A 72,089-nucleotide genomic window follows, 5' to 3' on the forward strand; every position below is an offset into this window, starting at 1 on the left:
TCTCTAAGTATTGCTAAAAAAAGAGACATGTCAAAGTTTTTCACCTTGCACTCATCAGGACAGTTTGCAACAATACCAATATAAGGAGAATCAACAATTTATACTGCATGTAAAGAGAGTGCTGTTTGGTTGGCAAGTGAACTCTGATTGGTAGAGGCATTGCCATGGAGAATGCACCAGAGATGGTGACTGACAGTTAACTGCCAAGTATTGTTTGAAAATTATACCAGGTAGTTTGACCCTGATTGGCATTGCTCTGAGAAATGAATCAGTGAATGGTTGTCACTTACTTTGTTTAGCTGGAACAGGTGTAATATGTGTACATGTTCTTTCTGCCTGCAGAGAAGGGGGCCCTGTGTATTAATATATGTAGCTTCCAGTACACGCAAATGTGCCACACACTGCGAGCCCGAATGACAATCTTAAATTGGGTGTCCGTGTAATTCCACTTGCCAACTGTGAAGCTGCTCTATTCCACTTGGTAAAGGATAGAACTGGAGCCTAATCTTTACAAACTTTCATTTACAGAGACATCAATGCAATCCCAAATTCAAAAAACCAGTTTGAGTCTGCTCCTGTATATAAGAGCACTGGTTAATGTTGACCAATTGAATACAAAGAAACACCCATTTTTTAATTCTTTCATGGGATGTGGGTGCCACTGGCGAGGCCAACATTTGTTGCCCATCCCTAATTGCCCTTGAACTGAATGGCTTGCTAGGCTGTTTCAGAGGGCAGTTAAGAGTCAACCACATTGCTGTCGATCTGGAGTCAGATCCAGACCAGGTAAGGATGGCAATTTCCTTCCCTAAAGGACATTAGTGAACCAGATGGGCTTTTATTATAGTTTCATGGTCACCATTACTGAGACTAGCTTTCGATTCCAGATTTAAATTCCACTAGCTGCTGTAGTGGGATTTGAACTCATGTCCCCAGAGAATTAACCTGGACCTCAGGATTACTAGCCCAGTGACATCCCCATATCGACCACCATCTCCTCCAATTAGTATGCAATCAAATCAAGGGCAGTAAAGTTATGATTTTATTCCCTTAGGCCCATCTTATTGGTAACAGCCAAGCTCCATCATTCAAAGGACCGGAACCTGCAAACTCTTATGAAATTCATTGTATATCTTCTGGTGAGTTTAATCTTCATTATAAATAAGGAACATTTTAAATATTCCAGTTAAATAAGGTTCCATTTCTTCACTCCTCATATTGAAGGCTTGTTCAAACTATTGCCTTTGAATGTTGAATATTGAGAATCTAAATTGCATTTTAAATATCATTAAATGAGAATTCCTCATTTCCCTGGGTAACCCCATTGACTCATAGAAACATGGAATGATTTACAGCGCAGAAGGAGGCCATTCAACCCATTGTGTCTGTGTCAGCTGATAAAGAGCTCTCAAGACTAATCTTACCTTCCTGCATTTGGTCTGTAGGTTACAGCATCTCGAGTTCCCATCACCTGGTCAAGCTGATTTAAACCTTCTCCTGAGGTACTAGCAAACCTCTCAGAGCTTCCACCTGTCCAACATTTGGAGGTCCCATCTCCCCCAAAGCTGGAGTCAATGGCCCAGGAATCTAAAGCCCTCCCTTTGACAACATCTCTCCAGCCATGCATTCAGCTACACTGTTCTCCTCTCTCTGCACTCACTAGCATGTGGTGCTCGGAGATTCTACGTTTTAATTCCTTTCCCTCCTCTCTGAGATCTGCCTGCAGAACCTCATCGCTCTTTCTACCCAGGTCATTGCTATTGATATGGACAATGACCCTCCTCGGGGTGCTCTGCAGCCGCTCAGTGACATGGCACCACGGGGGCAACACACCATCACAGATTCACATCTGTGGCCACAGAAATGTCTGTAAGCTCCTCTAACTGTTGAGTCCCCTATCTTTGTTGATTTCATGACTATCTCCTCCCCCCCTGCACCTGACTCATGCAGTCATAGAATCGCACAGCACAGAAGGTGGCCATTCAGCTTGTCTTGCCTGTGCTGGCTTCTTGAAAGAGAAGTTCAATTTAATCCTACATATCAGCCTTTTCTGTATAACCCTCAAATTAACCCCCAGTTTTGTCAAATAAACTAATCTCAGCCTGCATGGCACTTGGGGAGTAATAGGAGTTTGTAGATGATAGAAGCTCAAGGTCCATCTAATTCACAATGATAATGGAGTTGTTGACTAATCATTGCAATCAACCCCTATCAATGTATGGACAACAGAGTCAGCTACGGAGGCAAGGAATACATCCAGTAGTGGAGAGCTTTGCATTGTGCGAGGACTTTTGAATGAGACTTGGGATCAAATTTACTTTTAATGAAGAAGGAAAAGATTTGCATTTCTGTAGCACCTTTCATGACCTCAGGACATTCCCAAGTGCTCTACAGCCAATTAAATGACAGCATAAACTGCTGGAAATACTCAGCAGATCTGACAGCATCTGTGAGGAGAGAAACAAAATTAACATTTCACATTGATGACCTTTCATCAGGAAAATACCTTTGAAATTTAGTCACTGTGGTAATAGAAACGTAGAAAATAGGTGCAGGACGTTCAGCCCTTTGAGCCTACACCACCATTCAATATGATCACGGCTGATCCTCTATCTCAATGCCATAGTCCCACTCTCTCCCTATAACCCTAGATGCCTTTAAAGTCTAGGAATCTATCTATTTCCTTCTTAAATATATTCAGTGACTTGGCCTCCATAGTCTTCTGTAGTAGAGAATCCCACAGATTCACCACCCTCTGAGTGAAGAAATTTCTCTTCTTCTCAGTCCTAAATGGCCTCCCCCATATCCTAAGACTGTGACTCCTTGTTCTAGACACTCCAACCAAAGGAAACATCATCCTTATATCCAGTCTGTCCAGCCCTGTCAGAATTTTATATGTTTCAATGAGATTCTCCCCTCATTCTTCTAAACTGCAGTGAATACAGGCCTAGTCGACCCAACCTCTCCTCATACTACAATCCTGCTATCCCAGGAATCAGCCTGGTGAATCTCCGCTGCACTCCGTAAGTTAAGGCAGCAAATTTGCGTACAGCAAGCTCACAAACTGCTGGTCCCCTAATTTTGGATGGGATGATGGAAATAGTGCCGGGGGAGGGCAGTAGAGGGGCGGTATGGAGAGGGAGGAGAGGTGGGGTGGATTGGCAGGTGGGGCATTGGGCATGTTTAAAATCAAAGTTTACGTGACAGTGACCAGATAATTGGTTTCTAGTGATGTTGTTTGAGGGTTCATTGGTCAAAATACACGGCTCCGTTCAAATACTGGCCATGGGATATTTTACATCCACTTGAGAAGGCAGCAGGGGCCTTGGTTTAACGTCTCATCCCTTAGTACCTGGTACTGGAAAAATGTGCTCGAGTGTTTCGTGTGGGATTTGAACCCACAATGTCCTGACTCAGAGATAGGACGCACACACACACACACACGCACACAAATATATATAGAGTGGTTACGTGGTCGAATTATTGGAGAGTAGCAGGTGAAATCAGTGTCTCTGCCTTCAAGAATGGAGTGGATGAGCTAGGAGCGAGGGGCAAGTAGCACAGGTATCACTAATACTGAGAGTTAATATGAGGTCAAACAAACTGCATCAATTGTTCCAGCCATTAAATGGCCCTGGCTTTTAATCTGTTCTGTACTCTTGCAGGAAACAGCAGGTAGTCAGTGTGACGATGACAAATGTGACAACTTCTGCATTGTATTTGACATGAAAGACTTCTCGATGAATAGCATGGATTACCAATTTGTTAAGAACTTAATCTGGTTGCTGTCCAATTATTACCCAGAGCGTCTAGGCATTTGGCTGATCGTTAACCCTCCAGTGCTTTTCAGTGGCTGCTGGGTAATTATACGCAGTTGGTATGTCCTTTTTTTTAAATAGAACCAACTTTGGGCTGATATTCCGTGGCTGGGAAGGATTGGAGGATGGGGTGAGGTGATCTCACTCCTGCTATAATTAGGGTGGAATCTAACCTAGTGAGAGATGGACTATCAACAATAAAACTCATTCAGTTAAGGAGAAGAAAAAGTTATAGTCTTCAAGAGAAATAGGAGCAGGTGGAGGCCATTCGGCTCCTTGAATCTGCATCACTGTGCAATAAAATCATGGCGGATCTGAGTGTGGCTTTAGCTCCACTTTCCTGTCTGTTCTCCCATAACCCTTGACTTACTTGTCAATCAAATATCTAACTCAGCCTTGAATAAATCCAGTGACTCAGCCTCCACTACTCTCCGTGGAAGAGAATTCCACAGACTAACGACTCTCTGAGAGAAAAATATTCTCCTCATCTCCTTCCTAAATGGGAGACCCCTTATTTTGAAAATGTGCCTCCTAGTTCTAGATTCCCCCATGAGGGGAAACATCCTCTCAGTATCCACCCTGTCAGGTCCCCTCAGAATCTTATATGTTTCAATACTTCCTTACATATGGTTTAATGGATAAATAACTAATCAGGAGCCATGGAGTCAATGTACCCCTTGCTATGAAAAGAGGAAAGAATTTGCATTTGTGTGGCGTCTTTCACAATCTCAAAATCCTGAAGCACTTTACAACCAAGGAAGTACTTTTGAAGTGTAGTTGCTGTTGTAATATAGGAAAAACTCCAGATAATTTAGGAACGTAGGACTCAGGAGCAGGAGTAGGTCATTCAGACCCTCGAGCTGTTGCGCTATTCAGTAATAATCATGGCTGAGCTGGTTGTGGTCTCAACTTCACTTTCCTGCCTGCCCCTCAATAACCCTTGACTCCCTTGTTTATCAAAAAATTATTTAACTCTGCCTTGCATAAATTCAATGACCCAGCCTCTACTGCTTTCTGGGGAAGAGAATTCCACAGTCTAACGACCTTCTGAGAGAAAAATATTCCCCTCATCTCCAATTTAAAAGGTCGACCTCATTCTTAAACTGTGCCCCCTAGTTCTAGTCTCCCCCACAAGACGAAGCATTCACCCTATCGAGTCCCCTCAGGATCTTATATGTTTTAATAGATCACCTCTCATTCTTCTGAACTCCAAAGAGTATAGACCGGACCTGTTCAACCTTTTTTCATAAGCCCTTCATCCCAGGAATAAGTCGAATGAACCTTCTCTGAACTGCTTCTAACACATTTATATCCTTTCTCAAATAAGGAGACCAAAATTGTACACCGTACTCCAGTTGTGGCCTCACCAAGGTGCTGTACAGCTGCCACGGTATTGTCACTGGACTAGTGTTCCAGAGACTCAGGGTAGGGCTCCCAGGACCTGGGTTTGAATCCCACCATGGCAGATGGTGAAATTTGAATTCAATGAAAATCTGGAATTAAAAGTCTTATGGTAACCACAAAACCACTGTTGTTAAAAACCCATCTGGTTCACTAATGCCCTTTAGGGAAGGAAATCTGTCCTTATCTGGTCTGGCCTACATGTGATTCCAGACCCACAGCATTGTGGTTGACTCTTAAATGCCCTCTGAACAAGGGCAATTAGGGATAGGCAATAAATGCTGGCTTAGCTAGTGACTCCCACATCCCATGAATAAACAAAAAATATCCATTCCCCTTACAATAAATGCCAATATTCCATTTGCCTTCCTAATCACTTGCTATACCTGCACACTAAGTTTTTGTGATTCATGTACCAGGATACACATCCCTGTTCTGTTGAAGGGTCATGAGGACTCGAAACGTCAACTCTTTTCTTCTCCGCCGATGCTGCCAGACCTGCTGAGTTTTTCCAGGTAATTCTGTTTTTGTTTTGGATTTCCAGCATCCGCAGTTTTTTTGTTTTTACACATCCCTCTGTACCACCAGGTTCAGCAATCTCTCTCCATTTAAATAGCATGCTGTTTTTCTGTTCTTTTATGTTAAAGTGGACTAGTTCACATTTTCCCACATTATACTCCAATTGCCAAATCTTTGACCATGCACTTAACCTGTCTAAATCCCTTTGCGGACTCCCTACCTCCTCTTGACAACTTACTTTCCTACCTGTCTTGGTGTCTTGGGCAAATTTAGCTAACATACATTCAGTCACTTCATCCAAGTCATTGATATAGATTATAAATAGTTGAGGCCCCAGCACTGATTCCTGGTCAGTGTTAGACCTATACATTTCCCCTTCGAACTGAACATGAAATTCTATCATGTTATGATCGCTGTTGCCTGGAGGCTCCTTTACCATGAGGTTATTGATTAATTGTGTCTCGTTGCACATTACCAGGTCTAGACTAGCCTGTTCCCTGGTTAGCTGTAAGAAATTGTGCTGGATTCATGCTATGAATTCATTTTCCAGGGTTTCTCTATCTGATTCATCCGATCCTCATGTAGATTAGTCACCCTTGATTATTGCGGTACTTTTCTTACACACCACATTTATTTCTTCCTGTATACTCTGTCCTACCATGTAACTGCTGTTAGGGGACCTATAAACTACTCCCATAAGACCCTTTACCTTACCTTTCCAATTTCTAATCTCTACCCAAACCGATTCTGCATCTTGCCCTTTTGAGCTAAGGCCATCTCTCACTACTGTACTAATGACACTTAATTAACAGAGCTACCCCACCACCTTTTCCTAGCTTCTTGCCTTTTCAAAATGTCAAATACCCTTCAGTATTCAGATCCCAGCCTTGGTCACCTTGCAACCATGTCTCTATAATGACTATCAGATCATACATATTCCATTTATTAGAAATGCTGCACACATTCAGGTACAGTGCCTTTAACTTTTTTTTTTACAATTTTTGCAATTGCTGGCCTTATCTGCCCTTGCTCTTTTTCCTGCCACACTCTAGTTATCATTATCCAATTTGCCACCCTGCTCTGTTACTTCTTGAACACATCTCCTCTCACATGATCCCTTCCCTCTACTGTTTAGTCTAAAGCTCTCTCTACCACCCTAGTTATATAATTTGCCAGAATTGCACACAGCAAGTTCCCACAAACAGCAATGAGTTAATGACCAGCTCATCAACTTTAGTGGCTTTTTTCCCCACACCTCATTGGCCCTTGCCCATGAGAATGGCAGTCAGGCCAATCAATGCTCACTCATTTTTGATGGACAAATAAATATAAATGAGGGAACTGTAACTCCATGACAGAGGAACTTCCACTAATGGATCAGATTTCAGGATGGTCCAAAACTTCAGACCCAACAAGTTTCTTCTTTTCCAATGTAGACACTGTTATATGTACACAGCAGCCATCTGTGCACAGTGCAATCCCACAGACAGAAAATGAAATAAAAGACGTGAATTTAATTTTTTTTGGAGGTGTCTGTGGTGATGGAGAACCCTACTGCTCTTCTTCAAATAGCACTATTACCTGCACCAGCAGAGGGCGCCTTGGTTACATTACAGCATTCCCTTGGCACCACACAAGGACCGTCAATTCTAGAGGGAGGCCTTTGCCCACAACCTTGAGTTAAGAGATGACAGTTACCAACTGAGCCAAACTGATAGTCCAAATTGGTTTAAAGGGAAAGTTGAATTTATATAGCACTTTTCATGACTTCAGGAAGTCCCAAAGCCTTTTGCAGCCAATGAATTTCTTTTGAGGCGGGGTCATTGTTATAATTTAGGAAACACAACAGCCAGTGTGCACACAGGAAACTCCCACAAACAGCAATGTAATAATGAGATTTATTTTTAGTGGTGTTGGTTGAAAGCGTAAACAAGAGGCAGGACGCTGGGGACAATTCCCTTTTCTTCAAAATTGTGCCTTGGGATCTTCGCTGTTCACCTGAAAGAGCTGAAGGGGTCTTGGTTTAACATCTCTTGCTAAAGTCGGCACTTCCAACAGTACAGCACTCCCTCAGTTCTGCACTGGAGTGTCCAAGTAGGTTTTGTGACCAAGTATCTTGGGAGCAAGAAGTTCGACTCACAACCTGTTGATTCAGAGATAAGAGTGCTATTCACTAAGTCATTACTAAAGTTTAGTTTGAAGCCAAATTGGAATGTGAACATTTCTGAACTCCTTTTTCAGGTTGGATGAAAACACTGCCAAGAAAGTAACCTTCATCAGTAAACCAGAGCAACTAGCTGAGTACATTCGACTGGAGGTTTTACCCAGGAATCTGTTTCTGTGACCATGTAAAGACAAAAGATTCTACCGTGCATAAGTTAGCAATGCTCAAAAGTGACGACGGAGATTTGCAACCATACTTACACAAGAAGTTTTTAAAAGATTACTGTACATTTTAAAAATAAAGTTTGACTTTTTTGCCTTTAGTTTATTTGGTTTCCAGCACTAGTAACAAACTTTCCATTGTATCAAAGAGAGGCCCCACTGAGTCAATGATTCTACGTGAGTAAACCATGTCAACACATTGAACAGAATCATAGAGTCCTATGGCAGAGGAGGCCATTCAGCCTGTGATGCCTATGCCAGCTCCTTGAAAGAGCTTTTTCTTTATTCTTTCATTGGACATGGATGTCGTTGGCCAGGCCAGCACTTGTTGCCTATCCCTAATTGTCCTTGAACCGAGTGGCTTGCTTGGCCATTTCAGAGGGAAGTTGAGAGTCAACCACATTGCTATGGGTCTGGAGTCACGTGTAGGCCAGACCAGGTAAGGATGGCAGACATTAGTGAACCAGATGGGTTTTTTTCACGACAACCGATGATAGTCTCATGGTCACCATTACTGACACTGTTCCAGATTTTATTAATTGAATAATTGAATTTAAATTCCACCAATGGCCACGGTGGGATTTGAACCCATGACCTCACAGCATTCGGCTAGGCCTCTGGATCACTCGCCCAGTGATAGAATCACTATCTCACCTTATCTATCCAATTAGTTCTACTCAAATGATTCTTTCCCCAACTTTTTTCCTTTTCATCAATCTTTCATCCTTACTGTAACTTCTGCTGCCAACCAGGAGGTGAGGAATGGTTGTACATGTGCACCCAGCATGCACTGCGGGTGGCAGGAGTATTGACACATTTTTAAAAGTTGCTTTAAAATCTCAAAACCACAAAGGCTTACTTTTAGGATGGAGTATGCAGTAGATGTAACACTAACTCCTATTACTGTGATGCATCTGCACACGTACGGGTAGTTCCCTGGTGTTGCAGCAAAACAAACATTTATCAAATCTGTTGCCACCACCGTTACAGGTACGCACTCCAGATCATAACTTGCCAAGTTAAAACAAAACTCTCCTCCTTTCCTGTGGTTCTCTTTTACCAATTATCTTTAAATTATGTCCCCTGTGGTTAACAGAGCAAAACCTTCATTTCCACACAAACTATCAAATGCAAATCCAACTGAAGCCTAGGTTTCGCAGTCAGCCTTGTTTCTAAAAAGACATTACAATAATGATGACTGATACCAGTACCTCGTTTCCAAATCTTAATTTTATTATGAAAGAGGCATATCAAATATGATTACACTCCGACATGAACACAAAACAAAAGGTTTATACAGAAGTGTTTTTTTCTTTTAAAAAGTGTATAAGGTACAATCAGTTCAGGAGAATGTACATTTTTCACAGTATCATTCGATGCCCAACATCAATAATGAAAGTTATTGACTTGGGATGTGGGTCTCATGATTCTTTTCCATTTCACAATCTACACGCACTCCAGTCCTGTAATAAAGGTTTTATTCATCTACTTATCAAATTGCCATTGATGCCAATAAAATCCAATCTTTTTGGGACTGATGAATCTTATAGTACATTCAACTACACAAGATCTACCAGTCATGATAAACCACCTTTATTAAAATGGAGAACAGGCTTCCAATTTTCATATTTCATAATAAACTACATACTCCAGTCTCTTGTATAAATTAGTATTTTGATCAAGTCCAAACTCATCAAGGTTTGCAAACAATAATTCACTAGACTAAAATTCTGCATTAAAATTCACTGACTGCTAATTCTCACTGGCTATTTCTCTCGGGCTTTTAAATCCGCTTATACTTTTAAGTAATTTATCTTAAGGATTACGTATGCCAGTCAAGACTCAGTGCTCATTTTGAGCAAAGTCCCATTTCTCTTGGTAGGTAGGGAATTAGCCATAGTCCACAAGGAATCATAGGCATCTCTCTCTATTACAGAGAGACAATTGGCTGTTTAGCTTGAAGGGCACAACTCCACATTAAGCACAGGGCAGATGAGAAAGTAGATCCCAAGTCTACCTCAGCCAGAGTTGGATTTGAACCCGTACTGTTGGCGTTATTCTGATCCACATGCTAGCCAATTGAGTGAACTGGTCCCTCCCCATTTATGTACGCACTATATAAAGTTATTGTAGGAATGAATGGGTTCTTTTTTTAAACACACATCTACCAATGTAAATTAAACAATTTCAGAACCAGGGGGCTGTGGAGGAAAAACAATGGGTCTAACTGTAATCTTAATCTGCATTGCTGTGCCTCCCATCTGCTGTTGGCCCCCCTCCCCCCAAGTGGTTTATTAAAAGTTCAACACACTTTACGTCAGTGGGGATCAGAGGGGCAATTTTAATCCAATCTGCCCATCGAGAAAGCAATGAGATCCGGTGTGATGCTGTGTTTACATCCCTCCCGATTTCAATTTCCACTGAAATCAATCATCGGGAGGATGTAGAACCAGCTCTCCTGTCCTGTGGAATTCCTGCCCGGTGAGTTGGATTAAAAGGTCTCCCCTTCACGTGGAGACCGTTCAAGAATTTCCTCATTTTTCTGTGAGGACGACAACAATGTGGGCCTCTCTGCTGCAACCAACAATGAAAGGTGCAAAACTTGTTTCTAAAAACATATTCCATAAAAGCAGTAACGTGCTATTGGTCCATGGACTTAGGGCTGCCACTATGTTCAGTTTGCCACTTGATAGTACAGGACCTGATTCTTGCTGAAAGGAGAGACATGTTTCTGCAACTTTTCATCTTGCGCTCATCAGGACAAACACAAGAATGCCAAATTTCAAACAATCACACCAATTTATACTACAGGAGAAAAGGGTGCTGATTGGAAAGTCGACTCTCATTGGCCAAGGTGCTGCCATGGAAAAAGCAACGGGGAACTACAGATCCTGGGTAATTTAAAAAAAGAGCAAAAATTGTTTGCAGAGAACGGGTCCCTGCTTGTGAATGTCCGTCACTTCTAGCAAGTGTAAATAAGCCGCATTACAAGCTCAACTGATTATCTTAAAGACAAAAAGCTTCAGTAACATGTCTCTCTATCCAGCAACATATTTAGTCTCTGAGTGGACTGCTTGTTACAATCTAGAATTTTCTAAAGTTATGTTTAATGTAGAACCTCCCCACCCCCAGTACTTTCCTGTAAAATGGAGGATCTATTTTAAAAAAAGTAATGAAACGTCAAGCAAAGTTAAAGTCAACTTTCCTCCCACCCTATCTGGCTTTGGGCTGGGCATAAGATGGCAACCCTCAATGAAGAAAAGTGGCAGAGGGCACCAACTAGGTCCAACAGAGTAGTAACCCATATACATATATATATTTAAACAAACCTTGTCATTTTTTTATTTAAAGATTAGAAGTTCACTGTCCTCTCTTGAAAATGGAGAAAGGAGGAAGACAATTAATTTAAGAAAGTTCTACCCATTTGGTCCTAGGTTTGCCAACCTGCCAGGATTGTCCTGGACTCTCCAAGAATAAAGCCTAGTTTCTGAGACAGCAGCGGGGCAAACCCCAGGAGAAAAATCATCAGGTCATTCAGCAAAATGGTGCTTTTACGAAAGATAACATTTCTTTGAACCCTATTGTTCACAGAGGAAGAAAGGTCATCTGACCAATAGTCACCTATCATCCAATTGGGTAATGAAGGAGTCTATTTGCTTTTCAATTGGCCTCAGGAAGGCAGTGCCCTGTGGGTGTGGACACGTTGGGCAACCAATACCAGGAGTGAGAGAGAAAAGGCAGTTGGAGGCAGGAGATCCTTTGCTGGCACCTCCAGGAATATGTCCAGAGTTGGCTTGGTCCATGAGGAAACAACTAGCATGATGTGCCAAAAGGGATTAATTTTTACTCTTTCCTTCCCTCCCTACAAACCTATGTAGGATTCATTATTCAGAATAACTTAGTAATGATCTTACAGTTTAGACATTGGGCCTCAGTTTAACTAATGCAAACTCCTCCAGCTTGACAGGACCTTGTGTATAGGCCTCATGTAAACCAAAAAGATTAAAAAACACAAATTGAGGAAGCCCCTGTGACATTTTTATAAAAACTACCTAAAAATTGTCCTTAGTGTCATTAAGCATAATGGGTATAGATTGAAAATTTTCATTTATATAAAAACTAATACTGAGTGTATAAAATGCATGACTGAAAGTCACAAGGAGCAGTTGAACGTTAAATCTTTAGCTTCTTGGCAGGAGGAGCTTGCAAGTCGATCCTTGAGATATCTTTATTGGCAGTGAATGGTATCCTCTCAGTTACCTTCTTTCCAATGGTTTCAACCTGTTAGCGGAATTTAAGAAACAAAAATTTGCATTAAAGGCCCCATCACATTGCAGATCAGTGGAGTCCAAAACATCCCCTCCAAGTGCTTAAGTCTCCTGCTATGATCTCCAGGTAGAGTTAACTGGGATCTGAGGAGGTATTTCCAACATGCAGGTTCAGCAACACAACAACTTGCATTTATATAATCCCTTTAATGTAGTACAACATCCTACATAGAATCTGACACCAAGACACATAAGGAGATATTAAGACAAATTGCCAAAAGCTAGATCAAAGAGTTTGCTTTTAAGGAGTGTCTTAAAGCGAGCACTAGAGAGGAGGGGAGGTTAAGAAAGGGCCTGGGCAAAGGCGAACAAAAGCAAAATACTACAGATGCTGGAAATTTGAAGTGAAAACAAAGTGCTAGAAAACACTCGGCAGATCAGGTAGCATCTATGGAGAGAGAAACAGTTATCATTTCAGGTCAATGATTTTCTCATCAAACTGGAATGATGCTGAGAGGAGTAGCTTTTAAACAAGGGCAGGGTTGTAATTATTTACATCTCCACTGGATCTATTCTTCATTTCTATATTTGCCTGATTATCTTTTATAGCCTTGCAGCATCATCACTTCTGTCATTTAACCTTTTCTGCCCTTGACCCCATCAGAAACATCTCCCACAGGTTCTTTCCCTGTTGCAGTACTTGCTCAAAAGTTGTTCATTGCTAACACCTTCCAGTTCAGGTGAAAGGTCATTGATCCAAAGTATTAACGTTAAGGGTCTCTTTTGCAAAGCAGGTCAGGTAACATACAAGACAGATCCCAAACTGAGACAAGCCCCATTCAGCAACTCAAGTGAAGATTGGTGAAAAGGTCACACTGGTGAAACTGGCTAAAGTTGGGGTAAGGGCAGAATAGAGAGAGTTCTACTCTGCTTCTAACTGGGTTTTACCTGACTTGGGAGTCCTGATATTGAGCTAACATGGCATGTCTGAAACTGGAAGGAGTTCCATTGTCCAACAGCAACAACATTGTCTCCACCTTCATCAATGCAACACTTTCAAATCAGAAACTGGTGACGAACAAAAAAAAAATTACCGCTGGTAAAGGATATGTGAGACAATGTAACCATAGGCCTTTTGTTTCTTTACGTGGAAGAAAATGGCCCAGAATTGGTCTGCAATCAATTAGGAAGGATGTCAAGGCTTTGGTCAGGATGCACAGGCAATTTACTAGAATGGTACCAGGAATGAGGGACTTCAGTTAATGTGGAGAGACTGGAGAAACTTGGGCTGTTCTCCTTAGAGCAGAGAGAGTAAATGGGAGATTTAAGACAGGCGTTTAAAGTCATGAAGGATTTTGATAGCAGAGAAATAAGGAGAACCAGTTTCCAGTGGCAGAAGGGTTGGTAACCAGTGGACACAGATTGAAGATTTGCAAAAGAATCAGAGGCAACATGAGGAAGTGAGTTGTGATGATCTGGAGTGCAATGCTTATGAGTGTGGTGGAAAGAAATTTAATTATAATTTTCAAAAGGGAATTGGTAATATACTCACACTCGTAAAAGAAAAATTTGCAGGGCTATGGAGAAAGAGTGGGGAAGTGTGACTAATTGGGTAGTTCTTTGAAAAAGTGAGCACAGGCATGAAGAGTTGAATGACCTCCTCCTGTACATATCATTCTAAGATTCTAATGTTTATGAGAAAGATGACGTGGACAGCTGACCAAGACCACCCTTCCAACAAACCGCAAGGAGCACCATCGCTACAACTGTAGCCATCCAGCAGACGCTCAGTTACTGGGCTTCTCTTATTAGTTGAGTTACCTACTCAATTTTGTCCATGATATACTAGTCTTCTCACCCCTCAATCTGGAGTAACGGTGCTAATGGGTTGGAATGCCGTTTGAATATTTCAAAAGACTTTGTACAATTTTGCCACAATATTGAGGTCCCCTCTTCAATTATCCTGCGTTCTTTGAAATTTAAGAAAGAGACAAATTTTAAGATCCATCTCTCTTTACAGAGTTAGCGGTGAACAATTATGCAAATGAGCTTATGCACGGAATTAAATTAGCATATCATTCTTGCAAGGTTAGACCAATTCTTGACCACTTAGCTGCCTCCATTGGTTGATAAAACTTGGCCACAATATGGCCGCTTAAAGTCTTTGTCTTGTTTTTAGTGGAAGACATTAGGTAGAGTTAAGGCTTTCAAGTGAATATTCATCGGCAGAACAGAATATCAGAACTCTAGCACCCATTGCCTGCCCTGCCCACCTCACCCAAATTAACATCCATCAAATCCCCTAACCATTTCACCCAAAAGCCACAATCTCAATGCCGGGTTGTGTGTTTTCCAGTCACTCATTCCCTTACCTGGAAACCTAGATGCTGGAGCTTTTCATGAAGACTGTCCAAAATGCGCCTGCCATCAAAGATAAATGCTGGCTTCAGCATCGCCTTGTAGATCTTCTCATAGTCCAGCTCCTGAAAGGTGACAAATTTAAACTGAGATACAGACAAGATCCATATTGATAATCCATTTATATGCATAACATGACCTAGCTGCAAGTGTTCAAAACTTATCCTACTTAAGACTGAAGGACAGACTGGAGTCTGGAACAAAAGTGTATGAATCAGATTTGAACATGCAGAGTTTCCTTAAGGCCATATTCAGGATTTTACCATACTGGCCACAGACCTTTCCCAACTCAACCATCTCCATTCAGGCTGGGAATTGTGGTGTTGCTATATGCGGTTCCCAATAAAAAATGTCTTGCATTAATCAAGTACCTTTCTTGACCTCAGGATGTCTCAGTGCCATGCAGCTAATGACACTTTTTGAAGTTTAGTTACTGTTGTAATATAGGAAACACAGCAGGCAATTTGTATACAGATGGGATCCTGGGCTTTACAAATAAGGGCAGAGAGTACAAAAGCCAGGAATTTATGCTAAATCTTCATAAAACATCAAATATTTATGGAATACTGTGTTTAATTCTGGGCAAAACACTTTAGGAAGGATGTGAAGATTTTGGAGAGAGTACAGAGGAGATGTATTAGAATGGTTCCAGGGATGAGAGGTTACAGTTACGTGAACAGCTTGGAGAAACTGAGGTTGTTCTATTTAGAGTAGAGAAGGTTAAAAAGGAGATTTGAAAGGAGGTGTTTAAAATCACGAAGGGTTGAAAAAGAAAAAATAAAAAGAAACTGCTTCCAGTCACTGAAGGGTCAGTAACCAAAGGGAACGAATTCAAGGTGATTGGCTAAGGAAGCAGAGGCAATGTGAGGAAAAACATTTTTTTTTTTGCAACAAGTGGGTAGGATTTGAAATGCACTGTCTGATAGGATGGTGGATTCAATAGTAACCTTCAAAAGGAATTGAATAAATGAGGGAAAAAAATGCAGGAATAAGTTGGGGAATGGGACTAATTAATTGCTCATAAGAGCCACCAATGCAGACTTGATGGGCTGAATGGCCTCCTACTGTGCTGTACTATTCTGTGATTCTATGAAATGTGAACCAAAGTAAAATGGTTCTGCCAGCAATAAGTAAAATGGTTCTGTCGCTCTCACAAATAGGCATGGTCCCCGGATTGAAGCTGTAATTATTTTAGTAAGGATTTTATAAAAATAGTCAGCATTTTAAATAGAATTGATTTGTACTGACCTTCAGACCAGATACTTTTGTGAATACTGTTCTTGCCAGCAAACAAAAGAAGATGAAACTGTGAGTAACCTAATTAATGCTGTGGCAATACCTTTTCATTCCTTGCATGATAACTCAAACATTTATTTCAATGTTTAAAAGTGCTGTTCACAACCAGATACTTTACAGTATTAACAATGTCCAACATGGGGCATTGTTTCTGTTCTGGGATGCTCTCCCCTGCTCCTAATTAAGCACGTGGTATTGCATCATGCCACAGAGCAAAAGTCCCAGGTCAAGACTGGGAACTCTGTGGTGAGTAACTCACTTCCTGACTCCCCAGAGCCTTTCCACCATCTATGAGAAGCATGATGGAATACTCTCCACTTGCCTGGATGAGTGCAGCTCCAAAAACATTCAAGACGCTCAACACTGTCCAAGCCAAAGCTGCCTGCTTGATTGGCATCCCATCCACCACCTTCAAGATTCACTCCCTCCACTACCAACACACAGTGGCAGTAATGTATACCATCTACAAGATGCACAGCAGGAACTCACCAAGACTCCTTCAACAGCACCTTCCAAACCCACCACCTCTACCGCCAAGGACAAGGGCAGCAGATGCACGGGAACACCATCGCATGCAAGTTTTCTCCAAGCCACTCACTATCCTGACTTGGAACTATATCGCTATTCCTTCATTATCCCTGGATCAAAATCCTAGAGCATCCCTAACAGCACTGTGGATGTACCTACACTACATGGACTGCAATGATCAAGGAGGCCACTCACCACCTCCTTTACTTAGGGATGGGCAATAAATGCTGGCCTAGCTAACGACACCCACATCCCATGAAAGAATATAAAAAAAACTTTGGCCTAGGATCAAGGCTTTATCCACCTTCAGAATGGCAGCAAGGCCACATAATTATCCAATTAGTGATCTAAAATAAAGGGAAAAGGCTTATTTGGCCCAGAAGGTTATTCTTACACCCACACATTAATCAATAAGCCCAGCTAAGTTCGGATGTCAATAGACAACCTACACCAGAGGTGTCCTAACAGACTGGACAGGGTGGATGCAGGAAGGATGTTCCTGATGGTGGGGGAGTCCAGAACCAGGGGTCATCATCTGAGGATATGGGGTGGACCATTTAGGACTGAGATGAGGAGAAATTTCTTCACCCAGAGAGTGGTGAGCCTGTGGAATTCGTTACCACAGAAAGTAGTTGAGACCGAACATTGTGTGTTTTCAAGAGTTAGATATAGCTCTTAGGGCAAAAGGGATCAAATTGTTTGGGGAGAAAGAGGGAGCAGGCTATTGAGTTGGATGATCAACCATGATCATAACGAATGGCGGAGCAGGCTCGAAGGGCCGAAAGGCCTGCTCCTGCTCCTAGTTTCTATGAAGCCAATTAAGCACATGGGAGAGAAAGGAATAGAAGAATATACTGCTAGCGTGAGATAATGAGGAGCGGGAGGAAATTCATGTGGGCTTGAAGGCCAACATCGACCTGTTTCTGTGATGTAAATTCTATGTAATAATATCAACGTGTTTTTTGTGGGGGTCGGTTAGCTCAGGTGGCTCGATGGCTAGAATGTGGTGCGGGTTCAAATCCTCTACCAGCTGTGGTAATTCATGGAGGCTTGGCTCCTAGCCTTAGTCCATTATTGCAGAGTGATGCCCCTCAAGCTATATAACCCATTGTCTCTCTCTCTAATGGAGAGAGATGTCTATAGCCCTTTTTGTATGGGCTTTTGTATAGCCCTTACCTTATACCAACATGTTTTTGAATGCCTCATGTTTTTGATAGCATATTAAAGTTAATTCTGGACTTCAGATAGAGCCTTTTTCAGCACCCCTACCCAATTAGTATCTGGATAGGCACATCTCCGATCAGGGTAGGTCAGACTTGGTTGCAACAGGCCTATAGTAAAATAAATGGACTTACACAGCAACAGCCACCCATTTGGACCAGAGAGAGCCAAGCTATCACCTACTAGAGCAGAATGAAAGGAGATAAAGTAAAATAAAAGAGGAAAACTAGCCAAAACAGCAGTTATTTTCAATACCTTGAACATATCCCATTCTGTGCAGATCACAATAGCATGGGCATTCTTACAAGCCTCGTAAGGATCCAACGATACGGTGACCAAACGTGACACTGCAAGAAAGAAATGAATTTGCATTAAGCTATGAAGAACCAGAGAGCGGTAGAGGCAGGGCCAATGAGTGTTTTTAAGGGAGATTAGGATAGATTCTTGACTAACAAGGGAGTCAAAGGTTATCGGGGGGTAGGCAGGAACGCGGAGCTGAGGCCACAATCAGATCAGCCATGATCTTATTGAATAGTGGAGCAAGCTCGAGGGGCCAAATGGCCTACTCCTGCTCCTAATCCGTATGTTCGTATGTAACCTGCATTTCATAGCGTCATATAGAACCTCGGAACATCCCAAAGCATTTTACAGCCAACAAAGTACTTTTGAGGTATGGTTAGTATGGTAACATCAGGTGACACAGTGGTCAATTTGTGTACAGTAACAGCCCACAAACAGCGAGTGTGATAATGACCAGATAACGTGTTTCAGTGAAGTTAATTGAGATATTGGCCAGGGCACTAGCATAAGCTCGTTTAAAATATCGATCATGAACTCTTTTACATCCACCCGAGAAAACACATGGTGCCTCGGTTTAACATCTCATCGAAAAGACAAAATCTCTGGCAGTGCAGCACTCCATCAGTACTGCACTCAAGAGCCTAGATTACTTGAAGTCTCTGGGTCAGAAGATTGTGGGTCCAAGTTCCACCCCAGTGGCGAGAATGTTACACACAGAGCCACTTAATATATTGCTTTTCACAACATCGGGACATCACAAAGTGTAATGCAACCAAGAACATTGTGTGAAGACAGTCAGATTAATCAAAAAGTTGAAACAAATATTGGTGCAATTGTCTTTTTCTGGCCCATTAGATGAACCAAAGGCCATCCTTGCAAAAACGGCCTAGGTGGGCAAGGGAGAACAGTCTGCCCTTTCCAAAGTATTTTTTTATATATTAGGTATCCTCATCCTAAACTTAGTCACAATTCCCAAGATGGAGGCACAAGTCAGGTGTCTCAGAATCATAAAGGACAGGTCATTCGGCCCATCATGCCTGTGCTGGCTCTTTGAAACATCTAAACAATTAGTCCCAATACTATGATCCTACCTTATAGTCCTTGCTAGTCTTTCCTTTTCAAATATTTATTCAATTCACTTGCATGATACACACTTGGAATGAACTTGTAAGGTGTAGTACAGGCAGAAACCTGAGAATGATTTAATAAACTGTCCACTACAGGGACTACAGGCTTTACTGTATGGATTAGCCAAGATGAATCTTCCTCATTCAAAGCTGATCTTATCGAAAAATTCTCAAGTTCTGTTGTCTTGTATACATACCCCTGTCAGGATCATCATCGCAAACACTGGTGTGAGTCAGGTCTTGAACAATTTGCTCCTTCTTCACTTTTGGATCAAATATGTGCAGCCTGGCTCCCTCATCCAGAAGGTATTTGGATATGTAAATACTGGAAGACTCCCTGCAATAGAAAGCAAACTTCAAGTACGAGTCCAGTTGGTTCAGAAACCCAACAGCAATGAGGTGAAAGGGTTAGGCACTTCATTGAATCACACAGCACAAGAGGCGACTTGGCCATTGTGGATGCGCTAGCTCTTTGAAAGAGCGATCCCATTGGTCCCAATTCCCTTTAGAAATTGGATAAATATAAGAGAAAAAAAACAAATCCAGGGCGACGGAGAAAAGATAGGAGTTGGACAAGCTGAATAGCTCTTACAAAGAGCTAGCATGGACATGATGGGCCAAATGGCCTCCTTCTGTGCTGTTACTATTCTGCGATTCTTTACCATTGAACTACTTCCACCAGCCTTTCAGGCAGCGAGTTCCAGTTCATCACAACTCGCTGCATAATAAAAAAATATTCTCATCACCCACCTGGTTCTTTTGTCAATTATTTTAAACCTGTCCCCTCTGGTTATTGACTCTTGCCACTGGAAACAGTTTCTCCAAAAACCTATCTGTTGTATATCATAAAAAGCCCGCTGGTTGTCTGATAACTTTTAGGGAAGAAAATTTGCCGTCCTTACCTGGTCTGGCCTTCATGTGACTCCAGACCCACAGCAATGTGGTTGACTCTTTACTGTCCTCTGAAATGGCCAAACAAGCCACTCAATTGAATTCAAGGTGGCATTCACCACCACTTTCTCACAGACAACTAGGGATGGGTAAAAATGCTGGTCTTGCAAGCGATGCCCAACGCCCATGAATTAATTAAAGTCTCAAACCAACGTTATTGACTCAAATAAAAACAAAGTGTTGGAAATACTCAGCAGGTCTGGCAGCAGCCAGAGAGGAGGAGGAGAGAGTAGACAGCAGTGACATAGTGGTATTGTCGCTGGGATAGTAATCCAGAACCCTGGCGTAATGCTCTGCGGACCAGGGTTTGAATACCACCATGGCAGATGGTGAAATTTGAATTCAGTAAAAATCTGGAATTAAAGCTAATGATGACCATGAAACCATTGTCGATGGTTGTAATAACCCATCTGGTTCACTAATGTGGTTGACTCTTAAATGCCCTCTGAAATGGCCTAGCAGCCCAGAGCTGTGAGACAACTCTCCATCATGTTGTGTGGCATATACCACCATGGGATAGATTTCGAACAGATCTAGCAACTCCATGAGGTGATGTGGGCCATCAGCATTATTGAACCCTGGCTCAATCATGAGGGCACACCAGGAGCAACACTCGGCATACCTAAAAATGAGGTGTCAACCTGGTGAAACTACAACACAGGCTAAACATGCTCAGCAAGTGATAGACAGAGCTAAGCAATTCCACAACCAACAGATCAGATCTAAATCTAAGCTCTACAGTCCTGGTACATCCAGTTGTGAATGCTGGTAGACAATTGGAACAACTCACTGGAGGAGGAGCCGGAGGCTTCACAAATATCCCCATCATCTATGATGGGGGAGCCCAACAAATCAGTGCAAAAGATAAGCACTTACTACAATCTTCAGCCAGAAATACCAAGTGGATGATCCAACTCAGCCTCCTCCAGAGGACCACAGGTGCCAGTATTCATTTGATTCACACCACGTGATATCAAGAAACGGCTGAAGGCTCTGGGCCCTGACAACATTCCAGCGATAGTACTGAAGACTTGTGCTCCAGAACTTGCTGCACCCCTAGCCAAGCTGTTCCAACACAGCTACAACACTTCAGCAATGTGGAAAATTGCCCAGGTATGTCCTGTGCACAAAAAGCAGGACAAATACAACCCAACCAATTACCAACCCATCAGTCTACTCTCCATCATCAGTAAAGTAATGGAAGGGGTCATCAACACTGCTCACTGCTATCAAGCTGCACTTGTTTAGCAATAACCTGCTCATTGACGTTCAGTTTGGGTTCCACCAGGGCCTCTCAGCTCCTGCCCTCAATACAGCCTTGGTTCAAACATGGACAAAGAGCTGAACTTCCAAGGTGAGGTGAGAGTGACTGCCCTTGACATCAAGGCCACATTTGACTGAGTGAGGCATCAAGGAGCCCTAGCAAAACTGGAGTCAATGCGAATCAGGGGGAAAACTCTCTGCTGGTTGGAGTCATACCTAGTACAAAGGAAGATGTTTGTAGTTGTTGGAGGTCAGTCATCTCAGCTCCAGGACATCACTGCAGGAGTTCTTCACGATAGTGTCCTCGGCCTAACCATCTTCAGCTGCTTCCTCATTGACCTTCCTTCCATCATATGGTCAGAAGTGGGGATGTTCGCTGACGATTGCATAATGTTCAGCAACATTTACAACTCCTCAGATACTGAAGCAGTCCATGTCCAACTGCATCAAGACCTGGACAATTTCCAGGCTTGGGCTGACAAGTGGCAAGTAACATTCGCGCCACACAAGTGTCAGGTAATGACCATCTCCGACGAGAGATTCTAATCTTCGCCCCTTAACATTCAATCCCCTGAAACATCTGCCATCGACATCTGGGGGGGGGGGGGTTCATTGACCAGAAGCTGAACCGGACTAGCTACATAAGTACCGTGGCTACAAGAGCAGGTCAGGGACTAGGAAGCCTGCGGCATGTAACTCACCTCCTGACTCCCCAAAGCCTGCCCACAATCAACAAGTCAGGAGTGTGATGCAATATTCTCCACTTGCCTGGATTAGTGCATCTCCCACAGCACTCAAGAAGCTTGACACCATCCAGGACAAAGCAGCCCACTTGATTGGCACCACATCCACAAACATTTGCTCCTCCCACCACCAACACACAGTAGCAGCATTGCGTGCCATTTACAAGATACATTGTAGGCACTCACCCAGACTCCTTAGACAGCACCTTCCAAACCCATGACTACTGCAATCTAGAAGGACAAGGGCAGCAGATGCATGGGGACACCACCTAGAAGTTCCCCTCTAAGTCAACCACCTTCCTGACTTGGGAATATATTGCCGTTCCTTCACTGCCGCTGGATCAAAATCCTGAAACTCCCTCTCTAACAGCACAGTTGATGTACCTACACCACATGGTCTGCAGTGGTTCAAGGCAGCAGCTCACCACCACCTTCTCAAGGGCAGTTAGGGATGGACAATAAATGCAGGCCTAGCCAGCAATGCCCACATCTCGTGAATGAATTTTTAAAAAAAGTCAAATATGACTGCCTCAGAACTGAAGGAAGGTAGAAATGTGATGTGTTTTATGCTGTTGAAAGGTGGGGGGGAGGGGTGGAGGGAGGGGAAACAAGATGGAGAACAAAGGGAAGGTCTGAGTTAGGGTAGAGGGCAGGAGAGATTAAATGACAAAGATATCATAGAACAAAGACAAAAGGGAGTGGTAATGGTTGTAGTAACGAAACAAAGCGATTGTCCAGAGTGTGTGTGTGAATAGCAGAATAATGAGCAGCTCTGTCTAAAAACATGAAAAACCATTCAGTCCAGCAAGTGACAAAAAAAACCTGAAAGAATTGAACTCAATGCGGAGTCCAGAAGGCTATAAAGTGCCTAATCAGAAGATGAGGTGCTGTTCCTCCAGTTTGTGTTGAACACCACTGGAACACTCTAGCAGGCACAAGAAAGAGAGAGGGTAAGGTGGTGAATTCAAATGGCAAGCAACCGGTAAATCAGGGTCATGCCTGTGGACTGAGCGGAGATATTCCACAAAGTGCTCACCCAATCTGCATTTGGTCTCTCTAATGTAGAGGAGTCGCACTGTGAGCAATGAATAACTGGCCTCTGACTGGAACCACTCAGTTGTATCAAATTGAAATGGGCTATAAATGCCAACCATGTTAGTAACACCCACATCCTGAGCATAAATAACAAGAAACAAAAATACTGATTGATCTTAAGTGATGTTAAATAGCACCATGCCACTATGGCTTATCTATTTCAGACTATAATTAGGCCTTTCCAAGGTTGTTGAGATTCTAATTATTGCTGCCAGAGCGACAAGTGTCCTTTTAAATAAGTTGGCAGCTTGTGGTAAACTCACTACCTGGCTCATAACAAGCAACCAGCAGGAATAGACTGGTTTTGGTTTTGCAAATTCCTTAATTTAGAAAGAATTCAACGTGAAGAAAGTAAGAAATATCCACCTTAGGATTCAAGGCAGTTAACTAGGAGTATTTTCCAAGAAGGAGTATGAACTGTGGGCAAGCAAATAGTTTTAGCTGTACACATGCACAAACCATGAAAAGTTGGTGCTCAGGTACAAAAAGGCTAATGGAATGTTGACCTGGATCTTAAAGGGGCTGGAAAAATAAGGAAGTGATGCTTCGGTTGTACAATTGTACTTGGTCAGACTTCCTTTGGGATATAACTGCGTTCAATTCTGGGCATTGCATCTCAGGAAGGATATATTGGCCTTGGAGGTGGCGCAGCGCAGATTTGCCAGAATGATATTGGGGCTAAAAATGGTTACATTATGAGGACAGGTTGCAAAACTTGCATTCCCCTGAGCGTAGAAGGTTGAGGGGTGACCTGATTTGAGATAAGTTTTTCCTGTGTCTACCTGCTGGTGGGAGAATTCCGAACAAGGGGGCACAATGTTAAAATTGGATCTAGGTCACCTGAGAGTGTAAAAGGAGGAAATAATTTTTCCACACAAAAGGGTAGTGGAGATCTGGAACTCCTTCCCCAAAAGTCTATTGATACTGGTAGTCAATTAAAGGTTTCACCAGGATGAGATTGATCAGGTTTTTGCTGGATAAGTGTATCAGGGGCTACAGAACTAATGTAAGTAAAAGGTGAAGAGGTATGGATCAACTATGATCTGCATTGAGGTTAGTAGTCGGCCAGAAAGGACTGAATGCCCTCTTCCTGTTCCAAGGTTCTTCCTCTGAACCAACACATTCGCTACCAGTGGGACAAGTGTAAATACGTTGAACTCAAAAGACAGCAAGTTACAGTAGGTACAGACGTTTCAAAACTCCTTCTGAGATATCGGGCCATGCCAAAAGAAATAAATGGCTCCTTTGGGTGAATGCCTCAGTTACCAGAGAGAAAAGACAAACACACAATTGTCAATCGCTTCCCAATTTTCCATGCATCTCGCTGCAAGAGTGAAGTAAAACGTTAACGCAGGGTTCGACTGTGCAAGACTGAGTCCTACTGTACAAAGCCAGAGCTGTTACAGCAATTCACCAAACCGTACCTCGTGTCTCCAGTGTCCTTCTTGAAGGCAAACCCCAACAATCCGATCTTTTTATCGGTGACAGTGTTGAAAAGACAACCGATTACACGTGCTGCAAATCTTCTCCGTTGGTAATCGTTAATTTCAATCACCTGGCAGCAAAATGAGAAAGGATTACATTGAATTTACAGTAATGGACATATGGCCCAACTGGTCAATGCTGGTGTTTATGCTGCAGACAAGCCTCCTCCTACCCTATCAACATATCCTCCTGCTGCTTTCACCCTCTTGCTTCTCTAGCTTACCCTGAAATACAAGTACGTTGTTCATTTCAGTCATTCCCTGTGGTATTGAGTTCCACATTCTGACCACTGCCTGGGCAAGGAAGTTTTTCATGAATTCCCTTTTGGATTTATAGGGGGGAGGGGCTCTCATATTTATGACTCCTAATCTTGGTCTCCATCCTGCCCCCACTGGCCCAACTCTCTGAAAAACAACTGAAGGAAAGCACAGACTGAATTTCAATCTTAAGATGGTTTTCCAAATCTTCCAAGTGTTAGGTTTAAATTCACAGACAGGCCCCATCAATTCCACTAGCTCAACTGATGCCAAATCTTGGTTTCCAGTTAAGAACATAAGATGATAAGAAATAGGAAAATTAGGTCATTTGGACCTTCAAATTTGCTCTACCATTCAATATGATCATAGCTGATCTTCTGCCTCAGCATCAGTTTTTCCAACCTGCTCCCCATAACTCAATTCCCCAAGCAACAAAAATTTATTGATTTCAGACTTGAATACACTCATACACATCTCTCTGGGTAGAAGATTCACAATCTCCTGCATGAAAGTTTTTTGCCTTATCTCAGTCCTGAATGATCAGCCCCTTAATCCTGAGACTGTGCTGAACTCTGGGAGTTTGGTAAATGAGGGAATTTGGTGCATTGAGTAGGAGGAGGTGTTGTTCTGGCCTTTTACAAAAAGGAGTGGTCCAAGTAAGGGAGCGGAGAGAGCGAGATTCTAGACCTGAAGCCCGGAGGCATAAATTAGGTGAGCAGGTAGGTGATTGGGGAGTTACATTTTTTTTTTTATAAACTGGGGCTGTAGTTTAAACTGGTATTGGGGAGAAATTTATAGCGTAACTAGTCCACAAAGTAACTATAAATAACAGTTGAGTGATATTTTCAAACTTGAAACCCAATGAGTTAAATAAAACACAATAAAGATGGCTGGCCAGGTGATGTGTTGCAGCTCTAGCATGTGGGAAATGGTGGGCACCAGTATGATCCACATCTACAGGCAAGGTCTACAGTTTGAAGAATTTCAGCTCCATGTTGTTGGGCTGGAGCCTGAGCCTTGGACACAGCGATGCATCAGGGAGGGGGGACAAATTACCTGGACACTTTGTTCCAGGAGGCAGTCACACCTCATAAGCTATGTACTTCAGATTTGGGCTGTGGTCAAGGTCAGGAGGGTGTGACTGTAAGAGAGGCAGGTATGGAGATCCAAAAGGTAGCAATGGAGGAGCCTCAGTCCTTGCATTTGTCCAACATGTTTAATGCCCTTGCAGAGAGCAGGGACTGTAGGGAGGATGAGCAAACTGACCACAGTGCATAGGGCCATTCAAATGCGGGAAGTAATACTGTAATTTTAATAGGGGGCTGTATAGTTAAAGCAACAGTTCATGCAGCCAGAAGTTTGAGTGCCAAAGTCTGTGTTGCCTGACTCATGCCAGGGTAAAAGAGATCTCCTCGGGCCTAGAACTGAACTTGGAATGGGAGGGGGAAGGATCCAGTTGTGGTCCACATGGTTAACAACATAGGTAGGACTAAGAAAGAGGTTCTGCTGAGCAAGTATGAGTTAGCTGGAGACTAAATTAAAAAGCAAAACTATAAAGGTAAAAAAATCTCTGGATTACTATCTGAGCCACGAGAAAATGAGCCATGCATTCAACTCTCGGATCTTACAAGTTGGCATGGGAGAAATGAGTTTTGATTCATCGGGCACCAGTACTGGGGAAAGAGTGAGCTGCACCATTGGGATAGCCTTCACCTGAACTGCGTTGGAACCAGGACCCTGGCGAATCATATAACTAGGGCCTTAGAGAGGACTTTACATTAAATAGTTGGAAGGGTGGGGTTTCACATGAAAGGAGATTTGGAAAGTTAGAGAGAGAACACAAGACAATAGTGCAGGAAAGCAATACAGGTAATGATAATCAGAGAATACAAACAAAAGAGTGCAGCAGCAAATAAGGCCAGAGTAGGGAAAAATGGTTAAAAAGACAAAATTAAAAGCTTTTTAATCTGAATGCATGCAACATTTGTAACAAGATGGGTGAACTTATAGCACAAATAGAAATAAACGAGTATGATAAGATAGCCAATAGAGGTTTAGGTACAAACTGGCCATAACTGGGACCTGAATACACTATTTGACAATTGGGAAGTAGAGAAAGAAAGGAAAAGGAGATGAGGCATCTTTGTTAAAAAAGGATGTGACTTCCCAAAGCCTGTCCACCATCTACAAGGTGCACGTCAGGTGTATGATGGAATACTCTCCACTTGCCTGGATGAATGCAGCTTTAACAACACTCAGACTCTCAACACCATCCAGGACAAAGTAGCCACTTGATTGCTACCCCATCCACCACCTTAAACATTGAATTTCTCCACTACCGACGCACAGTAGCAGCAGTGTGTACTATCTACAAGATGCACTGCAGCAGCTCATCAAGCCTCCTTTGGCAGCACCTTCCAAACCTGCGACCACTACCACCTTGAAGGACAAAGGCAGCAAGTGGATGGGAGCATCACCACCTGCAAGTACACCTCCGAACCACTCAATATATCTCCGTTCCTTCACTGTCACTGGGTCAAAATTCCTGGAACTCCCTACCTAACAGCACTGTGGGTGTACCTACACCACATGGGCTGCAGTGGTTCAAGAAAATGGCTCACTACTACATTCTCAGGGGCAGTTAGGGATGGGCAACAAATGCCGGTGATTCCCACATACCGTGAAAGAATACAATTTTTAAAATAGGGTGCTGGTCAAGCGGGTTGCTTTGTCCTGGATGGCACTGAGTTTCGAGTGTTGTTGGAGCTGCACTCAGCTAGGCAAGAGCAGAGTTTTCCATCACATTCCTGACTTGTGCCTTGTAGATGGTGGGCAGGCTTTGGGGGAAGTCAGGAGGTGAATTACTCACCACAGAATTCCCAGCCTCTGACCTGCCCTTGTAGCCATTGTGTTTATATGGCTGGTCCAGTTCAGTTTCTGTTCAATGGTAATTCCCAGGATGTTGATGATAGGGAATTAAGCAATGATAATGTCATTAAATGTCATGGGTGAAATGGTTAGACTTAATTACATAGCTTTAATTATTAACGGACACAGGTTTGAACATTTCCAGATATCCTGTTCAAAAATAAATGGACAGAACCTGACAGACCAAAATCTTACACATATGTAAGGTCATACAAAAATATACATCTGTTGAATTAAGACAAGACCCTGTCATCGAGTTCCAGTAGATGCTAATAGTACAAATGGCACTATGTTAAAAACAGGTTGTCTTGGGCCATATTCCCCCCCCACTCAAATAATATCACAAACACAAAAGAACAATTAACTTTTCATTCATTTCGTTGCTTTGTGTGGCATCTTACAGTATGAAAAATGGCTGCAGCTGTCACTGAACTCCAAACTAATTCTGAGCATTTTTTTTTAAAAGCTTTAAGATGTGGGTAAAGCTGGCATTTATTGCCCATTCTTTGTTGCCCTGAGAATGTGGTGGTGCAGTTTCTCTTTGGTTACAAGAGTGATGTGCCTCACAATGATGTTAGGTTGGGAATTCCTGGATACTGATCAAGTGACAAGGAAGGAACTACTGATACATGTCCAAATCAGGATGGCTGTGACTTGGAGGCGATGGCAACTCCATAGAATATATTGAAATACCACAAGAAATGCTTTGTGTGGTGGTGAAATGCCAAAATTTGCATACAACTACGGGAAGAACCCATTTGTATGTTGTCTGCTTTGGGAGAGTTTCCAACAGTAGGTGCAATGATTTTATTTATTCGTCAGCAAGTTCTCACCTGTTGCCAGTATCTGGCCACTTCTGGAAGGTTGAGGGCCTCGCAAAGATAAACCAGATTGAGAACATCCTTTTGAAAGCAACTGCCTCCGAAACCTGCAATTGAAAAAGACAAGTCTGAAGGAAGAGTTAAAGAATAATATACCACTAATAGAAAAGGAAACCAAAAATTAATTAACTGGGTGGAACTTGCGGGGTTCACTACTAATAGTAAAAGGGGTAATAGAGAAAATAATGGGACTTAGGATAAATAAACCTCCAGGACCTGGTGGTTTCCAACCTAAGTTATGAAAAGACGTCACATCTTATGTGACTATAATATGATAGCATTTTACATTAAGTTTTAAAAGTGATGTAGTTCAATCAGAGACTAGGTTCTTAAATCTAAACAAAGGAAATTATGAAGTAATGAGGGGGAAATTGGCTAGGGTAGATTGGGAAACTATATTAAAAAAGGTATGACGGTAGTCATGCAATGACTAACATTTAAAAGAACTAGCACACAGTTTACAACAAAAATACATTCCTTTAATGCACAAAATCCCAGCAAGGGAGGTGTTCCAACTGTGGCTAATGAAAGAAATCAAGGATTGCATTAGATCAAAGGAAGAGGTGTATAAAGCTGCCAAAAAAAAAAAAGATAAGCCTCCAAATTGGGAGCATTTTAGAATTCTACAAATTAGGACCAAGAAAAAGCTTAAGAAAGGGAAAATAGAATATGAGAGTAAACTAACCAGAAACATAAAATCAGACTGTAAAAGCTTCGATAGCTATGTAAAAAGGAAAAGATTAGCAAAAATAAATGTGGGTCCATTACAAGCAGTCATAATGGGGAATAAGGAAATGAGAGAGAAACTAAACAAATACAGTGTGTCTGTCTTCGTGCAGAAAAATATTAAAAACATCCCAGAAATGATAGAGAATCAATGTAATGTAAATGAGGAACTGCAAGATATTATTAATAAAAATAGTACAAGAGAAATTAATAGGGCTCAAAGTAATGGGCCTATCAGTTAAATTTGATTTGAGAGGAATGTCATTAGGAATAGTGTGAGTAAGTGTATCGCAGCAAGAAGCCCGTATGGAATATGTAACAAGAGAAGCCTTTGAAAAGGTGGCAGGATCCATGAAATACAAGATATCAATGATATTGAGGTGCCTGTCCTTGAAGAGATCCAGGAACCAAGTGGAAGCTACTGGAGTGCTTATATCCTAATTGAGGGAAACAAGACACTCTTAAGTTAAACATAAGCACAGCAGTTTTGGAACTCTCTGACGCTGAACAGTGGTTGGAGAAAAGTTCTCTTCAGTCATCAGGCATAAAACTATATGGGTCAGGAAGGATAGAACTCAAAATCTGTAAGATATACAAAATGTTCAAGTTCAAGGTATACAACTGAATGCAACCTTTCAATAATGGACAGAGAAAAATCACTGAAACCTTATATGTGATTCTAAACCAGAGGTGTTCACTCAAACAGAAAAGCCTGTACTGATTTGCATCTGATTTGCAGAGTAGAGGAACTTCAGAGCCAAGTTTCCATAGCTGTTTGCAGGACTAGGAATGCTGAAGACAGTGTACCACATCACTGAGTCCTGAAATGAAGCCGGGTGCCTGTTTACATCCAGAAGAAGTTTCTCATCCTCTATCGCCAAAGGTAAAGAAAGATATTGATTCTATATTGAAGCAAGGGGTTATTATTTCACCTGTGACAGAACCAAAAAGCTGATGCCCAGGGATGACCCTGGTGCCAAAACCCAATGGATCAACCAGAATGTGAGTAGACCTTACACAGCTGAACAAAGCATTTGAACCCAAAGTTCATCCTAGGTTGTCTGAGGATGAGAGCTTAGCAAAATTGTGAAAGAGTTCAATCTTCATTAAACTAGTGGTTTTTGGCTACTCCTTGATGAAAAGTCTAAATTCCTCAGAATCACCTGAAGCCTGAGCTCACTATGACCCAGAGATACTCACTATCATTGCTGCAGTTGCATCTTCTACATGATTGGGAACTTTACTCTTTCAGATGGAAAGCAGAGACCAGTTTACCTTATATTCCATTCACTGACAAGAGACTGAACAGAGACATGCATTGATAGAGAAAGAAGCATTAGCTGCTACATGGGCTTATGAAAAGTGCACAGATTATGTTCTTGGTCTCCACTTTAAGGTAGAAACAATCTTAAATTCTAAGGAGTTATCAAAAATGCCTTCACAAGTACAACAATTCAGACTGAGGGTGATGAGGTTTGATGCAAAAACAGAGAATGTTTTGGGAAAACAGCAGCGCACAACAGATGCTTTGTTCCGTATTCCAGTGGCAGGGCCTGAACAAGGTGATGTAGCCCTTGTTGAAGAGGAGGAAACCTTTGTATCGACAACAACCAAAACTCTACCAGAAACAACTCAGCAACTGAGTGAAATCAGAGATGCGCAGAAATCTATGAAGAATGTGCTCAGGTCAGAGAGTACTGCATCACAGGATGGACCAGCATACATACCACACAAATCCCATCCTCAGACACTACTCAGACTCAGTGTAATTGATGACTTACTCATTTATGACAAGAGAGTGGTCATTCGAGAGCTCTGAGACTCGTCATACTACAACGATTGCACAAAGGACATTTGGGCATCAAAACATGTCGAGCCAGAGCAAGATGGTGGCTGATCTCTCAAAAATCACTGGAAGAGGTTACATCAAATTGTATTGCTTGTGCTAGTCATTGTTGATGTCATCTTCTTTCCCTTCACAACCATGGGACTGACCTCTTTGAACACAGGTAAGATATTTTTGAAAGTAGTAGGCTACAATCCCAGCTAGATAGAAGTCAAGTAACAGCTAGGTCACACTTCTGAAGCAGTTATTACATCACTGAAGGAGACATTTGTGACAAATGGAGTCCCAGAGCTTGTAAACTCAGACCATGGACCACAGTTCACCAATGAATACTTCAAAGGGTTCACGACATCTTATGGATTTGCCCATACTACCAGCTCACCAAGATACTTGCAACCCAACAGTGCAGCTGAAAGAGGAGTGCGTACACGGAAAGCATTGCTACAGAAGAACAATAATGTCAAACTTGCACTTCTGAGTTATTGCTTGACTCTACTCCAAAATGGTTTAGCACCATGTCAACTCCTCATGGGAAAACGACTGAAAACTCAACTCCCTACTTTCCCACACACCCATGCCCATGAGTATAAGCTGATGGCTTGGAAAAAGAGAAGAAAGAGGACAAATATCATTCCAGACAGATGTGGAACGATGACAAATGTCACAAAGCCATTAAGCTGCCCGAACTCCAACCAGGAAGGCTAGTTAGGGTCACAGACCAAGCTCTCTATGGATACCACATCCATGGTCCTGTCTCATTCAAACAGATAATGGTAATGAGATGGAACAGCCATGCACTGGTTGCCACACAGAAGCAACCTCCTACACAGGCGAAGCAGTCACCCACACAGTTGAACAGGTCAGAGATGATTTATTCATCGAGTGATCCAGATGACAACCAAACTGGTGAACCGGGGTCATCTACAAATTTTCCTTCTGCCCAGCAGAGCCTGAGAGATCACCCACAGAACTCAAATCCTCCATCTCCTCCAAAAGGAGCAGACCACCTATTTGGGTAGATGAGTGAAACCACCACAGCAGTGCCCCTATAAAAAAAGAATTCAAGTCAGAGACTTGGGTGAAAATGTAGTATGAGGGCTAATTCTAACTGATATGCTAGTGAGATAGCATATATCAGCACAGAAGTGATGCAATGTCTCATGATCTGGCTCTCCCTTGTACAACCTCATGGTTAAGATGTCGTCACCATTAGAAATGTTCCTCTAAATGTTAATGCTTTCCTAAGAGCATAAGGCAGAGGAGCAGAAGTAGGTCATTTGGCCCATTCGGTCTGCTCCACCATTCAATGAGATCATAGCTGATCTGATAATCCTCAGCAGACTCTAAATATTCTGTGTTCACATAGCATACATATTTGTTACTGACTTGGACAAAGGATCAGAGAGCTGGATATCCAAGTTTGCTGACGACACTATTAGGTAAGTAGTGAAGATGAAATCAGGAAATTACAAAGGAACATAAAGAGATTAAGTGAGTAGGCACAACTATGTCAGATGGAGTTCAATCTGAGGGAAGTGGGAAGGCATCATTGTGGACACAAGAAAGAAAACTCAGTTAAAGCAAAATACCGCGGATGCTGGACTCACTTTTTCAAATGGTGAGAAGCTAGGAGCTGAATTGTAAAACAAGAAATGGAAACAAGCAGAGATTTGAATGTTCAAGTATTAAACAGATTAAAAATTAGTAGACAGATGCAAACATCAATGGCAATGTCAGATATGGTTCAGCTGGTAGCACTGTTGCCTCCGAATTAGAAAGCTGTGTGTTCATGTCCCCCCTCCCAAAGAGAAGGGGAATTCACTCCAGTGTCATGGGACGATATTTATCCCTCAGTCAGAGAGAAAGATTATCTGACCATTATCTCATTGCTGTTTGTGGGATCATGTGTGCAAATTGGCTGCTGCACTTCCTACATTACAACAATGACAACATTTTAAAAAGTACTTAATTGATTTCCCAAAATGCTTCACAGTCAATGTCATGAAAGTTGCTACATAAATGCAAGTCTTTCTTAACTTTTTCAATCAAGAGGACAAATGACATTTTCCACTTTACCTCAAGGGGGCTAGAATAAAATGTTTCAATTAGAGCCTTGTTCAAACTCCAACTGGAATGCTGTGTTCAGTTCTGGATAATGAAAATACCTTTCATCTAACCAAAAAACACATGGGAGTGCACATGCAAAGGCCATGGGAACAAGGGCGTTGAGATGACAAGACCAGCAGTGATCTGAACAAGCCACTACCTCCAGCTTGATGCAACAAAAGGAACATAGGGAATAGGAGCAGGAGTAGGCCATTCAGCCTGTCGAGCCTGCTCCACCATTCAAGCAGATCATGGCTGATCATCTACCTCTGTCCCATTTTTCCCACTATCCCCCTATCCCTTAATGTCAAGAGTATCCAGAAATCTGTCGATTTCTGTCTTCAACATGCTCAATGACTGAGCCTCCACAGACCTCTGGGGTAGACAATTCCAAAAATTCACCACCCACTGAGTGAAGAAATTCCTCCTCATTCTCAGTCTTAAACGGCTTGCCCTTTATTCTGAGATTGCGACCCTGGTTCTGGGGTCACCAGCCAGGGAAAACATCCTACCCACATCTACCATCACATCTTGTAAGAATTTTTTAAGTTTCAATGAGATTGCCTCTCATTCTTCAAAATCCAGTGTATACAGGCCCAGTCTCCTCCATCTCTCTTAAGACAATCCCACTATCCCAGGATGAGTAATAAAAGCTGCATTAGACCAGTGATGTCCAATATATTAGATACACATAAACCCTGATGTGCTGACTACATTGCTAAACAGCTTATAAAAATCAACTCAGTGGTCATGTGATCTCACCTCAATGCTCCCATTTACAGGTCATATGCATGTGACCTTTAACCTCAGAACTTACTGGTAAAATGATAATATGAAAAGCAAAATGAGAGATTGTTTTTTTGTTTACCAAATTATGAGATTTTTTAAAATTGTTCATTCGTGGGGTGTGGGAGTAGATGACAATCCAGTATTTATTGCCCATCCCCAAGTGGCCTAGAGAAGGTGATGGTGAACTGCTTTCTTAAACCACTGCAGTCACGTGGTGAATGAAGGTACACCACGGTGCTGTTTCGGTCTGAATAGTTTTTACTCACGGTTTTTGATACAATTCGAGTTGCACTGGCTGAAGAAATACCTAAAGGAAGATGGCTGTGGTTGTTAGACGACATTGCAATGCCAATGCTTGGCCATTTCAGAGGGCAGTTAAGAGTCAACCACATCACTGGAGTCACATGTAGGCTGGAAAAGGTAAGGACAGCAGATACTAGTTTTCTTTTCCATATTTAATTAACCAAATTTAAATTCCTCCACACTGCTGTGGTGGGACTTGAACTCTGTCTCAGGATCACTAGTCCAGTAAGGAAACCACTATGCTAACAGACCAGTATGATTGTGTAATTGCACAGATGACATAAATTTACCTGTATCGGGTGCAAGGCGTTTTCCATTAGAATATGCCCATGTGGGTAAAATAGTGTCACTGTAGCTACATCTATGATCCCCATTTCTATTTCTATTGGTCAGCCGTTTCTATTGGACAGCAATGCTTCAGGACCATTAAAAAAATATCGACCACATAGTGTGAAACTGGAGTTACCTTCAGGCCCTGAGCAGACAGGGCTCCCTTCCCTAAAGAACATGACTGAATCTGCCTTCTTTTGACAAGTTTTTAATGTTGCCAGCACAGAGTTGTCAAAACTTGATGTGGTTGAACTCAGAAGCCATAAACTCATGTCTCCACTGCCATAAACACCGCACCGCCATTCTCCCATCTATACCTTAACTAAAAACATCCCTATTTACAGCATAATTCAGTCTGCAAGATCATCATTTCTTTCAAACATCCAAGATTGCTTTTTATTCCATAAACTCGCCAAAGGTCTCAACAGCACGCAACCAATGTCAGACCGCCTACGTGGTTCCACATTTAACCATGGTTCAGTGGGAAGCACTGTCACCTTTGAGTCAAAAATTCAAATCCTACCCTAGAGACTTGTGTACATAACCTAGGCTGACACACTCAGTGCAGTACTGAGGGAGAGCATCATTCTAGGTGATACCGTCTTTTAGCTGAGATGTGAAACCAAGGCTCCATCTGTCCTCTCAGGTGGGCCTAAAGGATTCCACAGCCACTATTTCAAACTAGGAGATTCCTCACTAGTGACCAGGCCAATATTTGTCCTCTAACCAACATCACTAAAAAAACAGATCCTGCCATTTATCAGATTGCTGTGTATGAGATCATGCCAGGCACAAATTCGGACCAGTGACTACACTTTAGAAGTACATTATTGACTATAAAGCACTTTAATACATCCTGAGATCATGGGGGACAAAAAGCTATTTCAATTGGCATATGTTCTTCCAAATTTGTTTATGCTTTTAGAGTCACTGGAGAAAGTGTGAGAAAATACTTAAAGTTCATACCAAAATTGAGAGGGTACAACGATCAGGAAAGACTGAACAGACTGAGACCCTTCACTCAGAGAAAGCTCAGAGGTTTACCTAACCTTTGAAATTATGAAGGGATTTGATAGGATGGACACAAAGACTTTTCCACTTGTGGGGAGTCCAAAAACTAGAGGACCATAAATTTAAAGGTAGTCACTAACAAATCCAAAAAGGAATTCAGGAGAAACAGCTTTATCCAAAGAGTGATTAGAATATGGAACTTGCTCCAACAAGGAGACAAATAGCATAGAAGCATTTAAGAGGAAGCTAGATAAATACATGAGGGAGAAAGGAATAATTTGCTGATGCGGTTTAATGAAAAAAAAAGTGGGAGGAGACTCACCTGGAGTTTAATAACAGTATATACTGCTTGGGCTGAATGGCCTGTTTGTGCTGCACATTCTACGTAATAAGATTCTTACCAACACTGGCTTTTAGGAACTTGCTTCCAATCCTCTGGTCGGTGCCAATGGCGTGGGCCACTTCCTCCACGTCAGCCCCTGTTGCCTCACACAAGGCACTGATGGAGTTAATGCTGCTGATCCGCTGAGCAAGGAAGGCATTGGCAGCCTACAGGAGGGGTGGGGTGGGGAAGGAAGCACATACGTAGATCTTTCATTAAACACTACATTTCACACAGCACGTCAATCTCAATAAAAGAGAAGCTAATGCACAGGTTCACACTACCCACCTTTAATCTGTATCCTTCAACACCCTTACCAACAAATACCTGTCACAAATGGTCTTTGAATATTTCAATTAACTTCCAACATCACAGCCTTTTGGGAGGGGGTGGTGTGAGTTTCACTAGATTGTTTGTGGAAAAAGAGCTTGTTTTTATTTCTGGTTTGGCTCTACAAGTTGCACAACCCTCAGGAAAAATTGCTCCTTATCTCAGTCTTCGAAGGACTACCCCTAATTTTAAAACAGTGCCCCCTAGTCCTGGACTCACCCACAAGAGAAAACATCCTTTCCACATCCACCTTGTCAAGGCCGTTCAGGATCTTATACACTTCAGTCAAGTCACCCCTCACTCTTCTAAACTCCTGTTCAACTTTTCCTCATAAGACAACCCACTCATTCCAGGTATCAATCTAGTAAACCTCCTCTGAACCGCCTCAAGTGCATTACATCCTTCTTTAAATAAGGAGACCAAAACTGCTCACAGTATTCGAGGTGCGGTCTAGCCAATGCTTCGTATAACTGAAGCATAAGCAGCCCTGACTTCTTCTCTCACCAACTGTCTGTAAAGAGAAAGGTGTTTTGATTTTGATAAGCGGTGGTGTATTTCCCAACCTCTTGGTTTTGGAGCGATCCAATTTCTATTAATAATCCCACAGCAAACTCGAGTTAGGGTAAACTCAGAGGGGTAGTTTATTTGCACACAAACACGAAGGAGTGCAATGTAGACTCCTTTATAACTCATACAATCAAAGGTGGGGGCGGGGGGCGGGGGGGATAGAGAAAGACATTTTACAGAGCAAAGACACAGAATAAAAAATGTTTCACGCGAGTCCTAAATCAAAGTCCAATAGTTTATTCTTTTACAGAGGTCAGCAGGTTGAAGACTGTTGCTGATCATTCATGCTTCCAGTAGAGCTGACTTCCACAATGGGACAGTCACATGGAGATGAATTATTCCTGTAGGCAATGGTACAGAAGTCTCAGTAGAAACAGTGTAGATGGGGATTAGGCATTCACCTGGACTGAGCCCTTGTTCTGAGCTGCTGCTTGCTAGAAGGACGATGGCAGACTGGCAGTACAGCAAGACAGTAACTGTTTCTCCCAGCTAAGGGGGGGGTCATGTGACTCCCACCTCTCCACTTTGGCTTTGACATAGAATGTACATTTCTTTGTGAATGTTTTAACCATTAAGAATTTAAAAGAAGGTTTCAGGGTCCTTTGTCCTAGCAGACTAATAGTCTCCATTAGCCAGGACTGGCTTAGGAAACGTAGATGGCCTTTGTATAAGTCCCTTTGAATTTGGTTTCCACAGCTCACATGGTCATCAGCATCTCTTCAGAGAAAATATGAGTTGTCAGCTTCTCTGATACTGCCAGAAAGTTCATTTTGTTTGAAAGTCACAGACATTAGTCAGTCATTTTAAAGTTTTTGTCCAGTTATTAAAATTTTAAGTAGCCATGATAAGATATTTCATAAAAGTATAGTGAGGTCTTAGCTCTGTTACACATGGAAGACAAAATCTACTGCTGTGAAACTTTCAGCATTCAACAGTACACTAATTCCATGTGCAAGATCCATAGTCCTGGGATGCAAGTACATTCAATCCTCCTGGGAGTCTGCATTGTGGAAACTAAAGGCCCAGCAATTGTAGGTTTACCAGCATGTCAGTACTCACACTAGTGACAATCCATTGAATCAGTCAGACTTCACATGGCAGATCAATCTCAGAAACTACTCCTATCACCCCAGTTCACAACCTAACACCAAAATATCCAGAATGTTTCAACAAAATTGTCAGCGTCAAGGGAGCTGCAACATTACACTTGCAGGAGAATGCAAGTCCATCAATCGATCTGGTATATTTTGTGCAATGCAAATGCCAGCAGCTACAAGAAAAAACAGCAAAAGATTCCACAGAGACTGGAAAACTATCAAAGGATGGCCTGAATCAATTCAGTATGTCCATGAACAGGTGAGACTGTTTTGGCCTCATCGGATGAGCTAGGCATCTCCTGGGTAGTCATTTTTAAAGGCAACTTCGTCACTCACACATGGGCACAGATTGGGTGGGAAGATTCGAGAGAGACACTCCATTGGCCGGGTATGAACTATGACATTGAAATCGTTGCCAAGATGTGAGAGACATGTCCAAGAGCATATGCCAAGTCAACACAAAGAACCACCAATTCCACATGAATTTCCTACTCATCCTTGGTCCAAAATCACATCCAACCTCTTTCACTGACATCATTATCATCTTCGACTACTTTATCAAGTAACCCATTTTTCGACAATTGCACAATACGCCAAGCACAACTGTCGCACACACTCCAAGTGCTATTTCCAGTTTATTTGGTGTGCCTAGAGAGATCATTATGGATAACAGTCCACATTTATAGGTAAGCCATTTTAGATATGAGAGACAAGTGGTATATCAATCACACTACTACTTCTCATTACCCTAGATCTAGCGGCCTTGCTGAACAAATGATTCACACAGTGAAAGCCCTAATTCTCATATGTAGACAGACCAAGCAAGATTTACACATTGCAATGTTACATCAGAGAGTGATGCCTTTAAATGCAACAATTCCATCACCAGCAGAGCTCATGTTTAGCAAATCAGTGTGTGCCAATCTACTTACTCTTACCCATTCTACTCTCTCAGAAACTAAACAGCAACTTTTAAAATGGCAGAAGAAGATCAACCAACGTGCACAATAAAAATGGGGATACAGAATTGCCAAGTTTACAGTTGTGAGAAGTTCACATCCTGGATCCCAAAGAAGATACATTGCAACCAGCTGAGGTGATAAGGATTTCTTTGGAATGAAGGTCCTATCAAGTCATGGCACACAAAGACATAATGGTGAGGTGTAATCAAGAACGAGTCAGATCCATTCCAGTTCCTCAACCACCGCACACTCCTATTGTATCCAGGACAAGATCCCAACCAGGAACAACATCCAAGAATGACAATCCCACAGATCACTATGAGCAATTAAAGAAACCTCCAGACAAGGTTAGCATTACAAGGTCTGAGTGTACCAGCAGATTACCTCCATGTTTTAGAGACTCAGATTCATCAGTTCTATACGCTTATGCAATGATAACCTGAACATATATTGTAAATAGTTATACTTCTTTGGAAGGGAGAAAATATTTTTAAAAAGGGGCATGTTGTAATATGCCTTTCAGGGATAGCAACAGGCCATCACTAGAGGGGAAATATGTCATGTGATCCAGTATCCAGTTCACTTTGGTTTGTGAGCAGAACGCCACAGAAACAGCCCTGATGCTATCTTCAAGCTTTCTATCCATGTACATGTTCTCATGTGCCTAGTTTAAATAAATGAACTCACAACTTGTTTACACAATCCTGTATGAGTGATTGGTTCCTTTATCATATATGATAAAAACAAGACACTATACTTCCTGAAAAGGTGCAGGGTGCAAGAAGCAGAATCAATTGCAACTTTCAAGTATTTATCCAATTCTCTATCGAATGATAAAGTTACAAGGCTATGGGATGAATTGGATAGCTACGCCGAAAGATGGCAGATACGATGGACCGAATGGCCTCCTCCTGTGCTGTATCTTTCTATGATTGGGTTTAGATTCTGCACCAAAGGCTGGTGTGTGGGGAGCCCAGTTTAAAACATCCCTGCTTTAGAAAGAGAATGTGTACCAGTTTAGAGAGCTCCGATGACCAGGTGTTGGTTGTAATGATCTTGTTCTCCGGGACCCAATGTTCATAGATACTTTTGAGGGCCAGAATGGCCTTCTGACCTTCAGGTGTCTCATCTCCACCAATCAATACTCTGTCCGGATTTTTGAGATCAGCGATTGCTGTTCCTTCAGCCAGGAACTCTGGGTTAGACAGCACCTTAAGGCACAAAGATTCACACACATGAATATACTGAGCAAAATAAAACTTCATTACACTAGAACTTTCTATGAGAGAGAGAGTTCTTTTATCAGGAATCAACTGTACCAGATAATTTCTGTCTAGGTGACAAGCTAAAGCTGGGTTTTATATCTAGAGCACTAAAATTCAAAGGGGGTAGAAGTCATGCTTCAGTCACACAAAGCCCTGGTTAAACTACACCTTGTTTACTGAGCAGCTCTGGGCATCACACCTTAGGAAGGATATATTGGCCTTGGAGGGAGTGTGGTGTAGATTTACTAGAATGATACCTGGACTCTAAGGGTTAATTTATGTGTAGGGTTGCCAATCCTCCAAGATTATCCTGGAGCCTCCAGGAATTGAAGACCAATCTCCAGGACACTGGTGTGTGCAACCCTGGAGAAAAATCGTCAGAACATTTAAGAGCTTTTAAAAAATTTTCTTTAAACATTTCTCTTTCCCAGAGGGGAGGTGGTGGCAGAGTGATAATGTCACTGGGCTGGTAATCCAGAGACCCAGGGTAATGCTCTGGGGACCTGAGTTTGAATCCCACTATGGCACATGGTGGAATTTGAATTCAATAAAAATCTGGAATTGAAAGACTGATGACGACCATGAAACTATTGTCGATTTTCACAAAGACCCATCTGGTTCACTAAGGGAAGGAAATCTGCCAACCTTATCTGGACCCACACCAATTTAGTTGACTCTCAAATGCCCTCTGAACAAGAGCAATTAGGGATGGGCAATATATGCTGGCCCACCCAGCAACACCCACATCCCAAGATCGAATAAAAATATAGAAATATTGAAAATGGGAAAAAAGGCTATTTGGCAATCATCCAATTGGGTAACGAGTCTCCAGGAATACATTTAATTGCAGTTGGTAACCCTCTTTCTCTTTACAAGGAAAAAGTACACAACTTGTATTCCCTGGAATGTAGAAGATTAAGGGGCGAATTGATCAAAGTTTAAGATAGTAAGGGGGACAGATGAAAATAAACTATTTCTGCTGGTTGGGGAGTCTAGGACTAGTGGGCAGTTTAAAAGTTAGAGTCAGACCTTTCAGGAATGAAATTAGGAAACACTTCTACACACAAAGACAGAAGAAGTTTGGAACACTCTTCCACAAACAGCAATTAATATGAGATTAATTGTTAATTTTAATAATGACATTGGTGGATTTTTGTCAACCAAATGGAGATGGAGCAAAGGCAGGTATATGGTGTTCGGTTGCAGATCAGCTATGGTCTGCTGGTCATGCTGTGCCTCAGTGGGTAGGACTCTCATCTCTTGAGTCAGAAGGTTATGGGTTCAAGTCCACTCCAGAGACGTGAGCACAAAATCGAGGCTGACATTCCAGTGCCGTTCGAAGGGAGTACTGCATCATCAAAGATGCCACCTTTAAAATGAGACGTTAACCTGTGTGCCCCCTCAGTTGGATGTTAATAATGTATTTTCACTATTTTTGGGGATGGCGATTTTTTTTTTTTATTTGTTCATGGGATATGGGTGTTTATTGCCCATCCCTAAATGCCCTTGTTCAGAGGGCATTGAAACATTGCTGTGGGTCTGGAGTTACATGTAGGGCAGACCATGTAAGGACAGCAGATTTTCTTCCCTAAAAGGACATTAGCGAACCAGATGGGTTTTTACAACAATTGGCAATAGTTTTGTGTTCATTCAGATTTTTACTGAGCTCAAATTTCACAATCTGCCATGATGGTCTCCAGGCCATTACCCTGGGTCTCTGGAACACTAGCCCAGTGACAATACCACTATGCCACTGCAGTTAGCAGAAGAGAGATTGCCATAATATACCAATTGCCCTTAGAAATGGTTGGGGGCAGTGTTGTGGAATTGGTGCCTGGGATTGGAAAGTGACAAATGTGATACCCTTATTGAAGGAAGAGTGCGAGGACATTCTTAGTAACTACAGACTGGTCAGTATAACATCGGTGGTGGGTTAGGTTTTACAAACAATAATCAAGCAAAAAAATAAACATGTGCTTGGAGAGGTTTGAGTTGATTAAGGAGAGCCAGTGTGGATTTGTACGAGGGAGAAGCAAAAACAGAAAAATGTTGGAAATAAACAGCATCTGTGGAGAGCGATGTTTCAAGCCTGTGACTTTTCACCAGAAATGAAAGCTATGAAAAGAGTCAGTGGCCAGAGGCCAGATTTTCAAGCCCACTTCAGCACCCCAGCCCAGAAAGACCATGCTCACAGTGTTAGCCATGCCTCCAGAGTGGACAATCTGAGCCCTGACCCACTCAGATTTGAGAACATTCCCCAGGCTAACACTCCAATGCAGGACTGGGAATGCTGCACTGCTGGAGGTGCCTTCTTTCAGAAGTGACTCCCCACCTGCTCTCTCAGTTGGGCATTAAAAAAAATTACCATGGTGCTATTTTGAAGGAGGGAGAAGGAGTTCTCCTAAGTTTCCTGGTCAATATTTATCCCTTGGCCAACATCACAGGGAGATGGTGGTGCAGTGGGAATGTCACTGGACAAGCAATCCAGAGGCCTAGGTTAATGGTTTGAGGGCATGGGCTCAAATCCAACCATGCTAGGGGAATTTCTATTCAATTAATAAAATCTGGAATTGAAAGCTGGTGACCAGGAAACTATCAATTGTTATAAAAACCCATCTGGTTCACTAGTGTCCTTTAGGGGAGGAAATCTGCCATCCTTACCTGGTCTGGCCTACACGTGACTCCAGACCCCCATCAATTTGATTGACTCTGAAATAGTCTAGCAAGCGACTCAGTTCAGGGACAATTAGGGATGAGCAGCAAATGCTGGCCTTGTCAGTGACACACATCCCATGAGCATATAAAAATAACTACAAAAATAAAAGATTTGCTCATTTAGCATTTGCTCTTTGTGGGCTCTTGCTGTATATACACTGGCTGTCACACTCCCTACTTTACAACAGTGACAACATTACAAAAAACACTTCATTGGCTGTAAAGCACTTTGGGATAACACAAGGTTGTTAAAGGCGCATTTTTATCACGTCTGGACAACATGAGTCAAAGATCAAATGCTATCAAGATCCAGAGATTTTGCTGCAGCTGGATGTGAGTCAAACCCATACCAAACGTCCCCTACCTGAAGGTTAAGGTTGGGCTTGGTGTTGGCATTGAATATCCTCCGAATACTCTCCGCTGCCCTCACTGGCACTGTGCTTTTCTCCACCACTATCTTGCCCCCGTTGCCCACCTCTGCTATCCGGCGAGCACAGGCCTCAATGTACTTCAGGTCCGCAGCACGGCCCTTTCCAATACCAAAAGTCTTTGTGGGAGTGTTTACCTATTTAGAATCGCCAGGGGAGGAAGATGATCAGATGATTAATATCTACAACAGTCCCAGTAAAGCTGCACTTACTCAGCGCTGGGCTAGTCCTCAGTTGAAGTATTGTGGCCAATTCCCAAGACGCACTTTAGGAAAGATGTCAAAGATCTTTTAGAGGGTGCCAAAGAAATTTACTGGAATTGACCAGGGATGACGAGCTATGGTTATGTGGAAGGGAAAAAAAATCTGGGATTGTCCTCCTTACAGCAGAGAAGGAGGTTTAATAGAGGCATTCAAAATCATGAAGAGTTTTGATAGAGTAAACAAAGTCAGATTCATTTGCTGCACAGAAGGAGGCCACTTGACCCATTGTGTCCATGCCAGCTCCCTGTAGAGCAATCCAGTCAGTCCCATTCCTCCCCACCTCCACCCCCCACCTAAGTTTATTTTGTTCAAGTGCCCATCCAATTTCCTTTTGAAATAATCAATCATCACCACTTCCATCATCCTCTTAGCCACGAGTTCCAGGTCATTACCGCTCCATAAGATGTAGGAGCAGAAATAGGCCATTCGGCCCATTGAGTCTGCTCCACCATTCAATGAGATCATGGCTGATCTGATAATCCTCAACTCCACTTTACTGCCTTTTCCTCATAACCCTTGATTCCCTTACTGATTAAAGATCTGTCTATTTCAGCCTTGAATATACTTAACAACCCAGCCTCTACAGCCCTCTGCAATAAAGAATTCCATAGACTCATTACCCTCAGAAAAAATTCCTCCTCATCTATTTTAAGTGGGCGCCCCCTTTCTCTGAGATCATGCCCTCTGGTTCTGGATTCTCCCACATGGGGAAACAACCTGTCAGCATCTACCCTGTCAGGCCCCCTAAGAACCTTATATATTTGAATAGGGTCTCCTCTAATTCTTCTAAACTCCAGTGAGTACAGTCCCAACCTACTCAACCTCTCCTCATAAGAAAATCCCTCCATACCTGGGATCGACCTAGTGAACTTTCTCTGGACTGCCTCCAATGCCGGTATATCTTTCCTGAGATAAGGGAATCAAAACTATTCACGGTATTCTAGGTGTGGTCTAACTAGTGCCTTGTATGGTTTTAGCAAGACTTCCCTATTTTTATACTCTGTTCCCTTTGAAATAAAGGCCAACATTCCATTTGCCTTCCCTATTACTGTTGAACTTGTATGTTAGCTTTTTGTGATTCATGCATGAGGACCCCCAAATCCCTGTGTGCTGCAGCTTTCTGCAGTCATTCTCCATTTAAATCCAGCTCCTCTATTCTTCCTGCCAAAATGCAAAACCTCACATTTTCCCACATTATATTCCATCTGCCAAGTTTTTGCCCACTCACTTAACCTGCCTATATCCCTCTGTAAACTTGTCTCAACCTCACCACTTGCCTTCCCATCTATTTTTGTATCATCCGCAAATTTGGCAATAGTACATTCACTTCCCTCATTTAAATCATTAATATAAACTGTAAACAATTGAGGCCCCAGCACGGATCCCTGTGGCACTCCACTAGTCACAGGTTGCCATCCTGAAAATGACCACTTTATCCTAACTCTGTCTTCTATTAGTTAGCCAATCCTCTATCCATGCTAATATACGGTTACCGCCAATGCCATGGGCTCTTATCTTATTAAGTAGGCTTACATGTGGTACCTTAACAAATGCCTTTTGGAAATCTGAATATATTACATCGACTGTATCTTATACTGCTAGTTACCTCAACAATTCTAATTAATTTGTCAGGCATGATTTCCCCTTCATGAAGCCATGCTGACTCCACTTGATTAGATTATGTAATTCTAAATGCTCTGCTATTACATCCTTTATAATAGACTCTAACATTTTCCCAATGACAGATGTTAAGCTAACTGGCTTATAGTTACCCGCTTTTTGTCTCCCTTCCTTTTTGAATGGGGGTGTTACATTGGCTGTTCTCCAGTCCTCTGGGACTTTTCTAGCTAAGGATTCACTATCTCTGTAGCTACTTCCTTCAACATCCTAGGATGCAACCCATCAGATCCAGGGGGTTAGCGTTTAGCCTCATTAGCTTCCCTAGTACTTTTTCCCTAGTGATATAGTTATTCTATTTATTTCCTCCCCCTCTTTTTCCCCTTGATTATTTGGTATTAGAATGCTATTAGTGTCTTTTACTGTGAAGACTGAAGCAGAGTATTTAATCAACTCCTCTGCCATTTCCTGGTTCCCCATTATTTCCCCAGCCTCATTCTGTAAGGGGCCTATATTACACTCAGCATGTGAAAAGGTTCTTCTTCACATTCATCCTGCATCTCTTGCCAAAAATCTGAAATCCATGTGCCTAATCCTTGCACCTTTAGCTAATGAGAAGTTTTTTCTCGTCTACTTTCTTCTAAACCTGTCATTATCCAGTACACCTCTGTCACATCTCCCTTTAATCTCTTTTACTCCAAGGAGAAAAACTGCAGCCTTCCCAACCTAACCTTGTAGCTAAAACCAGCCATCCTGATAAATCTCCTCTGCACCCTTTCAACAGTTTCACATCTTTCCTTAAGTGTGGTGATCAGAACTGGACACATGTTGGGGCCTAAATAGAACCTTATAAAGGTTCAGCTAACTTCCCTGCTTTTGTATTCAATGCCTCTACTTATGAAGCCCAAGACAGCTTATGCTTTGCTAACTACTCTACTTTCTCAGTATGTTGTGCAACCTTCAAAGACCAATGCACATACATCCCCAGGTCCACCTGCACCTGCACATTTTTTAAGAACTGTGTCGTTAAGTCAACATTGCTGCTACCCGACTCTTCCACCAAAATGCATCACCTCACACTTCCTTGTATTAAATTCCATCTGCCACTTGTCTGCCCATTTTGCTAGCCTATTCATATCTGTCTCACTGATTGCAACTCCTCCAAGTTTGATATCAACAAATTTTAAATTTTTTCTCTACTGCAAGATCCTAATCATTTATATTTTGCAAAAAATAAAGCAGTGGTCCAACTACTGACCCTTGGGGAACACCACTGCCCACCACTCTCCGGTTTGAAAACAACCACCTACCACGACTTGTTGCTTTCTGTCCTTAAGCCAATTTTTTTTGTCCTTTGGACACTGATCCTCCTATTCCAAAAGCCTCAATAGGAAAACTGTTCTCAGTGGCAGAAGGGTGGGTAACCAGAGGTGACAGATTTAAGGTGATTGGCAAAGGTGATCTGGAACGTTCAGAGAAGCAGATTCAGTAGTAACTTTTAAAAGGGAATAGAATAAATTCTCAAAAGGTGGAAAATATAGGGTTGTGTGGAAAGAGCAAGGGAGTGGGACTAAGTGGCTAGCTCTATCAAAGAGCCATCACAGACAGAGTGGCCCAAATAGCTCCCTTCTGGGCTGTGCGATTCTATGATGTACATGCAGTACCAGGTGCTGTATGTTGGGTAGTCTAGTTTTGGAGTGACTTCTGAGAAGTCGGTATGATCAGACGACAACCGGTTTATTTTATACAACTGAACTATGTACAGCTACCCATGACTAGGTGTTACATTGCTGAAGCCATAAACATTCTCCCTCTTGTCTTCTGGTTATATGTTCTCTTACATCATCATCATCATCATCATGGGAGGTGCTATTTAGTCTCACACATTAACCCTTACAAACCCTAATACTACATCACTCCCATCCCAAAATCCTCATCCATGTTTGTTTACATTCATATTTAAATACTACTCCATCTCCCTCCATGTCTCTGACATCATAGATTTAGTCAGTCAGGATGCTTCACGACTCTCCCTAATCATGTTCTTGCCTGACTTAATTGGAAAGTCAGTAGTCTCTCTTTGCACTCCTTTTCCTTGACTGGATGGTCTTCATGGAGAGTTGTAGTACCTACTTCTTTATTAATTTCTGACTCAACTTCTGGTTCTTCCAAATGTATGACTGATTGCTGTCTTTGATGAATAGAAATAAGATTCCTCTGGTTTCTAAGTGTAGTACCTTCTGAAGTATGTACTAAATAAGATCTCAGTTGATTATCATCTCTCTGGATTATTACTCCTCCTCTCCCTTGATCTGTTTCTTCCTCTCTTTACTGTTATACTTTTCTCAATACCATTCCCCCCTCACTCTCTCTCACTCTTTGATTTTGCAGGTTTATCCTTCTCTTTGCATTTTGCATGCTTCCTATCCTTGCTTCATGATTTTTCCCTCTTTCCTTTGTTTTGTTCTGTCCTTCCTTACTTCTGGAGCGATGACTCCTTGTCAGCTCTCACTCTTGAACTCTCAGATAGCTCTGAGCTTCTAGCCCTGGGAGTAATTCTTTGGGTAGGATGGGAAGCTGTGAGGAATCCACCTGATCAATGTCTTGGTTTCCCTCAAAATCCAGCAGACCTGGTTTATCAAGAAATTCACTTTATTCCCATGTAGAAAAGGTGGATGCTGCGTGGTTTGGATCCATGTCTAGTTTTTGACTTCTTTGATGACCGTTTTTGGTGGATGGATGGATGTAGACGTACTTTCTAAAAGGTCACCGCTGTTGGACGAATGTGGTATTTGAACAGTATATTCATCACCAGATTTATCTTCCACTTTCGAAGCAACACTAGAGTGAACAGTGATCACTCTCATTCTCCTGTTTTTTCTGATCTAATTCTTTCACCGTGCATTCACTGAGTGAGAGGACGTTCCCCACCCATCCCCCCTCCTGCAAAACAGCTGGACTATCAATCTTCATGAAAGGTGTCAAAAAGTCATTGCTGAAGTCACAATTCTGATCTTCACTGCAGTTGGATAGTTTCAGGGGTTCATTTCTGAAGTCACACTTGGATTCTTGCTGACTGACTTCTTCCACTTTCCTGATATGATTGAGGTCTATACAATTTCCTCAATTCCTGATTCTGTGTAGCGTTTCCAATATCTGCTTCCCTTTGTACTGTAGCATTGCCTGTAACTTTCTCTTGACTTTTAGTTTGATCCCTCCTGGACCATATAGCTGGGTTTCCATTGGCTGCAGGCAATGCGTTGGTAACCACAGTTCGTGGTCTGATAAAAACGTTACACTCGGTCCACTATCTAGTTAAAGCTGGTGATATGTCCATTGACTTATATATCTGAATTCCAGAATGCAGGATTGGGGTCACTGATCTCACCTAGGCAATATTTTTGTTCCTATTCTGGCAGCATTAAAGCCTTATGCATGAAGACTTTTTTCCTTTGAAACCTGTGAAGTTAGAAGTTTTACTTGCGCACATCTTCCTGAAATGGCCGATTCTTCTGCAGAGAAAGCATTCTGCAATGTTTGCAGGGCACTATTCACACCTGGGGGGCCTTTTTGGCAACAACGTTGGCAAGGTTTTATGGCATCTTGTACTTTCCCTCCAAACTGTACCTTCTTTTCTGATGCTTCTTTTACATTCCTAGGCCTGAGGAACTTTATAGTCACTGGAGGTTTCCTGAGCCAAGGTTTTTCTTCACCTCTCAGTGTTTCCCTGCTCTGTTTACAGACCTCTGTTTGTCTCTTCAGCAGTATTGCTTTTTCTAATGTCAGGTCTTCCGTAGATTGCAATAAATCTGATTCACTGGGAACACAGGCTGCAATGCAGTCTCAGATTAATTCTGTTTTTAGGTCTCCATATTCACATCCTTCATCCAGCCTACAAAGGTCCTTAATAAAAGCTGGTTCACCTGATTTTTGGAACCTTTTGTTGCATTTAGCCCTTTGCAGAATATTATTGCCCTCAGGTTTAAATAGTCTTCAAAAGCTTTTAAAACTTCTTCAAAATTAGAGGTCTCATTGATGCCCTGTCTTGCAATATCATCTGCTACTGTTCCTATGGAATAAAGTAATGTGTTGACATGATTAGCTTCAGACTGACTGCCTAATATGGAACCTGAAGAGTCTTTTTCCTCAAGGTGCCCAGTTTAGAGTTTGATTTGGTCCCTCCAGGTGTCCAAACCTCTCAGATAGTGTAAATTTAGGACTCATGGCTTTTCTAAGCTTTTAGGTGGTTTACCCGAAATTTTAAACTTTCCTTCCATTATTTAAAGCTTTCCCACTCTGTTCAGGCTCTCACTGAGACCCAGTGCAGTCATTGTCTCTCCGAGGGATCGCTTCACTAGACGTGAACTGAGAGCTGACCCGATTGACGTCTTGAAGATTATGAAGGGGTTTGAAAGGGTAGAGGTGGAGAGGGTCTTTCGACCAATGAGGCAGTCCAAAACTAGAGGTCATAAATATGAGACAGTGACTAAAAAATCCAAAAGAAATTTATTTACTCAGAGTGGTGAGAATGCAGAACTCTCTGCCATGAGCTATGAGTGAGGTAATTAACATATAAGTATTTAGGGGTGTTGGTTGAGTACATGAGGGACAAAGAGAGAGAAGGGTGTGCTGATAGGGTGAGATGAAGCAAACAAGGTAGACTGTTATATTGTTATTAGTAAAGAGCTAGGAATTAATTGTTGCGTGAATATACATCCCAGGGTGTCACATACTGTTACTCGACACACTGCAGTCACGTAAGTACCAGTCTACCAGCCACATGGAGAACAGCAAGAAGTACATTCGACAAGCTCCAGCATCGAGTCTAAAAGCGTGTTTCTTTATGGGCACCAGAAACCATAACATAGACTCTTCCCTGGACAGGATCCCAGAACATGAGCTTAAGTGAGAGTCTCCAGTTTCCCAATAACTCAGGGCAAAGTAAGAGGGGGAAGGACATGAAGCACGAGGAGGAGGAAGCTCAGAAACTCTAAGCCAGGAGATGGAAACACACTCACGGAGAAATATTAAACCTGCTCACCGATATAAAGATCAGATCAGCTTCTTTAATCGCACTGTCGATATCAGTGGAGAAGAAGAGATTCTGCCCACGACAGGACTCCACCACTTCCTGAAGACCTGGCTGTGTGTAAAATTGGAAAAGACACATATTGATTCGCAATATAAAAATCACTTTTTAAAAAAAAACATTAATACCCAAAGACTCACTATCCCCCCCAGTGACTCGATTTGTATGTCCACAGCCCCAATAGTAAGGCATGTGGCAAGCATATTGTGCTTGGCGGGGGAGGGGGTGGAACCACATGTCTTTGGACTGTGGTTTCTAAAGTTCAACGTGACTGGAGGTTTCTCTTTCTCATGTCTGGGTTGGTTAGAAACTCATTGATAGAGACTGATTGCTGAGATTAGTCAACAACTCACATTATAATTGTATTATTCAATTACCTGGATGGTAGAGGGCAACTGGATGAACCTTGGTCTTTCCTTGCCTAGCGATTCCTGTCCATAACTGAGCCAAATAGCTCAAGAGGCACAATCTAAACTGCACTGACTGAGCTCATTGCAAGGGGTTCAACAGAAGCAGACAGTCCTATTGCTTTTGGGGTCAGGCAGGGGGAGGGACAGGATTGGATAAATGGAAATGGAGAGGGGAAAATAACCCTTAATATCTTTCACACACATGCACGTGTGAAGTGCAGGACCCATCACAACTGAGATGATCCCAGAAGACCAACACCATCTAAATTTCAGTTTGAAAAAAATCAGACAAGTTACCAGATGGCATTCCACAACACCTTCAGGAGAACGAGGCAGAAAATTGGATAATCATACAACGCTATAGTGGATTGTACAGTGATCACTGATCTTACCGACATAAAAGGAATGGATGCAGCACCATGTACACCAGGATTCAACTCAAAAACAAAAATTATAACACCCGCTTTATCAGCCAAAGCATTACCCCCCCACCTCCAAAGGTCATCTTCAGGAGCATTCCTTCCACAAAAGGCAATCAATGGATTCACCTCAAAGATAGGAAGATGGTTGGAATTCCAGGCCTTAATTCGCTCGACATTTACATCCACCACAGTCACGGTGATCTCCTTGCACATCTGTGCAATGACACTGCATGTTGGGCCTCCAACATATCCTGCTCCAATACAGCAAATCTTATTGACTTGGACCATTGTCTCGACCTAGTGTTAGCGAGAAAAATTTGTGTTGAACGTCAGAAAATAAGTATAACAAACTGCCACGGACTGTTTGACACAGAGCACTGCAGATTCTCAGGCCCCACTATTCCACCCGCCACCCTCACTTTATTTCACTGAACTTACGTCAAGCGACTTTCTGCGCTTAGAGTGCCATGAACGGTTCTGATTTCCATATTATATAAAAGGATACAGAAGTACTGGAGAATATGCAAAAGAAGGTTTACAAAGGCGATACCAGAACCACAGCAAGACCTGGACAACATTCAGGTTTGGGCTGGTAAGTTTTGGTAATATTCATGCCACACAAGTGCCAGGCAATGACCATCTCCGAATCTAACCATCTCCCCTTGACGTTCAATAATATTACCATCACTGAATCCTCCACCATCAATATCCTGGGGTCACCATTTGCCAGAAACTGAACTGGACCAGCCATATAAATACTGTGGCCACAAAAGCCAGTCAAAGGCTGGAAATTCTGCAGTGAGTAACTCACCTCCTGACTCCCCAAAGTCTGTCCATCCACCAGATACGAGGCAGAAGTCAAGACTGCACTGACCTGGATGAGTGAGGTTCCGATAACACTCAAAAACCTCAACACCATCCAGGAAAAAGATTGATCAGCACCCCATCCACCACTTTAAATATTCACTTCCTCCACCAGCGATGAATAGCGGCACCAGTGTGACCATCAACAAGATGCACTGCAGCAACTTACTAAGGCTCCTACAACAATGCCTTCCAAACCCATTATAATGGCTACCTAGAAGAACAAGGGCAGCAGACACATGGGAACATCACCACCTGCAAGTTTCACTCCAAGTAACACACCATCTTGACTTGGAACTACAGCAGTTGTTCCTTCACTGTCGCTGGATTAAAATCCCAGAACTTTCTCTCTAACAGCACTATGGGTGTACCGCCAACACAAGAACTGCAGCAGTCACTCATCACCACCTTCTAAAGGGCAATTAGGGATGGGCAACAAATGCTGGCCTAGCCAGTGGTGCCCACATCCCATAAATGAACTTAAAATTTAAAACAATTTATTGTAACTACAAAGGTTGAACAGACTGGGCTCTCCTCTCCCGAACCAAAAGCCCGAGAGAAAATAAGGATAATGAAGGTGTTTAAAATTTTATAAAAGGGTTTTGATCGGGTCGACATAGCGATGTTATCACAGGTAGGAGTGGGTCCAAAATGGGGTCCCATAAATATGAAAGCCATTAATAAATTCATTAGGGAATTCAGGAGAAACTTCTTCATCTAGGCTATGCTCAGATGATATGGGGGGGGGGGGGGGGGGGGGGGGGGGGGGGGGGGGGGGGGGGGGGGGGGGGGGGGGGGGAGAGAGAGAGAGAGAGAGAGAGAGAGAGGAGAGAGAGAGAGAGAGAGAGAGAGAGAGAGAGAGAGAGAGAGAGAGAGAGAGAGAGAGAGAGAGAGAGAGAGAGAGAGAGATGGGAAAGGAAAGGGGGGGGAAGAGAGAGACGGGGAGGGGGGGGTGGGGGGGGAGAGAGAGAGAGAGAGAGAGAGAGAAACGGGGGGGTGGGGGGGGGAGAGAGAGAGACGGGGGGGTGGGGGGGGAGAGAGAGAGACGGGGGGGTGGGGGGGGAGAGAGAGAGAGAGAGAGACGGGGGGTGGGGGGGGAGAGAGAGAGAGAGAGACGGGGGGTGGGGGGGGAAGAGAGAGAGAGAGACGGGGGGGTGGGGGGGGGAGAGAGAGAGAGAGAGAGAGAGACGGGGGGGGTGGGGGGGGAGAGAGAGAGAGAGACGGGGGGGGGGGGGGGGGAGAGAGAGAGACGGGGGTGGAGGGGGGAGAGAGAGAGAGAGAGAGACGGGGGGTGGGGGGGGAGAGAGAGAGAGAGAGACGGGGGGTGGGGGGAGAAAGAGGGACGGGGGGTGGGGGGGAGAGAGAGAGAGACGGGGGGTGGGGGGAGAAAGAGGGACGGGGGGTGGGGGGGAGAGAGAGAGAGACGGGGGGTGGGGGGGAGAGAGAGAGAGACGGGGGGTGGGGGGGGGAGAGAGAGAGAGACGGGGGGTGGGGGGGGGAGAGAGAGAGAGACGGGGGGTGGGGGGGGAGAGAGAGACAGGGGGTGGGGAGGAGAGAGAGAGAGACAGGGGGGTGGGGAGGAGAGAGAGAGAGACGGGGGGTGGGGGGAGAGAGAGAGAGACAGGGGGTGGGGGGGAGAGAGAGAGAGACGGGGGGGTGGGGGGGGGAGAGAGAGACGGGGGGTGGGGAGGAGAGAGAGACGGGGGGGTGGGGAGGAGAGAGAGAGACGGGGGGGGGGGGAGGAGAGAGAGAGACGGGGGGGTGGGGAGGAGAGAGAGAGACGGGGGGGGGTGGGGAGGAGAGAGAGAGACGGGGGGGGGTGGGGAGGAGAGAGAGACGGGGGGGTGGGGAGGAGAGAGAGAGACGGGGGGGTGGGGAGGAGAGAGAGAGACGGGGGGGGGTGGGGAGGAGAGAGAGAGACGGGGGGGGGTGGGGAGGAGAGAGAGAGACGGGGGGGGGGGGGCGGGTGGGAGACCGTGAGGGATTTGTGGGGGGGGGGGGGAGAGACCGTGAGGGGTTGGGGGGGGGGTAGAGAGACCGTGAGGGTTTGGGGGGGGGGGGGAAAGAGAGACCGTGAGGGGTTGGAGGGGGGAGAGAGACCATGAGGGGTTGGGGGGGTGCAGCAGAGGGAGAGAGACCGGGAGGGGGGGGGGGGGGGGCGGTGGGGAGAGGTGGAGAGAGAGAGACGGGGGGCGGTGGGGAGAGGTGGAGAGAGAGAGACGGGGGGCGGTGGGGAGAGGTGGAGAGAGAGAGACGGGGGGCGGTGGGGAGAGGTGGAGAGAGAGAGACGGGGGGCGGTGGGGAGAGGTGGAGAGAGAGAGACAGGGGGCGGTGGGGAGAGGTGGAGAGAGAGAGACGGGGGCGGTGGGGAGAGGTGGAGAGAGAGAGACGGGGGCGGTGGGGAGAGGTGGAGAGAGAGAGACGGGGGGCGGTGGGGAGAGGTGGAGAGAGAGAGACGGGGGGCGGTGGGGGAGAGAGAGAGACGGGGGGTGGGGGGGGAGAGGGAGAGACGGGGGTGGGGGGGGAGAGGGAGAGACGGGGGTGGGGGGGGAGAGGGAGAGACGGGGGTGGGGGGGGAGAGGGAGAGAGAGAGAGAGAGAGATGGGGGGGTGGGGGGGAGAGAGAGGACCGTGAGGTGTTTGGGGGGCGGGGGGTGTGGTGGAGGGAGAGAGACGGGGGGGTGGGGGTGAGGTGGAGAGTGAGACGGGGGGGGGGTGGTGGTGGGGGGAGGTGGAGTGAAAGACGGGGGAGGGGTGGGGGCGGAGAGACTGTAGGGGTTGGGGGGTGGTGAGAGAGAGAGACAGGTGGTGGTGGGTTGGAGAAGAGAGAGACCGGGAGGTGTGGGGGTGGGGATAGAAGAGACGGGGGTGGGTGGGGGGGGAACACGGGGGTGGGGGTGGGGAGGGAGGGAGACGGGGGGGCGGGGGCAGGGAGAGACTGGGGTGGGGGGAAGAGAAGCGGGATAGGAAATGCCAATCATTCAATCAGTTATGTTGGCCACGCTTGAATGGGCAGCTCTCTCAGTTCTGTATCAGAAGGTAGTGGGTTCCAGCCTCTGGCGTGTCAGGGCTGCACTGTTGGACGTGGCAACTTATGGATGAGGCATTAAACTGAGGCCCATTAGATCCCACAACACAATTTTGAAGGTGAGCGCGAGTTCTCCCCAAATGTCATGGGCCAATATTTATCCCTCACCAAACGTCACTAAAAAACTGATTAACTGATCATCACCTCATGTGGGATTTTGCTGTACGGAAATTGGCTGCCACCGTTCCTAGTGTTTCATTAATGAATGGGGCTTTAGAACAAGCTGAGGTTGTGTATAGCAAGCAGTCCACGACCATGTTCTTTCCGGGGGTGTTTCAGCCTCAGGTAGTAAAGGAATCCAACTTCAGAATGTAATTCAAAAGGCGAGTTCCAGTCCACTCTGCTTCCCTCCACTATCTCCCTCCTCCTCCCAAATGTCGTCAAAAAACACACACACAAAAAACAAAAATACGGCTGGAAACCCGAAGGGAAAGACAAATGACGCTGGAAACTTTTCTTTTTTCTTAATTATTGCTTAAAAACCCACAGATGGGTTCTTCTTACAACAGATGCCATGTTTGTAGATTAACGAGTTAGTTTCCAAATTCCCTTCCTTTTTCAGCTCGCAGTCGATAACTTCAAACTGATGGGGGAAGGGAATCATCGCTGGTAAAGGGGCTGGATATTTCTGGGGGGGGGGGTGTTTTGGGCTGTCTGCGGGAGCAGTGAGAGGGGAGAGAGGGTTAAACTGGAAGCGGTGTGCAGACTGAGAGAATCACACAGCAATGGAGGGAGCTCCGCTCACCGCAATGAATTCGAATGAAGCCAAGTCATGAGAAAGCAGCCAAAGAGACAACCGGGGCGGAATTTCTCACCGATCCTGCAATCCTTAAGGAGCGGCTGAACGTACCCACATCACAAATTCCCCAAAGCTTCTCTCCCACAGAAAGAAAATCAACTCCAATGAACACAGCATAAAATCAATACATGTGATAAAAGGTGCTTACACACATATATATATATATAAACCCTAAACACTCTTACCTAAGAAGAGGAGCGATTGATAAAATTCGCAGTCGGATGAAAAGCGGAGTAAGGGACACAGGAAGTACCGCCAGGGGTTGGGGCGGCCCTGGGTTAATTACTTGTTAATTTCCTAATTCGCAGAGATTGAAATTGATTGCCGGCCGACTCATCCGTTCCTTGCAAGAGCCACGCACGCGTCAGTTTCTAACCTGGGAGCTCAATGGCTGCTGATGTAGTGGAGGAGGAGGAGAGAGAGGGATTGTGGCCACTATTGACTCCGCCTGATTTGTCAACTCGCCAGAAAAGGCTTTTTGTCCAAGATAAAAATCATACAGCGCAGATGGAGGCTGTTCGGCCCATCGTGTGTGCCGTGCTATCCGATCACTCCCACACCCGCCCCCCCCACCACCCTGATCTATCCCCAAAGACCTGCGTTTTGTTTCCTTTCAACTATTGATTCAATTTCCTATAGCAAATTAATATTGAAACTGCTTCAGACACCAATGTTGGACATATTTATAGCACCTCCCCTCCCCCCCCCCCCCCCCCCCCCCCCCCCCAAGGCCTTATAAACTCTGGAATTCCCTCCCTAAACCTCTCCACCTCGCTCTCTCCTCTAAGACGCCTCCTAAAAGCTACTTCTTTGACCAAGCTTTTGGTCACCTGTACTAATATTTTCATGTGGATTGTTGTCAAGTTTTGTTACACAACACTCCTGTAAAGCAATGCTTTACCCACTAAGTTAAATGCATATTCTTCTTGTTTATAGGCAGTGCATATCAGATCATAACTCATTGTATTAAAAGAATTATCCATATATCCCCCTTTGGTTCGTTTGGGAAAAATAGTGTGGCATCAAGGAGCCCCAACAAAACTGGAGTCAATGGGAATCGGGGGGAAAACTCTCCGCTGATTGGAGTCATACCTAGCACAAAGGAAAATGGTTGTGGTTGTTGGAGGTCAGTCATCTCAGTTCCAGGACATCACTGCAGGAGTTCCTCAGGGTAGTGTCCTCAGCCCAACCATCTTCAGCTGCTTCATCAATGACCTTCCTTCCATCATAAGGTTAGAAGTGGGGATGTTCGCTGATGATTGCACAATGTGCACCATTAGCAACTCCTCAGATACTGAAGCAATCCATGTGCAAGTGTAGCAAGCCCTGGACAATATTCAGGCTTGGGCTGATAAGTGGCAAGTAACATTTTTGACACACAAGCGACAGGCAATGACCATCTCCAACAAGGGAACATTTAACTTTTGCCCCTTGATATTCAATAGCATTACCAACGCTGAATCCTCCACTATCAACATCCTGGGGGTTACCATTGACCAGAAACAGAACTGGACAAGCCATATAAACACTGTGGCTACAAGAGCAGGTCACAGGCTAGGAATCTTGTGGCGAATAATTCAACTTCTGACTCCCCAAAGCCTGTCTACCACCTACAAGGCACAAGTCAGGAGTGTGATGGAACACTCTCCACTTGCCTGGATGAGTCCAGCTGCAACACTCAAGAAGCTTAACATCATCCAGGACAAAGCAGTCCACTTGATTGGCACCCAGCAAAGGTGCTGAAGAGGAAGGGGGCTGGGGGTTGGGGTGGGGGGAGTGGTTTCAAGAGAATGGGGGACAGTTAAATGGGAGGGATTGACTATCTCCCACAAGGGAAATTCAACTATTGCCCCTTGACATTCAATGGCATTACAATGCTGAATCCTCCACTATCAACATCCTGGGGGTTACCATTGACCAGAAACTGAACTGGACTAGCCATATAAATACTGTGGCTACAAGAGCAGGTCAAAGGCTAGGGAAGGGAAGGCCTCCAATAAGCTCAGGGGGCCCTCAATTTGGGACCTCAAATGTTTACATAAATGACTTGGATGAAGGGATGGATGGGATGGTTGCCAAATTTGCTGATGACATAAAGATAGGTAGGAAAGTAAGTTGTGAAGAGGACATAAGAGGCTACAAAAAGATATAGATAGGTTAAATGAGTGGGCAAAGATCTGTCAAATGGAGTATAATGTGGGAAAATGTGAAATTGTCCATTTTGGCAGGAAGAATAAAAGTGAAGCATATTATCTAAATGGTGAGAGATTGCAGAGCTCTGAGATTCAGAGAGATCTGGGTGTCTTAGTGCATGAATCATAAAAGGCTAGGATGTAGGTACAGCAGGTAATTAGGAAAGTTAATAGAATGTTAGCATGTATTGTGAGGAGAATTGAATACAAGAGTAGGGAGGTTATGCTTCAGTTGTACAGGTCACTAGTGAGAACACATTTGGAGTACTGTGTAGAGTGTTGATCTCCTTATTTAAGGAAGGATGTAAATGCATTGGAAGCAGTTCAGATAAGGTTTACCAGACTAATACCTGGAATGGGTAGTCATTGTTGATAATGTAGGAAGTGCAACAGCCAATTTATGCACAGCAAGATCCTACAAATTATCAATTTGATAATTACCAGGTAACCTGTTTATTTTAAGCTTCTAGTTGAGGGATAAATGTTGGTTGGGATACTTGCTCAGATTGGTGCATGGTTTCTTTTACATTTGCCTGAGGGAGCAGATGGGCCCTCAGTTTACTATTTAGTCTGAAAGGCGGCACCTCCAACAGTGCAGCACTCCCTCAGTGCGGTGCTGGAGTGTCAGCCTGGATTTTGTGCACAAATTTCTGGAGTGGAACTTGAACGTACAAGAGTACTACTCACTGAGCCATGGCTGGAACAAGATTAAAACGGGGAAGGTGAAATTAAATATGGAAAAAGGAATATTAATTCCTGCTGGTTTTGGATTGATGATGGGACTCTGTAAAATGATATGCCACAGAAAAGGACAACTCTTCACCCCCAAGCTGCAGCCTGGTCTACGTCTGCGAACTGGTCTTCCTCAAACAGTCTTGTGTTTGACCTACAATCTCCAATTACACTCACTGCTCAGGTTCAACAGCCAAGACAAACAGAGGGAACAGTGGGCAATGGAATCTAAGAACAGACAGGCTTTATTCTGGCTCATTCCATCAATGTGAATTCAGGACTGTGAGTTTGTTGTCCAAGTGTCAGCTTTGGCAAAAGTAGCAAGGGAAATTAGTTCATGATGGATACAGATTATGTGCATATCAGTGATGGTAAACTAATAGCTGGTAAATGCACCATAACCTGCGGTACAGAACAACAATTTGCATTTATATGGTACCTTTAACCTAACAAAACATTCCAAGATGCTTCATAGGGGTGTTGTCAGGCAACATTTGACACTAAGACATACAAGAATTGGAGCAGATTCTTGGTAAAGGGATAGGTTTCCATCAGTTTCTAAAGGTAATGAGGGGGAGAGATTCAGGAAGAGAATTCCAGAGTGTAGGGCCTTTGCAGCTGAAGGCACAGTTGTTAATGGTGGAGCATTGAAAACTGGGGATGCCAAAGAGGCAAGGTTAGAGGAGTGCAGATATCTTGGAGGGCTTTTAGAGCTGGAGGAACTTGCAGAGAAAGGGAGGGGCCAACACATGGAAGGATTTGAAAGCAAGAATGGAAATTTTAAAATCAAGGCGTTGTACCTGGGTTATGTGACGGAATACATGAACTAACATGTAGAACATTGAGACCACCTCCCCTGGAAGGACAATCTAGAAATAGTCCAGGATATAGGGTTGGCTGGGAAATCTTGTGGTGCAGTGGGTAGCATCCCTAACTCTGAGCCAGGAACTCTAAGTTCAAGTCTCACCTCAGGACTTGATGGCCTTGGCAGGTGCATTCATAACATGGTCAAACATGTTGAATAGCAGCCTGTACATCCTTCCAATGCACCTGATTGCAAGTGGTAAGAGTGGGAGAGTTTTCTGGTCAGCCATACTGTAGAAGGCAAGGACAAATCACTGCCAAGCATAATCAAAATAATTAATAAAACGTTGATTTATGATCCATAATGATGGACCAATCCAACTGAAGTCCATAGTGGCCAACGCCCTCTTAGGGCATGGTACCTGAAGGAGGAGGAAGAGGATAGATTTAGCCATTTGGAAGAGATGAAGTAAATTGCGGAAGCTGGGGTTGTTCTCCTTAGAGCAAAGAAAGATAAGAGGTCTTCAAAATGACTAAGGGTTGGGAATGAGTAAGCAAAGAAAAGCTGTGTCTAATGGCCAAAGGATCAATGGTGAGGGGACCATAGGGTTAAAGTGTTTGACAAAAGAATCAGAGGTGATACAAAGAGAAACATTCTTTACGTATATGGTTCAGATTTGGAATGCACTGCCTGAAAGATGGTGGATATTCAATAGTCGCCTTCAAAAGGGAGTTGGATTAATACTTGAAAGAGAAAAAAATGGAGGGATCTAGGGAAATAGCAGCGGGAGTCAGATTGACTGGATTGCTCTTTGAAAGAGCTGACACAGACTTGATGGACTGAATCTGTTCAACTCTATGATATTCCTTTGTTCAGAGAGATGTGGATTTTTGGAATTCTGAATTGTTAAAGATTTGGATGCTTTGTCGTTAAACATATTCAAGACTGAGGTCAATTGATTTTTCAGCACAAAGGGAATCAAGGGAGTGGGGATCAGGTGGGAAAGAGGAGTTGAGGTAGAACACCAACTATGATCTTCTTGGTGCAGCCTTGAGGGGTCATATGGTCTACTCTTGCTCCTATCTCTTATGTTTTTCTTCTCTGCTGAAACCTTCATCTATGCTTTTGTTACCTCTAGACTTGACTGTTCCAATGCTCTAATGACTGGCCTCCCACCTTCTCGTGAATCTTTCTTTCATCCTTGCTGGTGCCTCTATATTCTTTTTGCAAGATGGAGACCAGAACTGTGAACTGCACTCCAAGTGGGATCTAACCTAAGTACTCTGTCATTGGTCTAGTAATCCAGAAGCCCAGGCGAATGCTCTGGGGACATAGGTTTGAACCCCATCATGGCAGCTGGTGGATTTTAAATTCAATAAGTCTGGAATTGAAAGCTAGTCTTAGTAGTGGTGACCATGAATCTATCATTGATTGTTGTAAAAACCCATCTGGTTCACTGATGCCCTTCAGAGAAGGAAATCTGACATCCTTACATGTGATTCCAGACCCAGAGCAATATAATTGACTCTTAACTGCTCTCTGAAGTGGCCGATACTTAATTCATGGGCAATTAGGAATAGCCTTGCCAGTGATAACCACATCCCATGAAAGAATATATATATTTAAAATTTCTACAGGTTTTAAATGCCAATCTGGATCTGTTGGCTGAATAGCCTTTTTTTGTCTGTGTAAATTCTAAGTATTCCTAAATAAAATGTTTATGACTAATGGGCAGATGGAGCAATGATTTCTGATGTAAAATATGGCATTAGCACAATTCTAATTCTCCAGTGTTGAGGCTGCAGGCATAGGACTGTTCTGGGGATAAATCCAGTCAGTTACTGAATAACTCCATCCAGTTGGAAGGGGCCCAGAGGAACACTAACACAAGGCTTCTTGTCAAAGTTCACGTTAATTTGCAGTCTCTAACCCCTTTTCTCCAATGACCACTTGGTGAGTTGCAAATCATTCCCAGATGTTACTTTATCCTGTTGCATCATAAGCATGCTCTTGGGTGTGTTTCCCAGGCAACCAGAGCAACTGCAGGTCCTGAAGGACCTCTATACCCTGAAACAGAGAATCTGCTTCCAAGAAGTGCAGGGAGAGAAATATCTGGAGTCACAACTTTATAAAGACATCCCTAGCATAGAATTAATGTTTTATTAATTATTTTTACAGAATTTGCATCATAAACCAACAAATGAACTGGGTTATTGCTGAAATATCCAAATATTTTACAGTTTTTTTGACGTTTCAAAATGTTGATTTACAGATCTGTAAATTTTATGCCAATTTTCAGGGTTTTAAATCCACAAATATGCATATTTAAAAATAATATATTTCCTGACATGCTTGGGTGAGATTTAGATTCATAATCTATGGGTTACTAATCCAAGAAAGAAAGAACTTGCATTTCTGTAGCACCTTTCATAACCTCAGGATGTCCTGGCCAAGGAAATATTTTTGTAGTGTAGTCACTTTTGTAATGTAGGAAATGTGGTAATCAGTTTGGACGCAGGAAGCTCCCATAAATAAGAATGTAGTAACTTAGATAACCTGTGCTTAGTGATGTTGGTTGAGGGATAAATATACACCCAGGGTGCTGGGGAGAATTCCCCTGCTCTTCTTCAAAATTTTGCCCAGGAAGCCTGGGATTATTTATGTCCACCTGGGTTGGCCTTGGTTTAACGTCTCATCCATACAGAGTGAACTGGCTCCGCTTTTGTTTTAGTCCCCTAGGTTGGTCGCAACAAAAGTTTTAGAATTTCCTTACCCCGTAAATGCCTTTTCCAATCCAAATGTATTTCTTTGTTAATAAGGAACCAATCAAACCAGGTTTTATTGGGTCAAGGAAAGAGTAAGTTAATTAGTTACTAAACCCAAGAAAAAATAACGAAGATGCAATGCCACACACACATTTTCCAGAGGTAAGTTAGAGTCCAATTAAAAATTAGAAAGAATATATGATTAAACCCTTTGCTTGTCTTTGAGGCATCGATTGTTGAATGTTGTGGTCATTTGAGGTTAACTGATTTCCTGTAGAATTCTGGAGTTGACTTTGTTCAGGGCTGTGCTTTGTTGCAGATACTCTTTTAGCTTCCAAAGAGAGAGAGAGAGAGAGAAAGGGATCTTACCTGTTCTTTTCCAACAGTGTTTCAGATGACCGTCATGTTTCTTTCTCCTCCTGTGTTTTCTTTCTCTTATTGTGCTTGACAGGACCAGTTTTTCAAACTCCTCTGTATATTCCCAGAAGGGAATTCAATTAGCATGTTTTGCATTTATTGTTGTGGACCAAGTAATCCTATTTTCCAATCTTTTAATTGCCGAAACCTTCGACACATTTCAAGGGGCAGAATTTTGCCCTTGGTGGGTGTGCAGGCCCCACTGGCTCGGCGGCGGGCGGACAGCCGACCCCCGCCACCGAAACAGGGCCCGCCGCCATTTTGAGTGGACGGGCCAATTATGGCCTGCCCAGCGACCTGCCCGACAGGAAGCGCTTCCTGTATTGGGGGGGGAATCCCCAGCTGTCAAAATGCACTCGTTCACACATGCGCACGAAAGAGCGCACTGCTCCGTGAGACTAAGTGCTGTCTCAGGGAGCTTAGTGACAGTGTACAAAACTTAAAAAATCGAAAAATAAAAATATTATTAATAATAAAATTATTATAATAAAAATATTATCTCAGTTGAGATGGGACATTTTAATAAATATCACATTATATCTATTAAAGTTTTTAAAAAGGAACATGAAACCTCATCCTGCCAGTGGATGAAGTTTCATGTATTGTCCGAAGCCCGCTGGGGCTCCTGGCCTGCCCGCCAGCCTGAAGGGCAGGACCTTTAATTAATTTAATTACCTGTCAGTTGGCCATTGACAGGTCGGCGGGCGGACAGCTGATTTCGCTGTCCGCCCGCCTTCCTGAAAATTTAAAGGGACCGGGATGATGTCGGGGGTTCCTCCAGATGTCATCCCGCGTCATTTTCCCCTCGGCGAGTGGGCCCCGCCCCCAATTCGCCGATGGGAAAATTCTGGCCAAGATATAAATCAACAGGAGATGGAGTTGTTTCATCTTCCATAGGTGTTTTGAATGTCTGATGCGTTCCTGATCAAAGTCCAGCATTTTGCGTTTTTAAAGCCTTCCTTTCAAGAGTGTCCCTGTTTGAAGTTATCCTTGACGCCCCCAGGTGTGAAATTCTATGTAACAGTTGTCAATTTGACAGTATCAGTTGACTTGTGGCAGCCATTTTATTTATTTATCAGTATCTTTTCTTGTTTTTTTTAAAACAGGCTTTCTTTAAACGGTTCAATATGTCTGGAGTTTCCTTTCGTCATGACACTATTAGCTTAACCTACCCATTATAGTGTGCCAACCTCTGTAACCAGCACCAGCTCCGAGGGAGAAAGGGCGACAAAGGCTGCCAAGAGTATTTAAAATATTTAATAAAGTTTTAGTTGTATGAAATAACTTTGCGTCAGTGTTCATAGAAACTGGAGTAGGTGAATCAACCCCTTGAGCCTGTTTCACCATTCATTTAAATCATGACTGATCTGTACATCAATTTAATTGTCCCAATTTAACTCCCAATTCTTTGCTGTTCTTGCCTGCTAAAAATATATCAATCTTAGCCTTGAACATTTCAACTGACAAACAACCAGTCTTTTGGGAGCTGGTTCCAGATTTCCACTAGCTGTCCTTTCTTTACATTTATTCTTTCATGGGATGTGGGTGTCACTGGCAAGTTCAACCCTTGTTGCCCCCTGTCTCAAATTGCCCTTGAACCAAATGGCTTGCCACATCTTTTCAGAGGCCAGTTAAGAATCAACCACATTGCTGTGGGTCTGGACTCACATGTAGGCCAGACTGGGTAAGGACAGCAGATTTCCTTCCCTAAAGGACATTCATGAACCAGATGGGCTTTTACAATGATTGACAATGTGGTTCCATGGCCAGCATTACTGAGACAAGCTTTCAATTCCAGATTATTAATTGAATTTAAATTCCACCATCTGCCACAGTGGGATTTGAGCCATTATCCCCAGAGAATTAGCCTGGGCTTTGGATGATGAGTCCAGTGACATTACCACTACACAACCATCTCCCACACCTTTGTTTGGACATCATACTTGCATGGCCTTGCTCTAATTTTAAGGTATGTGCTCCCTCATTCAGGACTATCTCATCAGAGGAAATTGTTTCAAACTGTCTCTTTTGCATCAACTCATTTAGTTGTTACTGACGGCGGTGGGGGGGGGGTGTTTAATTTAAAACAGACCTGGTTTCTCCTCTCACCACCCATCCATAAACAGAAAGGCGTCCTTGATTTTTGATTTCCCCCATTATAGGGCCTGAATTTTTCCCTCTTCGGGCGCGTGCGATTGGTGGACCTGGGAGCGGCCGGGAAACAGGCCCCCGGCCTGTGATTTCAGGCTGGCTAGCCAATTAACAATCAGCCTACATGAAATGCGGGATGAAAAGCTCAGCGCTCCCCGGGTGGTGGTGGGAGGAGGGCAATGACATGACAGCAGGTGTTGGGCCAGTGCTGTGAGAGAGCACCCTGAAGGCAGACAGCTGTAAATAGTACAATAAAGTCCAAAAATGCTGCAAGAAATGTCCATGCATCACAATCAAGCCCCTGAGAGCACACCTCATAAAAATGCTGTCCCCAGCTATTTCTTCTTATCTTATTTCCTAATGGAGATTTCATCCCACCCTCGGATGAGGCTTCAGGAAAAGTGTAAAGGCCGCCTGGCCGACTCGTCCGTCTGCCAACCCGTAAGGTTGGATGGGCCACGGAAATTCGCAGACAATTGCGCTGTTAATGAGCTTAATTGCCCACTTCATTGTCGGTGGGCGCCCTGCTGACTTCTGTGCGTGTCTGCTGAATGAAACATCGCACAAGTGCGTGATGAGTGCGGATGCTTGCCCGACATTATCTTATGCGATTTTATGCCCAGTCGGGTAAATTCTGCCCATCCCCAACCCTGAAGTTTTGGTGTGACCCAATCTTCTATTATTAACCCCACAGAAAACTCAAGACAAGGTAAAGTAAGAGCGGTAGTTTATTTTACATACACTCAAGACACGGGAACGGGGTTTGCAATGTCCCCTCCTTTTTGCATTCATACAATAAAAGGCAAAGACCACAGACTAAATAAGAATTATTGTCTCACGTGGGTCCAGAGTCCAGAATCAAAAATCTAATGGGGTATTTATTCTGAGAGGTTAGCTGGCTGAAACTGATGTGGGTGATCCACTTTTTCAGTAGTGCTGACTTCCACGATTGGAGAAGCATTTAGAGATGAATCAGCCTTGCAGTAGGCACTTGTACAGGAGTTCAGATGTTCCAGTAGTAACAGTGTAGATGAGGGCCAGGCAATTCAAACCAGGACAGAGCTCTGATTCCATCGCTGCTCTGTTGGTGGAAGATGGCCGACAGAGGAAGGCTGTTAGCTTAGAGCCCTGGTTCTCTTCTGAAATTAAACAGCGACTGAAGACAGAATTCAAAAGCTATATAATTAAAGCAAATCAAACAGCTCAAGTCTCAGTCATGTGACAGGGTGGTTTCAGGTCAAGCCATTCAGCTAACAAGACCCCTGGTTAAACCCCTGTTTTGAGCAGGTAACTGTAGAACCATTAGCACAACATTGGAGATGAGGAGTCCCAATAGTTCTGCCTTTGTCCAGATCTGGCTGGTGCAGACGTCTCATCTGCTAGTCCTTTATGTTGACTTTGCAAGGAGTGTTACATTCCAGGATTTTGATGAGTTAGCTTTTGCTCATCTTTGAATTGCTCAGAAATATCCAGACCTGCCATCATGTGGTCAGCTGTGGCCATTTTATCAGTCCAGCCATTTGTCCTTTTTTTAAATAAACAGAATAATTTTATAAAGTAGCCAGGATGATATAGACATATATATTTTCCTCCATGTCTTCTGGACATAACATAATCACATTAAATGCCTCAATTAGATCACACCCTAATCTTCTAAATTTGAGGGAATACAAGCCTAATCTATGCAACCTGGTTTATAATTTAACCCTTTAGCCCCAGTGTCATTCTAGAGAATCTGTTCTGCACCTGGTCCAAGGTCAATATATCCTTCTCTGTACAAATGAAGCATCATTTCCTCACATTTGAATTTCAATCATTTTGAGATAAAGACTATTAGCCTTTTTAATTACTTTTTATACTGGTACACCAGCTTCAAGTGATTGCGTCCACGGATAAAATCCCTTAAACAATCATAAATAAATCCCGATGTTTCTTGACAAGTTCTACTGTCACTATTGGGAGATCTAATCTCTATTTTCAGCCTGAACTGTTTAATTAACTCTCTCCTGTTCATAGTTCATGCTTCAATTATGATGTTGCTTGCAAAGTAGTGTGACAGAATAGAAACAGTAGGTCAGGCTCATATTCTACAGGACCACAATGCACCCATTCTAATGAGAAGAAGAGAAAGAAAGCATTCATATAGCAACTTTCACAACCTCAGGACATCTCAAAGCACTTTGCTCCCAATTAAATACTTTTGAAGTGTTTCAATGTAAGAAACATAGCAGCCAATTTGCGCACAGCAAGGTCTCACAAACAGCAATGTGGTAATGACTGGACCATCTATTTTAGTGATATCGGTTGAGTGGTCAAAAATGGTTGAGGTAACTCCCCTGTTTTTTATCAAAATAGGGCCCTGGGATCTTTTATATCTACCTGACAGGGTAGGCATGGCCCGGTTTAACATCTCATCTTAAAGAAGGGACTTCTGACAATGCATCGTTCTTTTAGTATCAGGCTTGTTTTTTTGCATCAAGTCCTGGAGTGTGACTCAAACCTACAATCTTCTGACTGAGAGGCTAGAGTGCTGCCAATTGAGTCAGAGCTGACACTTGTGTAATAAAAGCGTGACACTTGACAAAGGGTAGTGGAAATCTGGAACTCTCTCCCTCCAAAGTGCTGTGGATTCTGGGGGGACAATTGGGGCTTTCAAGGTGATAGGTTTTTGCTAGGTAAGGGGATCAGGGGAAATGGTGCTAAATCAGGTAAACAGTGCTCAGGTACAGATCAGCCATGACCCCATTGAATGGTAGAATAGGCTCGATTGGCTTAATGGCTTCATCCTGCTCCTAAACTTGGATTTTAAAAGGCTGTTGATTGTAGGAAGCAGGATTGGCTGAGACCCAAAGGCTTGAGAAAGAACGATTCAAGTTGGAGCTAAAGGTTTAATGTCAACAGATCAACTGATTTATTTTTGAGTTTGGACTTGACTCTTGAATGAAAACAACATCAACGAATAAGGAAGCATAAAAATCTGAAGGTGGAATGTACATTGCTACTCAGGATATCTTGATACTGCAATTAGTGATTACTTTGACAAAGTTTCTGTCTGAGAGGAATTTTGAAATGAGTGGGAAATCACTGAGGTTGAACCCATTTAAGTAAGCTGACCATGAACTAAACAATAGATTCTGTGTAAGGTTGTTGGCGCAGTTCAATCACAGCAGTTGCTAAACAAACGTGACCTGAAAGCATAAGCTTGAGTGTTACATGAGCACAACAACTTGCATTTATGTAGCCATTTGAACAAAGCAGAATGTTCCAAAGCTCTTACAGGAGAGAAATTGGACAAACATTGACATTGAGCCAAATACAGAGGACATATTAGGACAGGTGACTAAAAGCTTGGTGAAAGGTGTAGGTTTAAGGAGTTTCTTCAAGGAGGAGAGAAGTTTGGGAATGAACTCCTGGAGCTTGTGGCTAAGGGCAAAACAATGAATTAAGTCAGAGATGCCCCAAAGCACCAGAATTGGAGAAATGCAGAGCTTTTGGAGAGCGGCAAGGCTGGAGATTACAGATAAAGGGAGAGGTGAGGCGGCCATGGACGTATCTGTAAATGAGGATGAGAATTTTAAAGTTGAGGTGTTGGAGCCAATGTAAGTCAGCGAGCACAAGGGGTGGTGCGTGAACAGCTTTCAGGTGAGTTAGGATACGGGACAGCAAAGTTTTGAAAGAGCTGAAGTTTATCAACGATGGATAATGGAATACCAACCGATGGAGCTTCAGGTGATCTTCTCACTGGCCCCTCTTGTCAGATTTGAGTCTCAGATGGTATCAGATTAATGAAAGGGAAAATAATTCATGGCAGCAGCAGAGTGAAGGAGGTGAGAGGATTAATGGTGGAATCTGATGTTCCCAGTGGGAGATGCAATCTGGTCCATGTGATGCTGCTGCTCTGAGAGAGAGAAAACTATTGTGTGGTTGGGAGTGGGGGTGGGCACAGGTGATCATTTTTCATATCTGAATCAATTCGTTCTTTTCTGCCTATGGATAGTCCCCTGCTAGAGGTCCCTAACCATCGATTTCTGGCCTGGGTTCCTTAAATTCCTTATCAACATTGCCCTCTTGATGACATCGTCCTCAGATGTTGCCCTCTTGATGACATCATCCACAGCAAGTGTCAATTGGCTGTTTAATTACAGCAGGGACATCGAAAGCAAGACCTGCATGAGCTAGATCACTGATCAAGAAACGTCGAGGCTGACAGTAACACCTTTACCAATACCCTGCCTGAGATCAGCTAACTACGCCAAGGCAGAGGATTGAATGGGGGGCTGAAGGTTCGTACATGTGCTTAAGTCGCAATTTCAGGGTACAACTCCATTAATTCACCAGAAAGCCAGTTTATAATCTTTGTATTAATAATTGAGTAGCTTTATTCAGTTAACAAGACCTGGGTAAGGTGATAAGGCCAGTAATTTGAGGGAGTGTTACCAAAGGGACATCCCATATTTGGAGGGACTGGGATTGTTCTCCCTCGAGCAGAGAAGGTCAAATCATGACTTAATGGTTGAAAACAATGAAGTAGATAATGTTTCCACTTGTAGGAGAGTGAGTAATGAGGAACACAGTTAAGATAATAGACAAAAAAACAGGGGAATTACACCCAACCAGAGTTGGAAATTACAGCCAACCCATCTGCCAATGATCTTAAATTGATCATCCTTCCCATTCCCAGATTCATTATGTTTCTCTGTTGCTAGTGCAGGCAATTTTATTTTTGTTCACCTTCTCTCTCTCTCTCTCTCTCTTCCCCTCCCACTGAACCCTCCCATTCCCCTACCATGTTAAATCGAGGCCCCATTTGCCCCCTCAGGTGGATTTGAAAGGTCCCACAGGACTTGACGGAGAGCAAGGGCAATCTTCCCAATGTCTTTCCAATATTTATTTTTCAATCAACATGACTAAAATACAGATTATCTGGCCATTATCATATTAACATATTTTAGGACAGAAATTAGATTTTTTTCTCTCAGAGGGTTGTGCAACTTTGGAATTCTCTACCTCAGATGGTGGTGGAGGCGAGGTCGTTGAATATTTTTAAGGCTGAGGTAGATAGATTCTTGTTAGGCAAGGGGATCAAACGTTATTGGGGGTAGATGGGAATGTGGAATTCGAAACACAAACAGGTCAGCTGTGAACGTATTGAATGGTGGAGCAGGCTCGAGGGGCCGAATGGCCTACTCCTGCTCCTATTTCGTCCACTGATATACAGTTTGTAGGAGCTTGCTGTGCACAAATTGACTGTCGTGCTGCCTATGTTACAGTAGTGACAACACTTCAAAGACTGCTTTATTGGCTGTAAAGCGCTTTGGGACATCCTGAAGTCATGAGAATTCGTATAGAAATACAAATTCTGCTCTCAAACAACACTCACATTGACTTTGAACTGTTGTGACTGTGTGCACACAGGAAGATGGGGCAGCCATCTTGTAAGCAGCACTGGTATGCACTGCCCGAGAATGTGGTAGAGGCAGGCTCAATCGAGGCATTAGAGAGGGAATTAGATGATTATTTGAAAAGAAGCAATGTGCAGGGATACTGGGAGAAAGCGGGGGAATGGTACAATGTGAAATGCTCATTTGGAGGGCCAATGCAGACATGACAGGCTGAAAGGCCTCTTTCTGTGCTATAACAATTCTATGGTTCAGCAAGATCCCACAAGATCCTACTTGAGCCAGACAAATGCAACTTCAACTGAACATCTTATCCAAAGGATGGAACCTCCTGCTACCTAATTCCCATCTTGGACTGGCCAGCTACATTATGTAGGTGAATGAGTGAGGGAGTTGGTGGGTGTGTGGGAGGGTGAATGACTGAGGGGGTTGGTGAGTGGGAGGGTGAATGAGTGAGGGGGTGGGTGGGAGGTCATAACATTTTATTTTTACATGGTAAGTTGTAATAAGGTGCTGGATGCAGATTCAATAGCAAACTTCAAAGGGAAGTTGGAGAAATCTTTGAAAAAGAAAAACTTACACAGCCACAGAGAAAGATCAGGGGCTGGTGGAGTGATTGATTAACTCTATCAGAGAGCCTGCACAGGAAGATGGCTTCCTTCTGTGGTGTAATTTTCAAAACCTTGGACTGAATCTTCGAGAAGAAAGAGAGATATTCACTTTGAAATCTGCCTGAAACAGAATATAGCAACAGACTCGGAGCTGGACGAGTCCCTTAGAATGTATACCATGACTAGACAATGTCATTGGGGAGGTGTTACCAAGGCACAGTGACCCCCTGAAGCCTGTTTGATTGGCACTTTGGGTGAGTTGGAAAGGAATTTCCAAGAGTTTGGCTCAAGGATTTCTCTCTGCCTCCCGGAAGTAATTAGCATGACTGATTGGTGGGGTTGAGGGCGGTGGGGCAGGGAGGTGGTTTTGGGGTGAAGGTGTGCAGATTACACCTTTTCGGTATAGGACAACCTCAATAGAACAACTTCCCTTTACTGCCAGCATCAGACGGTAAATCCCACTTAAAAGAATTCTCTCATTCTCCAACATTATCTTGCTAGACTCTAGTTGATCACAAGTAGCCCAACTTGGACATGTTGCCACAGAGACACATGGGAACATCACCACCTGGAAGTTCCCCTCCAAGCTAGTCCCCATCCTTCACTGTCACTGGGCAAAATCCTGGAATTCCCTCCCTAACAGCACTGTGGGTGTGCCTACACCACATGGACTGCAGCGGTTCAAGAAGGCAGCTCACCACCGCCTTCTCAAGGGCAATTAGGGA

General features: G+C 43.4%; 1 protein-coding gene across 2 annotated transcripts; it reads right to left on the minus strand.

Annotated features, from left to right (window-relative positions):
- Positions 1-9,335: 9,335 nt before the first annotated feature.
- LOC121281342 (UDP-glucose 6-dehydrogenase-like) lies at positions 9,336-56,666 on the minus strand. 2 transcript variants are annotated; one of them, XM_041194251.1, is made up of 12 exons: positions 56,478-56,666; positions 51,669-51,839; positions 50,663-50,764; positions 43,678-43,878; positions 40,347-40,544; positions 36,397-36,544; positions 28,837-28,931; positions 24,758-24,888; positions 19,479-19,618; positions 18,110-18,201; positions 14,764-14,874; positions 9,336-12,404 (listed from the first exon to the last, which is right to left on the minus strand). In XM_041194251.1, the coding sequence occupies exons 2-12, from the start codon at positions 51,828-51,830 to the stop codon at positions 12,297-12,299; spliced, it is 1,488 nt and encodes a 495-aa protein (XP_041050185.1). In that variant the 5' UTR covers positions 51,831-51,839; positions 56,478-56,666; the 3' UTR covers positions 9,336-12,296. The 2 variants fall into 2 exon arrangements, with proteins under 2 accessions (XP_041050185.1, XP_041050186.1); XM_041194252.1 differs by lacking the exon at positions 43,678-43,878.
- Positions 56,667-72,089: the final 15,423 nt, after the last annotated feature.

The sequence above is a fragment of the Carcharodon carcharias genome, chromosome 8, assembly GCF_017639515.1.
Source record: "Carcharodon carcharias isolate sCarCar2 chromosome 8, sCarCar2.pri, whole genome shotgun sequence".
NCBI classification, from domain to species: domain Eukaryota; kingdom Metazoa; phylum Chordata; class Chondrichthyes; order Lamniformes; family Lamnidae; genus Carcharodon; species Carcharodon carcharias.

Excerpts from the sequence above, each read along its gene's own strand:
- LOC121281342 (XM_041194251.1), bottom strand. The coding sequence starts at position 51,830 with ATGGTCCAAGTCAATAAGATTTGCTGTATTGGAGCAGGATATGTTGGA. Across the intron at positions 28,932-36,396 it reads GTTCCTAAAAGCCAGTGTTG|GTTTCGGAGGCAGTTGCTTT; the intron begins GTAAGAATCTTA and ends TTTCAATTGCAG. Across the intron at positions 18,202-19,478 it reads CGATGATGATCCTGACAGGG|TGTCACGTTTGGTCACCGTA; the intron begins GTATGTATACAA and ends TCTTTCTTGCAG.